The sequence below is a fragment of the Octodon degus genome, unplaced genomic scaffold, assembly GCF_000260255.1.
Source record: "Octodon degus isolate 3935 unplaced genomic scaffold, OctDeg1.0 scaffold00116, whole genome shotgun sequence".
Classification (NCBI taxonomy): Eukaryota; Metazoa; Chordata; class Mammalia; order Rodentia; family Octodontidae; genus Octodon; species Octodon degus.
The window spans coordinates 6,029,177-6,093,942 of record NW_004524692.1 but is presented as its reverse complement, the minus strand read 5'-3'; the positions used below and the strand labels follow the sequence as shown (position 1 = coordinate 6,093,942).

At 42.5% G+C, this 64,766-nt stretch overlaps 2 protein-coding genes across 5 annotated transcripts; both read right to left on the bottom strand.

The window, feature by feature from the left end:
* Positions 1 to 10,123: 10,123 nt before the first annotated feature.
* On the bottom strand, positions 10,124 to 40,371 carry Cd244 (CD244 molecule). Of its 2 annotated transcripts, XM_023699813.1 has the most exons (9): positions 40,201 to 40,371; positions 19,504 to 19,833; positions 19,151 to 19,414; positions 17,667 to 17,777; positions 17,150 to 17,211; positions 14,772 to 14,846; positions 13,141 to 13,197; positions 11,262 to 11,372; positions 10,124 to 10,622 (listed from the first exon to the last, which is right to left on the bottom strand). In XM_023699813.1, exons 1-8 carry the CDS (start codon positions 40,265 to 40,267, stop codon positions 11,292 to 11,294), a joined length of 1,047 nt encoding a protein of 348 aa, XP_023555581.1. In that variant the 5' UTR covers positions 40,268 to 40,371; the 3' UTR covers positions 10,124 to 10,622; positions 11,262 to 11,291. The 2 variants fall into 2 exon arrangements, with proteins under 2 accessions (XP_023555581.1, XP_023555580.1); XM_023699812.1 differs by having other exon boundaries at positions 10,124 to 11,372.
* Positions 40,372 to 51,220: 10,849 nt separating this feature from the next.
* On the bottom strand, positions 51,221 to 58,705 carry Itln1 (intelectin 1). Of its 3 annotated transcripts, none has more exons than XM_023699863.1 (8): positions 58,568 to 58,705; positions 58,336 to 58,399; positions 56,552 to 56,650; positions 55,433 to 55,680; positions 54,948 to 55,106; positions 54,325 to 54,445; positions 53,243 to 53,346; positions 51,221 to 51,503 (listed from the first exon to the last, which is right to left on the bottom strand). In XM_023699863.1, the coding sequence occupies exons 1-8, from the start codon at positions 58,682 to 58,684 to the stop codon at positions 51,351 to 51,353; spliced, it is 1,065 nt and encodes a 354-aa protein (XP_023555631.1). In that variant the 5' UTR covers positions 58,685 to 58,705; the 3' UTR covers positions 51,221 to 51,350. The 3 variants fall into 3 exon arrangements, with proteins under 3 accessions (XP_023555631.1, XP_004640038.1, XP_023555632.1); XM_004639981.2 differs by having other exon boundaries at positions 58,336 to 58,468; positions 58,568 to 58,660; XM_023699864.1 differs by lacking the exon at positions 54,948 to 55,106.
* Positions 58,706 to 64,766: the final 6,061 nt, after the last annotated feature.

The window sequence follows — 64,766 nt, the reverse complement described above, 5'->3', positions numbered from 1 at the left end:
TCAATAAAACTTTGAAAAAAAATAAATTTAATATTTTATTTTACCAATATTAGCATAAGTGGTTTAAAGCTGATTCCCCTTTTTCTTATTCTGCAAGGATTTTTGCTTTCTGTTTATTTGATTGTTTTGGTTTTGGTTGGGTTTTTTACCAATACTGGGGATAAAACCCAGGGCCTTCTCACTGAAATACATTCCCAGCTTGGTTTTGTCACTTTCTTTCTTATCATACAAGGTAGGTTAGGACTCTCAATTTAGTTAGAACCTTCATCCTCACTCCAAGGTTCACTTACTTTTAGCTCCAAGCCAGGGTCAAAAATCGCAGAATAGCTCCACCTGACTTTGACCATGCCAGAAACCACAGAAACTCTCCTTTTTTAACATCAAAAGTTCCCCACAGACCAGGTAAAGCTGTCCCTTGGCCGTTCCAGCGAACAAACACCCTCCCCTAAAAACCCTATAAAATCCCCTGTCCCCTTTTGTTTGGGGCTGTCTTGGTCCACTAGACATTCAGCCCACTTGCTCCTACCTCCAATAATCTTCTTCTTGAGTCAGAATCCTTGGTCTGGTCAATTGCATGGGTTCACACCTAACAACTCTTACTTCCAAAGGTTTTCCTTTTTCTCATTTTTGCTCACCGCCATGCAAAGCCCAACTCTAAAACCATTAGCGACTCTTCATGATCTTTGTTGTCCAAAAGGTGGCATAGTCTAGTCATCAGGAGTGTGTGCTCTGAGATGCTTTTACAGCAATGTAAAGTCTGGCATGTTTCTTTATCAGTGATGATTCAGTCTCTAAACTTCAGTTTCTTCATCTTGCAAAATGAGATGCCTAGGGCTGGAGGGATAGCTAAGCAGCATAAGTGCCTGCCTGACAAGTACAAGGTGCTGAGTTCTATCCCTAGTATAAAAAAAAAATGAGGTGCCTACATCTCAGAGTAGCTCTGAGGACCAAATGGAGCAATGTCTTCAGTTGTCATACTATAGAATAGAAACACTGAAAAAACACCTGGGATTTGGAATCAGGTATAGTCAGTGTGGCAAAGGCACTAACAAGGAACCAATTGTCTCTCAAAATTTCAGGCCTTGAGGTCCAGTGAAGGACGGTTTTGTAGAATTACGCAGGGGAGGTATAAAAGTAGAGCACTTGTCTGTCTTTGAATGGTTCCTACATGTGTCATAGTGAACAACTATGCATCACAGTGAGGAGCCATTTATAAGAAATAGATATAACCAGGACTACCACAGGAACTGTCACCAGGGCAGCTGGAGTATACAGGTTGGGGGAGGCATTTCCTGCTGCCATCACTCATAGGTGGCCTTTACTAATTATTCTTAAATATTAGGCCAAATCATCCCTTATCTTCAAATCCTGGCCCTATCACACATTTGACCTTTATCTTCTCCAGTTTCCTTACTTGCAAAAAAATCAGTTACTGTCTGTGCCTTATAGTGTTTTCTGCAAAATAAAATAAGCATCTTTATGAAAGATGTTAAGAATAGTTCCCGACACATAGTAGGTACTTAGTAAGCACAAGCCATATTTATTCTACATAAATAAATATGGACTACTTGGGGCACATCAAGTAGTCCAGGTCAAATGGAGCACTTGATGTGCCCCAAGCCAAATTGATATCCACCCAGTGTACCATGCCAGTGACTCACAGCAGATGCCCATTCTGACTGTCCTGGGTCCAGGCCAATATAGTTGTTAAACATTTTTAACTCTCTTTCTAAACTAGAGAGCACTCCAGGTTTCACCCCTGCCTTAGTCATTTTTATACCTCCACTAGAAACATCCTTTACTTCATCAAAGTACTGCCCTGATTTCAAGGCCCACCTTCAGGAGCAGAGGCCTCAGACTTCCACTTGTGTGAACCGTCCTTGCCCTTACCTGTGAATCTGAGCCTCCCCTCACCTAGCTAGATGTGCACTCCTCTGAAGCCAGGTCTAGGTTACCTTTGTGTCTCACCAAAAACCTGGCCCAGGGCTTGGCGTGGTCTATCCAACCAGAACATTTCTACTCGCTAAGAGTTGCTGAGTATATCACAGGTCCTAGTCCATGAACATTTATCAAATGAAAAAAGAAAATACATAACTGTGTGAAAGGAAGGAGGAAGGGAAAATACAATAGAATTCCCTGAAGGGAAGACAGACAATTTTCACCCACTTCTCTATGCCTCACCTGGAGTAGAAGTGAGAATAGTCTGAGAACTTGCAGCAAAGTGAGAGAGGGAGGAGCTAGCACTTTTGGGAAGCTTACACAATATGTTCTAGAATCCACAGTAGTCTAAAAATATACACCATGCTCTCTCAAGGAAATTAAAAGCTAAATACCCCCCTTTATGCTACCAGGCACCAGTCTACATCCACATAGGATGCAAGATCTCACAGCAGCATCACAAGTGAGGAAGACAAGGAGAGGGCCAAGATGCACCTTGCCATTAGTGGAAGAGACAAGGTCACTCAGGAGCATAGTGGTCATGACTTAGCCTCTGAAGGACAAGCTCATTATGAAGCTGTCACTCTGAATAGCACAGTGGTTAGGTCTGTGGCTAAACAGGATGCGAAGTATGTGCCAAGTATCCACTGACATGCAGGTGGGCTCTTCTGATCCATATACCTTCCTCTACCTACTCCCATTTCTAGGATAATCTGATAGCCTAGATTATAGGAACATAGGAATTCATTCCTTGCCTCCCATTCTTGGGCTGTTAATGCAAAGAGGAGGTTCAGAACCAGAAGTGCCATCCCCACTGGGCCAAAGCAGCAACCACCTTCTACAGGAGGCCAGAGCCCTGGTAGGGTGCTCCCTGTCTTTAAGAAGTGAGCGTAAAACTCTGGAAACTCTTTTGGTGACTAAAGCTGGTTAATATTTGTGTGTTATATGGAAAGAACCCAGTTCCTCTGAAGAACAAGCTCAGTTACAATCTACTGCTCCATTCAGAAACTTCAGAAGGTGAATAAATTTTATCTGTCTCCACAAAATGAAGAACTACTGTTCAGACTACTTCAACTGAAAGTCCTCAATTCCTGTGGCTGCAGAGCCAAAATTCCACCCACTATGCACCTGTCTGATACATTGCATGGACAACAGATATGCTCAAGCAGTCTTGATTTGCATCTGTATATACAAAGCTTGAATGTTGCTAACTGATTTAATAATTTTGCACTGATTATTCTTTTTTTTTTTTTTTGGCCAGCTCAGCCCACCCAGAGGGTGGAGCTGGCATCATGTGGTGTTGAGGGTGGAATCACAGTCCCCTGCATCTTATAATGGGTTGAAATCAATCTGACTCTTGTTTTTCTATTGGGCAAAGCTGGCAGGGACCTGTAGCTCTTTGAGCATCACTTCCTGGCTCAAGTGCAGATCCTTCAGCCTGCTAATGTTGTACACAGCTGATGGGTTTCCACCATAACCATATCTTATAAACAGGCCCCATCTGGGGCAATTTCTGCTTATTGCTAAAAACTGTGAAAACCTCCTAGTCATAAACAGCTTGCAGCTGCATCAACAAGGCTTGCTATAAACGACTGAGCTCAACTCTGCTGGGCGTGGCTGATTAGCACCTCCTTACATGGAGTGCAGCTGGCTGGCCACCTGACTGGCTAATAAAGGCTCACTAAATTCTAATCTGTTCTGGTCTCAGTCTTGATTCAGTTTGAACCTGGAACATTTGGGGGCTCGTCAGGGATCCCATTTACATTGAGACGAAAGAGCTGAGACTTTTTCTGAGCACCTGTACTCTTCAGGGGACTAACTGAGAGATGTGCTCTAGCCCCGAGGAGGTTTAATTGGCCTCAAAAATCCAAATTCCAATACTATTCAGAAAAGAGCCATCAGGATTTTTACTAGTAAGACTGTTCTGGTTCTGTTTGGGGTGCCCATTGGGAATCTTTGGAAGAGTTGGATGTGACATTATCCCCAAGACTTGACTCCAGACCATGATGATGGCTGATAGTCTCTGGTATCTGGTTCTGTTTAGGGTGCCCATTGGGAATCTTTGGAGAAGTTGGACACAACATTATCCCCAAGACTTGAGTCCAGACCATGATGGTGGCTGGTATTCTCTGTTATCTGATATTTATTTCATGTTTTGTGTTTGTCTTTGTCCTTGTCACTATGGGTCAGTCTGCTTCTGCTTCTGTGTCTTTATCACCCATATAATGTGTTCTAAATCATTTTCAGGATTTCAGACAATAAGCCTCAGGGTACAGGGACCTTGTGTCCCCCAGAAAGCTCTGAATCTTCTGTGAATTGGAATGGCTGTTCTTTTCCAAGCCCACTAGGCCTCCAGAAGACTCCTTTAACCTTACTCTTGCTTACTGGGTCTGGAGAGTCATCTTCAGAAATCCGAGACACCCTGACCAGAACCCTTACATCCAGGCTTAGATTGACCTTGTCCATGACCCTCCAAAATGGCTAAAACCTGCCATTCTGAATGCTGTTCACAGTCAACCAGCCAGTCCCACTTGGTTGTATTGGCTGCTCCAGCTGACAAAAGGGAACCTGTAACCTCAGGCCAAAGTCTCAGTACCCACCCATTCTGCCTGCCATCCAGTACACAGATAAGTTCATTTCTCAGTCAGCTCCAGATACTAGAAAAGAGCTAGCTTTTGCTCCAGACAACTCACTTGATAAAAACTGTTTCTTAGTGTCCCATAATTGCAACTGGGAGAAAACCAGGGAGAGAAAGCAAACAGAGAAAAAGGCTGCTTTTGTTCTGCCCTCAAAACAGATCCTAAGTCTGATTCTCTGAGCTCCAAGAAGAGCTCAACACATCTGCTTATGATGTTCATCTGCTACTGTGGTCAAAAGCCAGGCCATCACAAGAGGAACTGCCTCAAGAGGCCCACAAGCCATGCCCTGACTGCCAAGGCAGCCACTAGAAGTGAGACTGTACACTGAGGCAGCAGCCCCAGAACTCAAACTCAGCTTCCCAGATAGTCTAGTGGGACTGAAGGGCCCTGGGCCTGTCTCCTTCCTCTGGCCAGATATTATCTCTACCTGTCATCTCCACTGAGGAGACCTGAGTAATCATGACTAAAGGAAAAACTCAGCCTGTTGCTGGGTATTGGCACAGGTCTTTTTGTCCTTCTCCAACCCTGACCTTCCCTCTAGTATAAGTTAGCCTTGTTGATTTCTGATGTAACTCAAGTATTTCGTGTTGATAGCGCCTCCCTGCATGGAGTGTGGCTGGCCACCAGACTGGCTAATAAAGGCTTACTAAATTCTAATCTGTTCTGGTGTTAGTCTCTATTCAATTTGAACCTGGTACACACCTGCCTAAGCTTGCCTAAGTAGGTACTTTAGACTAATGAGCTATCTCGCTGGCCCCTGTGTTGATTATTCTTAACACTGACAAAAATGAAAGACCATAAACTCAAATACTGTGTATGTGCATATCTATGTCTTATATATGTATGCATGAAAATCTTTACCTTAATCCACAAAATGGTGTTTTTCCAAAATGCTTTGGAAATCAGACAACAATTTAATGTCAAGAAAATGCACTGTTGGGGCTGGGGAGATAGCTCAGTAGAATCAGCAAGTGCAGGGTCCTGAGTTCAGTCCCTGGTACCACAAAAAAAAAAAATGCACTGTTAAAATACATTGTAAAAAATACATGTTATTACATTATTTAAAAGATTCCTTAAAATGAAATTGATCATTAAAAGCAACAATAATGTGTCTGCTTAGGCAAGTGCAGGGGCTGGTGTTCTATCCCCAGCACCACATGCTGTGCCAGCCCCACCCCTGGGAGTGCTGAGCCTGTGACCAAGTCCGAGCCTGGTGGCACACACCTCTGATCTCAGTGCTGGGGAGGCTGAAAACAGGAGGATCACTACAAGTCCAAGCTGCATTAAAAAAATTAAAAAATAAAAGTAACAATAATGATAATAACTTTTATACAAATGGTTGCATTTATAAAACATTAGCATTCTCCTCTGATCCATGTAACATATCTAGAAATATGGCCTCCATATTTAAGAACTGAAGAAGGTAAGAGTCAGAAAAGTCAATTTTGCCTGTGGTCACAAAGATAGTAGTTAGTAGTTTCAAAAGAACTGCAAAAGTAAGGTCTGGTGCTCCTGCAGACAGAAGTGACTCAGCATTTCCTACAGTGGCTCAGACATGCCTAGATTTCACTCCTACCCACCTTCAGCCTCCTAACCCCATTAATATTTTGGGCACAGAAAAAAATAAATAATTAAACATAAAAAATAAAAAAAAATATTTTAGGCACAGGCTCCTTCTTGGAACTGTCTGGGCTTTCACTGTCCTTCTTCCTTCTGTTTCCTCTTCTCAACTCAGAATTCTGCCACTGTCAGTCAGAAAGGGATCTGAACATTCTTCACCCATCTTTTTTTTTTTTCAGAACCAGAGATTGAACTCAGGCCCTTGTGCTTGCCAGGCAAGTGCTTATTCTACTGAGCCATATCCCTGGCCCCCTCTTCACCCATCTTATGAAAAGTTATAAAAGTGAACCCAACAGATATTCTCACACATGGACACTAAGATCTACATAAAACAATGTTCACTATGATATAGTTTAAAAGCAAAAAGTGGGAAATAAGTGTCTCCTGGTGAGAGTCTAGTTATACATACAGAATAGCATACCCATTCAGGAGCAAGCCCTATCCCTTGTAAAGAAAGCAAAGGCTAATACATTAATAGAGAGTAAACTCTAAAATGCACTACTGAGTGCAAAGAACAAAGTCCAGAACAAAGTGCACTGCGTGCTACCAAATGGATTAGAAGAGAATCTGCCTGTATGTTTAGGAAGGGACAGGGAAATTCTGGAAGGAGGTAGAAAAACAAAGCTTAGCCAATGGCTACTTTCAGGGGAGGAACCAAGAATCTCAAGTTGAAATGGAGACTTATTTTTTTTTTACTGTACAAGTTTTTGTGCTGCTGCGTTGCTCTTTTGGTAGTTCTTAAAAGTACTTAAAATACCTCTTTCACACCACTCCTGATGACATATGGGAAGTCAGTGACAAGAGCAGTTAAAATGCTTCACTATAAACCAAGGAACATGGGAAAGACAACAATTTATGGGGAACCTGGCCAAGATTCCCAACTGCCTGCATGAGGGGCACAGTGGAATAAGAAATGAAGTTTCTTCTAAGTCTAAGGTTCCTGCCCACAGAAACAGAGGATTGAATTTAACAATCTCACTCACCATTTTAGTTAAGGGACCAGTGCTGACTTGAGCTCCCACTTGTTTAAGCAGCTCACATGAGTTGGACACAGTTCTGCTGCTCTATATGTTGCTTCTGCTACCTTTTTCCAGTTGCGGATATATTTCCCAGAACCAAGTGTCTCATCTTTCACTTCTGTTTAGACTTCCTCAAATTCGTCTCAGGGAGTCCTGTTGCACACAACCTCACACCTCTTCTTTCCACTCAGGTGGCTCTTCCCCTTCAGGCCTAGTCCAAAGGTCCTTGTTTGGGCCAAATACTAGGGACCTGGATAAGATCCCCAACTGCATGCATAAGAAGTAGGATGAAAGATGAAATAAAAAATGGATAGATTTGGGGCCAGTGACATAGCTCAGTGGACTAAGCTCCTGCTTTGGCAAGCATAGGGACCTGGGTTCTATCCCTGGTCCCCCATGCCATGCCAGTCCCACCTCTGGGGTGCACTGAGCAGGCCACCAAGTCCAGGTGTGGTAGCACATGCCTGTAATCCCAGAACTCAGGAAGCTGAAAACAGGAGGATCACTATGAGTCTGAGCTGTGTAGAGACTCTGTACTGAATACATAGAATGAAAAAAAAAAAAAAAAACAACAACAACAACAAAACCAGACAGTTTTAGCAATGTATGATGGAAGGTTGGGAAGTCAGTGCCTGCAGAATGTTATGGGTCTCTCAGAACAGGAACCAGATCATCACGATTGGAATTTGGAAGGCCGTTCATTACTGAGCTCAGGGCCCCTGATCAGCTCTCACGCGGGAGAGGACCGAAAGGTGGCTAGCCCAGGAAGCAGGGGGTGGTTTAAAACCTGGAACCACATTCCGTTTGGTAAACAAATTCATGTCTGATACAGAATAATGCTTTCAGGGTCATTGTGACCACTACCCAAACTAAATTTCCTGGGGCTTTGTTTTAGTTTCTGGTTATCTTGCCCCCGAGTACCTGCAGGCAGCCTTGCATAGCCCGGAGGTTTCAAGAAGTTAAAGTTTAGTTTAACTTATTTTAACATTTAGTTTTCTTTTGAAGTCATCTCTATACAGGAGTCGGTGAGGGTTACAGGAATTGGTGAGGATTACAGGAATTTTATCTTAGCAAACAGCAAGAAACAGCCACTAGTTACTAAACAGCTTAGAACAGGAATGAGTATACATTTTTACACAACAGAAAACACAAGATTTACATTTATAGTCTAAAATGTGAATTGACCCATTACACAGATGGGCCATCAGTCAGAAGTCTGTAGGGACTGGGGAATGGGTAGGACTTAGAGGCTGGGTGAGTGGTGAGCCCATGCTGATGAGGACAGCAAGGAGAGGTGGCAGAGCATGGATGTTGTCCTTTCCCAAGGTGAAGCCGTATTTTGCACTACTACTGGGTTCTTCAGGAACCAGGATGTGTTCAGCTGGTACGATCTTGCCTTGGGGCATCACAGCATCACAGGACCATTGAGGGCTCAACTGTGACCAGACACACTCAGAATTATGTTACTGAATGGCCCACAGGGCAAGGCACTAGGCCTTGACAAGCCCTAATCCCAATTTAATTGTGAAATGATTTTTCCCCAACAAGTATATAGAATGGTTCTCAACAAGAATTCATTTAAGATTACTGAGAACATTGTCAGGAGGGCCAATGGGTAAATTTCCAAGAAAAGAATCACGCAGTCAGGATAAGAGATTGGGGTTTTTATATAGGAATAAAAACACCAGGAAGGGTCTGAGTTGGCAAGCTACATACTTTAGAAATGCATTAGGGCATCCTGTTACTGCTAATCTTTCAGGAACACCAGTTTTTTAATTAAAATTATGCATCAAAGTTGCAAGCTATTGAAGAACCTCACTCAGGACACACACAAAAAAAATTCTGTAGAGTTAAGTAAGCATAACTATGTTGTAATCTTTTATGGCAGGATATAATAGAAGTGTGGGCAGGGCAAGCAATAAATTTACTTTTATCATATGCTAGTTTTCATGCTTATTAGTGCAGTGCCTCATGACTCTCCAGTATGGGCTGGACAGGAATGTGTTTCAAAGAAGTTTAGATGCTGAGAATTTGGCCTTTTGTCACCACATCACACATAAAACACCCACACTTACCCACAAAAACTTTTCCTCCTCATTGTCACTCTGGGCACAGAATAACCACAGTATCTCTCCCCCAACGGTGGCTGCAGCCCCACCCCTGCTGTGAGATGCACCGCACTGCCTTGTATTCGTGACACTCTGGAGCACCTCTGTGTTACACGTACCCTGCAGCCCGCTTCTGCCTTCCTGCACATGGCCCTGATGGCAGCGAGGCTTCCGCGTGCTGCAACAGACACTTCCAAGCCTTGGGCAGCGTGTCACTCCCAGCAGGATCTCAGCTGCTACTTGCTTGTTGCCTCATTGCATGGACAGTTATCTCCGTGAAGTGTTATTGTGCAAGCTCAGCAGTCGGACACATGGTGTAGTAATGTACATAGCACACTTCAGAATGCAGCATCCCCAAGCCCTTGAGCGCCCAGGGCTCCGTCTGCTCCTTTAAATACACCTGGCCAGGTCGAGACCCATACAACACATGACACCTGAAAGGCCCACAGCAGTCGGTGGTTGATGTCTACTGGGTCTAGGGCTCATCTGGACAGCTTCTACCCCATCGCTTCTGGGTGCCTCTGTTCACCAAAGCCCTTGACTCTGCAACTCAGTTCAGGACCCCGAATATTGATTTCACCCTTGGCACTTGATTTTAAGTGTGGTGTGCCCACACTTCTCTCTAGGGGGATGCCAGCCTGACCAGTATCTAAGAGAAGAATTAACAGGCATGACATGAGCAGGAGTGTGGCTCTGCAGCTCACCGTGAGGATGTATGACCCCTGGTATCTGTGAAAAACATTAGGGACCCCAGAAAGCCAGGCCCCTCTCTGGAAGAATTAAGCAGATGTGTTTATAAATGGCCCACAAGTACCCTCTGGGTGCTACAGAGAGTAAAAATGCTGAGTATAGAGAAGACAAATTTAATTCAAAGGATTTAGAGAGCCTTTGTATAATACCAAAGTTTTTTTTTTCTTTTTATTAAATGCAGATGTTCAGTGCAGGGTGGGATCAACTGAAGAAGTGAGCTCTTAACAGTATCACCAGCTGGGGTCTCTGGTAGACCCTTCCCAACACCCCATCACCCCTTTTTTCCTTTCAGGGCTCAGTCACCTCAGCCATGCTCCCCAGGGCCTTGCTAGGGCGGCTGGGCTGAAGAGCAGCAGACGCAGCACAGAATCGGTCTCCAATTGCCTCTTCCTTGGCACGAAATGGTCTGAGTCCTCTGTCCAGGTGGCAGAACTAAAACAGGATGTAGTCTCTAAAAGAACCTCTTCTTTGGTAAAAAAAAAAAAAAAAAAAAAGGTACTTACTTCAGAATGTGGCCTGTCCTCACTTCTCCCTAGGAGGAAGCCAACCTGGCCAGTCGCCAGGAGAGGAAGGCTCAGTAGTGAGACTTTGTAAGTCCAACACGCTACCACAGACACAGCTAGTTTCACCTCCCAATTACAGGACTCTGTGGGCTCGGGCTCGGGATGATTTTCCCATTCAAAGAAGATATTGGCTTGTACCACCACCTCCCCTCACTCCTCCCACCTACTCTTGTGAGCAACTGGCCAGATCAATCTATGAGATCAGGGTGGGGCGTTTTCTCCTTGCATTCGAGTAACGCTGTGCTGTGAGAACCCACCAGCCAGCCCATAGCTCCACTTTTCTCGGCTCTTGCTTTGGCAAGAGCAGCACCTAGAAATGCACTCAGCCCAGCAAGGAGGGAACACAAGAAAAAGATTTCAAAACGAAGGCGTGGGCATCTGCAGTTACAGAACATGTTAGAGGTTCCAAGCACTCGGAATACAGCCCACCCACCATGCTGTTCTTGTTTGGTCTGCAAGTTGAGAGATATTATTTAACAACCTTGCTCTTGCAGTGGCTGTTCAAAATCATTTTCAGAACAAAGTAGAAGCTGTGAATAAACATCAAGGTCCCCTGTAGACCAAGAGCAGGGCCACCCTCAGGCAGTGCCATCCATCATGCTGATCCCCAGAGCAGATGCTCACACGGAAGAGGGGTGAGGATGGCAGCAGCAGCTAGTAGTGAACTTCAAAGTTCTCCAGCTCTCTGCGGCTCAGCCGGGCAGGGTTACAGGCTTTATGTGGTCTGCTCCCAACCTGCAGAAGAAAAGGGGTATTTTTCCCTAGATCCTTTTTTTTTTTTTTTTTTTAATTTTAGAGAAGGGTCTACAGGGAGTTCAGGGTCTCATACTAGATCAGATTCATAGTGATCCACCAGTTTACAGCCTCCCAAGAGTTGGGATTACAGGAGTGCGCCACCATACCCAATCTCAATTGCTGTCTCAGCGTGCCCCAGGGGAAGGGCCAGCAAGGCAGGCCCAGGGATCAAACCCCTGGCCCCTGCAGGTTCCCTAGATCTTTACAAATGTGTATTTCTGCTGGCCTATGGAAAGGAGAAGTTAATGCTTAATTTTTTTCATTTTTTCCTCTTTCTTCTTAATTTCTTATGACTTTCCTTTTCTTCTCTCTTTTTCCAATTTTGCATGCAAATACTTGGTAATCTGAACAACTTAGTTGAAGACAGCACTATGCAATACAACAAACACTGCCAAACTCATATTATTTTGTTTAGTGAAATTCTGTACCATTTCTATTTTTTTATTACTATTTTGTATCTCTCTAAAAACCTGAAAAATGGAGTCTGGGCATGGAGGTGCATGCCTGTAATCCCAGCACTAGGGAAGCAAAAAACAGGAGGATTACTACCAAGTCCAAGCTGTGTAGTCAGACATTGCACAAAATAACAATAATAATAATGATAATAATCCTATTAGGTATGGATTTTTTAGGGATGGATTATCTCCATCTCACATATTTAAAAAATCAAGTTCAGAGCATAAAACAAATTACTCAAGGTTAACAACTAGTATGAATTAAAGGAGGAACTTAGATCCAGTTCTTCTTGCTCAATTCCAGTGCTGTTTCAATTGCATTATGCTTCGTCACAGACCCTCACATAGATGCGGCCCACACAGGGTCCTCAACAACTCTGCACTGTCCAGTTAGCTTTAATATTGGGTTATAGCTAAAGGACCAGCATCCCATGAGGCACCAGGATTCCCAGGGAGCACCCACCCATTGTCATACTTGAGACAAAGACACCATCTGTATGGCTAATGGGTCCAGGTGCACTCCATGCCTTAACTACCCAGATATAAATGGAAAGCATAGGAGCAGAAGGTGTAGCTCCATGGTAGAATGCTTGCCTAGTACGCACAAGGTCCTGAGTTCACTTCCCAGTGAGAGGTAGAGAGAATAAATTTTACCTGCCTTAGAACATTTTGTCAACATCAAATAAGATAATTCATGTGACAATAGTGTCAAGATGCCTTATACCTCCAATAACACACTTCCAATAGTACACCTCCAATAGATTTTGAGCCCCCCTTGTTCCCTCCTTAAATGAGTTGATGGGAATCAATGCAGCTGCCAGGTTCAATGGTCACCTCCCAACAATGGTTACCTCAGCAGAAGCTTACACCTAAAACTGGCTCCTAAAGACTTTGTAATTTTCAAAAATTGCTTAGAATTACTTATTTTCCCCTCTCTGACCCTGTACTATCCCACATACACCTTTTAAAAGATAGAGTTTGTAGCCTGAGTCATAGCCTGAAAACTAGCTTGGGAACATCCTTAATTTGGAACCAAATCTGCCCAATAAAAGTTAAACTTGAATACATAATATGATCTTGGGTTAGACCTTCAATTTGGGGGGCCTCAGTGTCTAAACTCTAAAGTGAATATTCAGATAGAGAATGCCTAAACTCTTTACAACTCTGAGACAATATGATGGCTTTCTCATGAGGATATCCTTCAAGGCTGTGCTGCAGAAACTAACCCACTCAGAAGAGTTCCAGAACCTTACCTGATCGTAGATGGTGCAAATGGGGGAAGGATCTTGGTTCCTCTTCTTGCATTTAGTCTAGAGAGCAAAGAATGATTAATTTCAAGAAAGAGATATCCTACTCCTAGCTGATAAGCAAGGTCACGAAAGAGACTTTGGCCCCAGAAAGCCCCCTGAGGTTGCCCTGTCCAGAAAGTAAAAAGAATCTACCCAGGAGCGACCCACAGTGTTTATAATCTCCAGGAAGAACAACATGCACTGACGCTGTCATAGCAATGTACATACGACATGACATCTCTGGATGAATGGCAGAGATTAGTATCCCATGGGCACACACCCTAAAGCCCACACAAATATACATTCCTAGTACACAAGCATACTTACACATACATGCACATATACACTTACACACACAGCCCTCAGACAACCCTAACGCAAATACTGCCCTAAAACATGTACCTCTTCAGCACACACTCACCTAATACACACAATTCTGGTGCCCTACATAGTGCCAACCCTAGCACATTCCTGAACAAAGTGGCTGCGTGAATTACTTGAACTAAGAAGACTCTCAATGATACATAGAATTTTCATAATGCAATACTAAAGCATGAAAAGATAAAAATCTCTCATGGTGTTTTTTTGTTTGTTTGTTTTGTTTTGTTTTGTTTTGTTTGTGGTATCTGGGATTGAACTCAGGACCCTATGCTTGCCAGGCAAGCACTTATTCTACTGAGCTATCTCCCTGGCCCTCACAGTGGTTTCTGATAGACAGGAAAGCTATGAGCCCAACTTGGAGTAGGATTTAAGTGGATCATGGTATCTGCCTCAGTCCAGAGGCCTAGAAGATGAGAATAGCGAGAATCTTGAAACCTGAAAACACTGTGTTTTTCTAGTTCAATCTATTCCTTCATGTCCAAAAAATAAACCTCTGCCTTGGAAATCCCTCAAGGACCCTCAAGTGGTCAGTTACGGATCTCAGGGTCACACACACACACACACACACACTACACCCCCCACCTCCTTTCTGTCCTTGTCCTTTGCTTCCCCTTTGTTCTTTTTTAGAAAGTCCTAGGAATGCTTAATACACTGTTTTCTGAGTCTCAAAACTGTCTTTGTCTCTAGCTAGAACTAGAAGATCACTTCTACAATTTCAGACAGTACCATTTAAATATCATCCTGAAGAAAGAGGTGTACTAACAGTGTTTGGGCAGAATATCCTGTCTGCCTCTTGTACTATGGATAACCACTAAGAAGATAACAATGTACAGTGTATTGATTATCAAAACTGTCCTATTAATCAGCTGTGAAACTGTCTCTTTCATGTTTATTTCTCAATAAAAAATAAATATATATAAAAAAAACTTAAAGTTATGAAGAAAAGTCAAAACTTAAGACACTGGAAATCTAAAATATGGGAATACATAGCTAATTCAATCTTCATATTATCTTTATTGTTAAACTAATTAAAGCAAGTTTTCTTATACAAAAAATAAATAAATAAATGTCATCCTTCCACAGCAGCTAGTGAGGTACAAATCAGGGCGGACAAAGTATGCTTACACTCTGAACACACACACTGCACCCACGCCTGCCTATGCACATGCCAGGCACACAGCTGCACCCATGGTGCCCCCCAAAAGGAGACTCACCTTCTGGGAACCTCGTATTACTGAATATAAAGTAAGATCAGTTTCTTGTGAGGGTTGTGATGTAAAAGCAGAATACTAATGAGGAGGGGAAAAAAAAAAAAAAGCTTTTCAGAAGCATTGATCCAGGATAGCCTTAGAGTCCAGTTCTTCTGTCCCTCACCTCAGCCCTGCCTGGGCAGAAGCTTGAGGTCTTAATTAAAAGAATCCTGGATGTGCTCAGCAGCCCACCAACATGAATGCTAGTCCTGCTCTGTTATTACTGGTCATTGCCATTTGTCAAGCATTTGTTTTCTATGTATGGTCTCCCCTTACCCATAAATGACTCCTATAAGATAGGGGTGACTATAATTTGTCCCCCGCCACAGATAAGGCTACAAAAGAGTGAAAAGCTCAAGTCAGTGGGTACACCCTTCCAAGCCCAAGAGTCTTCAGGGCTTTAGCTTCAACACCTCAGTGCCTCCCTTTGGCAACGTATTTTCCTTCTCTGGACCTGAGTGAGGTATCCTCCAGGCCAGGTAATCCTCCTCCTTTTCTTTAATTTTTATTTTTGTTGGTATATGTTTGCCATGGATAATAATTATATTCATCAATGGGAGTTGGTCCATATATACAACATATCATAATTCTTATTACACTCCCTTCCCTCCCTTCCTTCCCATCTCCCGCCATCTCTTGATCCTCTTCCCATTTTCAAAAGACCAACTTTCCTGTTTCTTATTATCTATCTTTTTTTAATGTATGTGGTACAGAGTCTCACTATGCAGCTCAGACTCATAGTGATCCTCCTGTTTTCAGCCTCCTCAGTGCTGGGATTACAGGCATGCTCCACCGCACCGAGTTCTCGGTGACCAGCTTAGTGCACCCCGGGGTAGGGCCTGCATGGCCTGTGGTACTGGAGATCAAGCCCCGGCCCCTGCGCTTGCCTAAGCAGGCACTTAGTCCACTGAGCTTTCTCACTGATCTCTATCATCTACCTTTTACTTGCTTTTTAATTCATTTATACTTTGGGTTTCTCATATAAGAGAAATGATACAATATTTAAACTAGTGTATCTGATATATTTCACTTAACATTGTGATCACAAGCTATCTATTTTCTATGCAAATCACAGTGTCACTGAGATTCCATCCGACTCTAGAACGAATGACTATCGAGAAACCCTCCTTCCAAGATGCTCCAGGGGAGGAGCTCCATTCCCATCAGCACTACCGTCAGACAGACGCTGCCCCTTGGGTTTATTCAAATTCCTTCCCTTTCAATTTCCTTTAACCTTTCTCAAACCAAAGACCTGGATGATGTCAATCACTGTTATAATGGATTTTCTTTGCCCCACAGCTTAGCCACCAAGCAAACGTGGCTGCTTGAACCTTAATTTTTTATTTTTCTGTATTTAGGACAGAGTTTACAGGTATCATACAGCTCATATTATTCCATTGCTAGGATGAGCAAAAAGACAAAGGAAAACTTTCTTCATTCCCAAAGGAAGCTGTCTGTCTATTCTATGAGGCCCAGAAGCCTCACTCATGTGACCAGAGCAGAGGAAACCCCATACGTGCATCGTCCAGCCAAGCACCACTCATGGTGGTGAAAAGACACTTCCTTCCTGTGGCACAACTCCTCACACCCGCAGTTCTGTATTGCTTGACCCACCAGGGATTTTCCCAGGTCTATTATCACATCCTGCCCTGGTCAGGGGCATAGAACTGGGGGCATCCAAGCCCCTCTGCAGCTTCCTCCTCTTTTTGCAGAGAGCTGATGAGAAGGGTTCCCCGATGTCACCACTCTGGCTCCTGGCTTCCTTTCAAACTACTTCTCTTTCTAGCGCCTCAGCTAGACTTGAGCTGTAAGCACAGGCAGGGAACCAGCTACAAGCACAGGCCAGGGAGCTAGCTACACATCACCATGCTTTGGCTGGCTACTCTCCTCAGTAATGATTATGGGACCCATGAAAGTCAGGTTTTATCTGCTAAGAAAATGAGAATTTGGGCTCAAGCACAAAAAATATGAGAAGGTTACACTTCTCCTGGCACTCGGCCTAGCTGACAAGATGAAGCAAAACCGAGGAAGCCATGGTGCAATCTGGGGGGCAGCAACAGCGTTCCTCCCTCTGCTGAGCACCACCATTCATTGTCCCTTCTTGGTAGGCTCAGTTCTGAACCCTTTTGCCTCCCTTTTATTTTCTCCACCTCCTTTCCTTTTCCCTTTTCCTATGTGGCCAGAGCTAAGAAAAAGATGGGGAAAAAAGAGATAAGCAAGCACTGAGGATCACTTTGAAAGGGTATCTGTTCAGTTCTCTTTGCCCCCCTACTCTTAATGACCATCCTCCAAACAGCATTTTCCAAGCCAGCAGAGAGAACCCAACCCCTAGCGTGCCCTACTTGATTCCTCCTGACTTCCTTGATGTCTTCGTACACTGTCAGATGTTCTGAAGGGCTGGGCTCTGTAGGGGGAAGAAAGCAAAAATCAGTTGTAGAAGCCTCCAAAGGGCCTGCTGTGCGGGTTTCCACTTCCGATGGGTACCCCCAGCACCCCAGCTGGCCAAGACCTTCAGAGCGGCTCTAGAAAACAGTCGTGTCAGTTCTGTTCCCTTCCCAAAGGGCAGAGTGGAACAACCACCCCTGGCATACTTTATTAAGTGGGCGGTCCCCAACCAGACCAGCCATCTGCAGCTAGCTCTGCACACTGGAGATCAGACTGTATCTAGCAGTTGCCAAAGAAAGCAAGAAGGGGGAGAAAGGGCCTTAGAGCCACAGACTGTCATTCCTCAGCTGTGCACATCCATATCCCAACAGTCGCCCAAAAAGGAGGTTCTGTACACCCAGGAACATCCCACTGCCTACAGGTGTCAGCCACTGGACCTGATCCACAAAACGCCCTCAAGGAGATCCCACTTACGTGACTGCTTTCTCTTCCTCTTCCTCTTCCACACACAGAAGCAAGTGAGAGCGCTGAGAATCAGCATGACTACAATCGCAATGACCACCCACAAGGGCCAAAACCTGGATTCTGAGGGCACAGAGGGTACAAGGGCTGAGTTGTCACTCTTTGTCATCTTGCTTCCCACCTGTCAGTGGCAGGGGCTGGCTCTAAACCCACTCTGCTCTCTGGCACAGTTGGTCTCCTCATCCCCTAGCATTCATCCCAAGGTCATCACTCTATTCAGTTGGTTGACTCCATAAGAGTGATGCCAAAAATATGAACATTAATATCTGACAGACCTGGCCCAGATTATAATCTGTCTAAATGGGCAGATTACATGAGCCACTGAAGTTCCTGGTACAGCAAGTGTTCTCTCTACCCATGGTATTTAACTCAATAAATATTCAGTGCACACCCTTCATGTGCCAATCAAGTCTTCTATTTCACCACCGTGGTACCCCACCTTCACTGCTCTTCCTGATTTGAATTTCTACATGTAGTCTCTGTGTCACAGATGGAGCCTGCTGTAGCATCCGACCAACAAGAGGAAAAGGAAAAGAACCCAGCAGTACACGTACTTGCTGAGCAGCTTTTCACAAACCTTGTCTCAGTTCATCTTAGCAGCTAGCCTGCGAGGTACTTCTTGTTATCATGCCCATTTTATACAAGAGAAAAAGATGAAGCCCACGATGGAATCTGCCTGAGATCACAATGATGAACCCATCTTTGTCATGGTCAAAAAGCCAATGCCCTTGTCACTACACACTGCCTTATTTTATGTAGTCCTTTTTTGGACCAGAACTTTGTTTTGCTACCCCAGTGTTACTTCAAGTTTCTTCAGGTCAGTAATTGCATAACGTTTTAGGTCTTTTCTTCCAATAAAGTCCACACTGGTGGCACATTAAGTCTTTAACTAGCTATCTTTTAAAAAAAATACAAATTTATCTCAGATATGTCTCTTGATAAAGCAATCAACCCATCATGGTACAAAAACAAAAGAAAGAAAAAAAAAGACAAGCAATGAACACAGAACTCATCTAGTGAGTCTGTGATTCTCTTGAGGCTCCCGATGAGTCACGTACTGTTGTGTGGAGTCACCAGCTCCTGACAACTGCATGGCTCCTGGTAAGTTACGGGTCAGGAGGAGGAAGCAGGTCAGGTCAGGTCTCTAAAGAAAAACCTAATGGTCAGAAGCCTTTGCAAGACTCACCAAAAAACAGTGCTTTCCAGATGTGGAGGGCAATGCGTGCCCCTAGAAGGAGATAGAGATGCAATATAGTCCTTTACACATTTGTCTTTGTAAAAACTATGTGCCCAGAGCCAGGCCATTGCTGAGGAAGGGCTAGAAGGCACCAAGAAAGGAGGCCAAGGGATCTCATAGCAAGGTCTGTCCTGCACAGGAGCCTGTGGGTAGGGTCCACGGCCCTCAGCTCTCAGTAGAGCCAAAGCGCACCACTCACCCAGACAGCCCTGCGTGAGCCTGAGACTTTCAGTTGCCCAGCTGGCAGCATTGCTGACATTGCAGGTATACGTGTTCTGCTCATTAGCATCAATCTGCACCACCAGCTGGGAAAGGTTCCCCGATGTCAGGATCAAATTGCTGTCTCTGTACCAAGCATAGCTCACATGGTCATTCCTGGAGGCCAAGCAGGACAGAAAAGCTTGACATTTTCCTTCATCTATGACCTTTCTCTCTACATGCAGGTGGGGCTTCTCTACATGATCTGGAAGCAGAGACTCTGATCAGCAAACTTGTGGATATATAAGTCCTACACAATCAGAATGGCAGCATGAACAGTCCTGGGAGACTTACCAACTATGAGGACCTCGAACTGGATACAAAAAACTGTCCCATTCTCATCGGTTATCTCCACTTTGTAGAGACCACTGTACTCTGGCTTTGCTGCCATGATGAGAAGACTCCAGTTCTCCCTCTTAAACTCAAGTGTACTGTTCAAATAGGGTAAGGAAGGTGGAGAGACCACACTGGGAGCACGCTTCAAACGCAGTATCAGCTTAGTGTCATTGTGTAAGGGCAGCTTCGTCTTCCATTCAACTGTCTGTGGGTTCGTCTGAGTGTTGGGGAGCCGTAGCAAGACAGGCTGTCCAGAGAGGCTGACCACACGATCACCAGAAGAGCATCCTAGGAAAGAGAACCCAGGCTGAAGGTGGCAGCAAAAGTATGAAATCCGAACAAGGCAAGCAGGTGGATGTGAACTCCCTTGTCCTGAGAGGATGGAGACAAGAGAGAGGAGCTCAGAGCCTAAGTGAACCCTGAAGTGTACATCCCTCACCCGCCTTGCCTGCTCTCCAAGCTCTACCCTCTAATCTGAATAAACCAACAGACCAGTGGTAATAATTAGAATCACTTGAGTACTTCCCAAGTGACAAGCAGGTTTCAAAAACTTTTAATGTTTAATTACTTACTTCTGTGAAGGCATAATCCTCATTTTATTGGAGAAGAAGCTGAGTTAGAAAGGACTTAAGTAACTGGCCCATGATGAGCTTGAAATCTAGGCGATTTGGCTTTCCAGGGTATAATTGTAAGTGCAGTGTTATAAACTCCATGTCAGATGTGACTTCCTCCTAGCAGCATTGAGGCAACTACAGGTGGACAGTGGCCAGACCCAGAAGACTAGCTCCACACACACGAGCTTGTGGCCACTCTTCAGAGTAAGATTCACAGTCTTCTCATGTAGCACCTGACACGTGAGACTGTAGGTGTTACTCCTTAGTGCTGGCCAATTTATCAGTGACCTGGAAGCCTGGGCAAAGGTTATTCCCTAAAGTTAGAGTAATTAGAAAAAGAAAACTACACTTCCCACACATACGCCAGCATTTTCTTCTCTAGGGATCAAGATAAGAGTGAAAGAATATTGGGAGATATGGCACACCAGAGTGGCTACGCGTAGTCAGTACAGAAAAATACAAATTCCTCTTGCCCTTTTTTGGCGGAGACACTGTGTCACAGCCCAGTGGATCCAGGAAATGAAAAAGTCAGTGTGCACAGGTTAGGGAGAGTCAGGGAGTTTGGAGGAGAATAATGATCCCAATGGCTCCATTAAAATGGCAAGCATTAGAGGGACAGCGAGGGAGACAGAGCAAGATGCGATCCTCTCCCCACAAGCAGTCCAGTGTGAGCAGCCATTTATGGGCCACACTGCTCTCACAAGAACTGAGAAAATCAGCTGAGAGGCTTTAGTGCCTGGTTATGGAAAAATAAAAAGATGTACTGAAGAAGGCAGAGAAGGAGTTGTCTGTGTCTTTGCTCCCCAGGTTCCAGCAGCCCAGTGTGGAGAAAGGCATCTCCTGCTTGGGAAGCTGAGCAAATTAAATCCAGGCCTTAGACATGAAACTCGGCACTATGGCTGCCAGAGTGAAGCCTGCATCCTGGCACAGAGTGCATGCAGAGCCCTCTCAGCATCCAAGCCACGCTGCCCCAGATTCACCCCAGCAGCCAAGCATTCAGGCTTAATTGAAATGTTGGCACTTCACGGTAAGTCAGCACGTCTTTAGTTGCAGTCTGGGCACTCAGTGTCTAAAAAGTTCATCATCAGACCAACCTTAGCAGTAGGAGGAGACTGTGCACCAGTGGGACAAACTCATGTTTCAGCACCACTTGTAACTTAGTCCTCTGTGCATCCCTGAGGCTGAGAAACTCAAGCAGGACCTGTGTTAGCATTAGCCCTGGTGGCCACGAATCTGTCGGCACACACTACCCCAACCTTAGGCAGCACAGTGTGGAGTAAGACTCCATTCACTAGGAGTACGACAGGGTAGAAAGCATGGGGCTTCACCTGGAACTTACTGCTAGTCTGGTGAAACCTAACACTGGGAAGATCTGCACAGCCCCCATCCTCCCATGGATGCCTCGGATGGAGCTTCTGGAACTCCAGTGCCAGAGAAGATACATGACCCCAGGCTACTGTCATTCTATTCCAGCTGGCATCACCTGTGGCTGCTCAGTCCTGGCCAATGAGTCCATCTCAGCAATAGGTTCTATTCCTATCCCAGTGCTCCACTGGTCTTGGCAGGCTGTGATCTCAGGATGTGCTTGGGGCATTGGTGTCCATGGGAATGACGGAAGCCTGAGTTGGTGCATCCATGATAACTCTCTACCCAGAGCCAGGCATAATCCTATGGTGCCTGATCACAGGGCAGCAAATGTGGGTGAGGCATCTGGGCCTACCTGACCTTGGGGAGAGGTTTGCAAGAATGACCATTCTGTCTAAATACTTCCTTGAAAAACACACCAACTTAATTTGGACAAACCTAGGATTGGATCACCAATTATCGCTGAAACACTGGCAACACATCACTAGCAGATTCCTGGTGATCTTGGACAAGCCTGCCATCCAGTGCTGAAATAAGTGATTGTAGAATCAGAGAAAATAGCAGCCTGATTAGAATTTCTGAATTGGAAACTGGAAGAAATACCTACTTCTCTAATGCCCAGCAATATCACATGCCAACAAGCAACAGGAACTTTCAGGAAACCACAACTTCATCTCATACTCAAAATAGGGTGTCAGAAACTGACCAGGAAGAAGTCAGTATGAAATAATTCCCAGACCATTTAAAACAACTATTTTAAAGGAACTCAAAGATCTTGAAGACAAAAATAGAAATATTTCAATACTCTGAATATTGAAAGACATGTTTAAGAGATAGAAGCCATTATTAAAAAACCAAACAGAAATCCTTAAACTGATAAATTCAAAGAGCAAAATTAAGACTGTGATAGAAGGTACAAACAGCAGGAGAAGTAAAACAAAAGAAAGAATTGGGAATTCAAAAATACCCTACTTGAAAATACACAAAAGCAAAAGTTAGCACATGGGATTAAATGAAACTGAAAAGCTTTGGCAGAGCAAAGGAATTAGTCAACAGAAGGAAAAACAACCTACAGAATGTGAGAAAATATTTGCAAAGTATTCATCTAATAAGAGATTAATACCCAGAATGTTATTATCCATGAACTCAATAGCAAATAATAATAATTTGAATTAAAAAATCAGAAAATGACCTGAATACACAATTCCCAAAAGAAGATATGCAAATGACCAATATATATATGAAAAAATGATAAACATCACTAATCCTCAGAGAAATTCAAATCGAAACTTCATTGAGATGTAATCTCATCCCAGTAATGAATGTAATGAATATAATCTCATCCCAGAATGACTAAAATAAAGATGACAATAAAATAAAAATGCTAGTGAAGTTGCAGAGAAAGGAGAATTCTCATACATTGTTGGTAGGAATATAAAACATTGCAGCCATTATACAAAACAGTATAGAGTTTTCAAAAAAAACCTAGAGGATGTGGGCAAGATAGTGGCCTAGGGAAGGAAAATTGGTGCCTAGAAGCAGATTTGAAAGGCTGTTTCTCCCACATCTTTTTTCATATCACCTGACAAGCTTCTTCATGTACTATGACAGCAACAGCAGCAGTAAAATGGGCTATACCAAAGGAAGCTCTCTTGAAGCATTTATTTCCAATCCAGAATGGAGCATTATCTCGTGTTTGCTATAAATCCACATATTCTTCTCTTCCAGATGACTATAACTGCAAAGTAGAGCTTGCTTTGACATCTGATGGCAGGACAATAGTATGCTACCACCCCTCTGTGGACATTCCACATGAACACACAAGGGTTATTTCGTAGCCTATGCCTCAACCAAATCCTGTCCATAATATTGAAGAAACATATGATCAAGTGCTGAAAACCAGATTAGAAGAAAATGAAAGTGAAATCCTTGAGCAGGGACCCATGGTAGAACAATTTAGCAAAATGTTCTTTGTGACGAAGCACTGTTGGGTTTGACGAAGTATCCTCGCGGGAAGTATCACAGACGTCATATGAAACTGAATCCACCAAAAGACAGATGGTATTGAGATTCATGAGAGAATCAAAGAGAAATGTTATCAGTGCTTAGTTCGCCACTGGAAGAAATACACTAATACTATATGGTAATAGTCAAATAATAAAAAGTCTTTTCACATACTAAAAAAGTAAAATAAAATAAAAATTTTAGAAACCTAGAAATAAAATTACCATGCTATCCTGTGATTCCCACTACCGGATATCCTAATATGTTAAGGAAATGAAGTCACCATGTCAGAGCCACCTGCCCTTGGATATCTATAGCAAGACTGTTCACAGGAGTCAAGGTATGGAATCAACCTACTTGGCCATCAACTGATGAGTGAATAAAGGCACTATAATACATGGATACAGTGGAAGACTGTGCCACCATAAAAAGAATGAAATTCTTTCATTTACAGCCATATGGATGGAACAGAAGGAAATGAGGCTAAGTGAAAATGGTCAGATACCATAAAACAAGGACCACATACTCTTGTTATATATAGAAGCTAAAAATCTGATCTCATAGAAGTAATGAATAAAATAGTTGCTATCAAAGTATGGGAGGGGCTGGGCATAGGGGAGTGGAAATAGGAGTTCCAATTGAATAGAGAGAATAACTTCTAAAATTCTAACTCACAATCGGCTAACTATAAAAATGAGATTTTTCATGTTATCAACAGAAAGAACAAATGAGGTAACAGCTATATCATTTTCTGACATAGCCTTACCCAAGACATGAATTCATGTATTGAAGTGTCACACTAGACCCATTAATATATGCAATTGTTATGTGTTCACTTTAATAAAAATATTCTAAAGGCCCAGTTAAATAAAAATGCAGCCACTTCAGTCTCCACATGTATAATTATAAACTCAAAATATATGAAACAAAACTTAAAAGAACAAAAAACTTAAAAGAACAAAAAAAAAGTGCACAATCATAGTTGGAAATTTTTGTCTCACACCTCTCTGTGTAACAGATATAAAAAGCAAACAAAAACTCAATAAATATATAACAATTTCGACAACATGATTAGCCAGCTTCGCACAATTAGCACATATAAAACAATACTACCAGCAACTACAGACTACATACTTTTTTTTTTTTTTTTTTTTGGTGGAACCAGGAACAAACTCAGGCCCTTGCCAGGGAAGCGCTTATTCCACTGAGCCATCTCCCCGGCCCTACATACTCTTTTTAAAAGAAAATTCATAATATTTACCAAAATAACTCATATCTGTGCATTAAAACATGCTTCCACAAATTTCAAAATGTTGAAATCCTAGAGATTATGTTCTTTAAGCAGCAATGGATTTCAACAGGAAATCAATGACAGAAATATTGGGCCAGGGGAGATGGCTCAGTGGAATAAGTGCTTCTCTGGCAAGCACAAGGGCCTGAGTTCAATACTCGGTTCCACAAAAAAAAAATAAAATAAATAAATAATAGAAATATCCCATTGTTTGGGACATAAGTAATATATCTCTAGATATGCAGTAGTCAGAGTATGGACTCAAAAGATGACTCATAATCACATTTGTAAAATATTTAGAACTAAGTGGTACAGAATAGAGCTAATATAGTGGTTAGAAGGAAATTTGTAGCTTTACATTTATATGTTGATTCCAGCCAGTGTACAGGCCTGGCATGTAAGTGGGGCAGCCAGGCCCACCAGATCCTCACTCCCGCCAGCACCCAGGCCAGGCGTATATGTGGAAAGTCCTCCACCAGACAGGCCCCGTGTAGAACCCTGTGGCAGAACTCCCTGCAGAGAGGTTAGAAGCAAGACACACCCAGCTAATCCAGAAGCAAAACATCTTGCCAGAGTGGCATAGAGGGTTCACCTCTAAGGGCTACAGTAGGAAGAAGTGGAGCACAGCAGCTAGACCCTAGCTACACCCACCTGGATGAGTTTGAGCTTGGTAGATCTGGACCTGGTGGTAAGGTAATAACTGTTCCAAAGCTCTACACCACAGGTCAGAAGACAGTGCTATACACAATGACAAAGAGAAGGAGCAAAATGCATTCTCAGGCCCCGAGCCCACCCAGAACAAATGCAGGAGACACTAGCATAGAAGAAATTGGAAAGCACACACCTGAAATCTCTGAAATAATAGCATCTGAAGTAAAGAAACAACTGCAGAAAGGTATAGAGAAAATCAGATCAGAAATAATTTCTGAAGTAAAAAAAGAAAGGATAACAATAATGAAAGAAGTACTAAGTGCTTCTAAAGAAGACACTGATAGAAAAAAATAGAGGAGAATATAAAAATGATGGAATCCTTAAATGAGCAATACAGGAAAGAAACAGATCACATGAAGCAGAGTCAAAAAGATACACAGAAAATTAAAAACTCAATCACAAGCTGGCAAAACCATTTGAATAAAACTGAGAATAGACTTTCAGACCTTGAAGACACCATTGCAGTTAGTGAAAAGGTAAGAAAAGATCTCTTAAAAACAACTAGGATGCAGGGAAAAATAATTCAAAATCTGCAAGATGATGCAAAGATGACCAATGTAAGACTAATAGGCATCAATGAGAAAGAAGGAGTCAATACAAATGATATAAAATGAATATGGATGGAGGTAATAGCAGAAAACTTCTCAAATATGGTGAAGCAATCTGACATTCAGTAACCAAAGCATAAAGAACTCCAAATAACATTAATCCAGTGAAAAACACACCCAGGGGCCGGGGAGATGGCTCAGTGGAATAAGTGCTTCGCTGGCAAGTGCAAGGGCCTCAATCCTCCGTTCTGCCAGAAAAAAAAATAATAACAACAACAATAATAATAATAATAATAAAACACCCAGACATACAGTAATCAAGATCCCAGAAATTTATCACAGGAACAGTATACTAAAAGCCCCTAGAAAAAAAAGAAACATCATATCTAAAGGAAAACCTATCAGAATAAATGGCAAATTTCTCTTCACAAACCACCAAGTCAAGAAGAGCATGGAGCAAAATACTACAAGTCTTTCAAGAAAATAAATTCCAACCCAGACTGATATACCCTGCAAAACTCTCAAGTTTGATGGAGAAGTGAAATACTTCCATGACAAAGAACAACTAAAGAATTTCCTCATGACAAAGCCAACCTACACAGACTAGTAAAAGATATTCTAGAGAGGGATCAAAATGACCCCAACTCCATGAATGAGAATGGAAAGAACCCACCAAACAAGGCAAATGATTAAACACAGTAGAAGAAGAGGTACACAACAGCAGGTAAATAGCATATCAAACATAAGTCAGTACATCTCAATTATAACCATCATTATAAATAGACTCAGTTTACCAATTTAAGGAAATAGACTGGCAGAGTGGATTAGGAAGCAAAATCCAACAGCATGATATACAAAATTTCACCTATCAATTGATTGGTTTATCTTCACAGTTTTGGTTGTTTTGTTTTGTTTTGTTTTGTTTTGTTTTGTTTTGTTTGGCAGAAATGGGGATTGAACTCAGGCCCTTGCACTTGCCAGGGAAGCACTTATTCCACTGAGCCATCTCCCCAGCTCCTATCTTCATAGTTTTGTCCAGCTGGTAATTTCAGTAGTTCTATGATTTGTGCCTCTGGAACACAATTGTTTTCATGAATCATAAATACTGCTTTGTACTGGCTTTATGAGTTATTGACTTAGAAATAAATTTTCAACAAGATTAGAACTCAGTGTAAAGGGCCAGCCAAATAGCTCAGTGGATTAAAACACATGCAAGCAAGCACAGGGGCCAAGGGTTTGATACCTGGGCCTGCAGTGCCAGCCCCACCCCTGGGGCATGCTGAGACAGCAATTAAGACTGGGCATGGTGGCATGTGCCTGTAATCCCAGCTCTTGGGAGGTTGTAAACAGAAGAATCACTATGAGTCTGATCTAGTAGTAAGACCCTGAAAACCCTCCAGACTTTTCCCTAAAATATAGAAAAAAATAAATTAAAAAACAAGAATTCTGTGTAGATGCTGCCAAAGTCCTTATCAATTTGAATGTGGAGAAATTAGAAAAATCATGTACTAAAAAAAGAAAAGTTATTCTATACTGTACATCTTAGTTTTGGAATATGTCTTTAAAATAAACATGTGTGTACATTGTTCTCAAAAAAAATTTAAAGTAGACTGTAAGTTCTCTATTTGAACACAAACTGTTTTGTCCAAAGCCTTGTAAATTTTGTATACTTAATACGCATATGTAAAAAAAATGATTAGTAAAACAACAGGGAAATTATAAGAAACAGGCTCAGTCAAGACAAGTCTAAGGAGATGTGCAGACTAAATGAAACATAGGGTTCTGGCCCAGAAAAGTACCCCAGGTAAGAGCAAGACAATGCGCACAGGCTGAGCGCTTGAGTTAACCCAAGTGTACTAATACCAGTTCTGGAACAGTAACAGATGTATCACACAGTGTTAAACACAGGGCAAACTGTGGGTGATGAAGGCTCTATGGGAGTTGTATTTCCTGCTCAATTTTTCTGTAAATCTCTTTACATTTTGGGGGGTTTTGGGTGGAACCAGAGATTGAGCTCAGGCCCTTGCACTTGCCAGACAAGCACTTATTCTACTGAGCTCTCTCCCCGGCCCTATTTACATTTTTTAAAAAAAGATGTCTAGTAGACCTCATAATATGTAGATTACATCTTGTGTAAGTAAAAAATATTCTTTAAAAATAAAATAATAATAAAAAATAAAATAAACAGAAAAAAATAAATAAATTCAAATGTTAGCAAAGTCTATAAGTCATCAACCTAAGTGTCAATCTCAAGGAACAAAAAACCAAGTAATTAGAATAATGATAACCCAAAGAAAGAAGGGCATAATAAAGGCAAAAGCAGACATCAGTGAATTACAAAGCAGATATACAATGGAGGTACTCAGCAGAGTAAAAGTAGTTCTTCAAATAAAAATATTCAAATGCATATATTTTTAGAAAGCATCAATAATAAAAGGAGGAAAATAGGGCTGGAGAGATAGCTCAGTGGATTAAGTGCTAGTGCCTGCCTGGCAAGTGCAGTGTCCTGAGTTCAATCCCAGTACCACAAAAAAAAGGAGGAAAATATTGAAAATGTCTGAAATGATAAAAGACCATCACTAGAGACTACACAAATACTTCAAAGGACAATAAAATATGAATGTGGGCATGAGGGCGCTCACCTGTGATCCCAGCACTTGGGAGGCTGAGGCAGGTACATTTTGTTGGAAGTGTGAGACCAGCCTGGGCTACAAAGAGAGCTCAGGGCCAGCCTTAGCTACATAATGAGATCCTTCTCAAAAAAGACAAAAGAAAAGAAAATATCATGAGAACTTTGTCAACAAATTCAAAAATTCAGATTCAGTGGATGAAATCTCTTGCAAGGAGGTTGGGGAGATAGCTCAGTGGAATAAACGCTTCCCTGGCAAGCGCAGGGGCCTGAGTTCAATCCCCAGTTCCGCAAAAAAAAAAAAAAAAAAAAAAATCTCTTGCAAGATGTAAACATATCAATGCTGACACAACAGGAAATAGAAATTCGGAAGAGTCTCCTACATTGAAGAAATTCGATCTGTACTTTTAAACCTTTCTGGAAGACCCCAGGCCCAGATATGTCTATTAGTGAGTTTAGTAAAACATATAAATTAGTATCGAGACCCAGTCTTAGCCCAGGCCCAGTGAGTGTGTGGGAGAGCTTCCAGCTACCCTGTGCCGGCGGGACTTACTGGTCCCAGCCCAGGCACAGCATGGGTGACACCCTCTTCCACCCCCTTGGGATGCCTCCCACCACTCCGCAGCACCTCCCCTACCCCGCCTGCCCAGAAGGAATTTCTGCCGTGTTCCAGGAACCCCCAGATCCAGTCCTAGTCCAGGCCCGGTGAGTGTGTGGGAGAACTGCCTCTCTCCCCTACTCCACCTTGTCCCCTCCAGACTCAGCTCAGGCCTGGCATACAGGCCTGGGGTGAAACCCTGCAGCTGCAATCCCTGCAGAGAGTGTAGGGGAAGAACCACCCAGCTAGTCCAGGAGCAGAACATCTTGCCAGAGGGGCACAACAGCTTCACCCCCAAGGGCAGCAGCAGGAAGGAGCTGAGCACAGCAGCCAGACCCAAGCCAGGCACAGCTGGATAAATCCAAACTTTGTAGATCTGCACCTGAACTTCAGTAGGTGCTAAGGTTGTAACTGCAACAAAGGTCTACAACAAAGGTCAGAAGACAGAGTTACACAAAATGACGAGTAGGAGCAAAATGCAATCTCAGAACCCAAGCCCACCCGTAACAAGTGCAGAGGACACTAACACAGAACAAATTGGGAATCACACAGCTGAAAGCAATAAATCAACGGCTTCTGAAATAAAGAAACAGCTGCAGAAAGGTATAGAGGAACTCAGATTGGAAATGAAAAAAGAAATCCCTGAATTAGTAACATCTGCAGTAAAGAATCAAATGCAGAAACATATGGAGGAAACCCAATGCCCTCCCAGAACAAGTGCAGAGGACACTAGCTCAGTTCAAATGTATGAATTAATAGTGTAGATAGTAAATAAGCAACATAAATTGGTATCAATCTCTTTCATAGACAAAGTTGTATATTTTTTAGTAATAAATCCTTACTTTATTTTCTACTTTTTTTGCTGGATATTAAACACAGCCCCTTTTTATTTTTTGTTTCATGACAGAGTCTCACTAATTTTCCCAGGCAAGACTAGAACTTGTAATCATTCCATCTCAGTCTCCCAAAGTGCTAGAATGCAGGTATATATTACTGAGCCCAGCTGCTTTATTTTCTACCTTTTATGCATGGATATAATGACTTATATAATGAAAGAGGAAATCCATCTTCTTTACTAATTATAAGATAATTGCTGGTCAGAGTTAAGGCAAAGTTCTTGGAGAAATATAATTTGTTCTTACTTGAGTAATGGCATTTGGTATTTAGACTAGTTATTTCTGTGATGTTTCTTTCAAAAGAACTAATTACTTAATTTAGACACTTATTTTTAAATTCATATTTGAAGACATTAAAATGCAGAAAAGTTTGACAGAAATTTAATAAGAAACTAACAGGCCAGTATCACTCAGGAACATAAATGCAAATTGAATATTATCAAACTGAGCTCAGCTTTAAATAGACATAATACATGCTGGATAAATTAGATTCATCTTAAGTGTGCAAAATTCATTAACTTTTTTTTCTTATTTATTTATTTATTTATTTATTTATTGTATTTTAGGGAAGGGTCTACGGGGTGTTCAGGGTCTCACTACCAGATTGGACCCGTAGTGATCTGCCTGTTTACAGCCTCCCAAGAGCTGGGATTACAGGCACGCACCACCATGCCCTATCTCAATTGCTGTCTCAGTGCAGGGCCAGCACTGCAGACCCGAGAATCAAACCCCCAGTCCCTGTGCCTGCTTGCAGGTGCTTTAATCCGCTGAGCTATTTGGCAGGCCCTAACATTTTTAATCTGTGAATAAAACTCACTATTTAACAAAATAGAAGAAAAAAATTATTATCTCTAACTGAAGCTCCAGTGGTGCAATCAGTTAGCATGTGGCACTTTTATATGCATAGAAGTTATTATTAAAATCTACCAGAGTCATATGTTTAAGATTTAAATTAATTTTAATTTTAATGCACAAAATTTATACAGTGCCGTGTGTGTGTGTGTGTGTGTGTGTATTTAAATCCTGTTAAGTGTCTGTTTCTTCAAGCATTTATCATTTCCTTTGTTGTTGCTTTTTTCTATAGTACAGATTGAATCAGTTCCTCATGCAGCACTTTATTACTGAGCTATACCATCAAGCTAATTTATCATTTCTTTATGGCAAAAAAAAATGCACATTCATCTGATTTTTATAAACACACGTAAAAAAGGTCCAAACTAACTTGGAAGAAACTTTTCATCTGATAAATAGTAGCTATCAAAACCCTACAGATGCTGGGGAGATAGCTCAGTGGAATAAGAGCTTCCCTGGTAAGCACAAGGCCTGACTTCAATCCCCAGTTCCAAAAAAAAAAAAAAAATCAGTTATTTTCCCTAGCAAGTGCAAGGACCTGAGTTCAATTCCTGGAAGAAAAAAAAAAAAAAAAAAAAAACCTACAGCTAGCATTATGCTTAGTGACAAAACGTAGAAGGCCTTCCTCTGAGTGCAGGACCAGGACAAGAATGCCATAATCACCTCTTTCATCAAGTCATGCCTGGTTCAGCAAAGGAAGAAAAAATAAATGGAAAAAATTGAAAATGGATACGTAAAGCTGTTGTTATTAACACATGATATAATTATGTAAACAGACAGAGAACTATGGGAAAAACTAGTTGAAAAACTAGTTGACAAGGTTGCTAGAATAAGGTCAACACAAAAAATCATCTATATTTCAATATTTTTATATATAGAAAATCAAATTTTGAAAATAATACCATTTAAAACAGAATGAAAACAATGTTAAATAGCTAGAAATACAGTCAACAAGAAATATTTAAGGATTGGGGAGATAGCTCAGTAGAATAAGTGCTTTCCTAGAAAGTGCAAGGGCCTGAGTTCAATCCCCAGTTCCGAAATAAATAAATAAATAAATAAGATTTCTACAGCTAATGCAAAAAACATTTCCTAGAAAAAAAATAATGAACTAAATAAATGGAGGGAAATATCATGATTTTATTGGAATGCTTTATATTTGTAATATGTCAATTCTTCCAGATTCAATAGAATTTTAATGAAAAACCTAGCAACTTACTTTTTTTTAGAAATTAATAAATTGCTTGTAAAATTTATGGAAGGATAAAGAACCTAGAATAGCGAAGGCCATTTTGAAGAAAGAAGTTAAAGAAGAAAACTTTCCACTACCCGATATCAAGATGCATTGTAGGCCGTGACCCATCCACACGGCTGACACTGACAAAGGATCTGCAAACAGCGGTACAGGGTTTCAGGGTCACTCCTGAGGGGATCTGACTGACCTTGGCAGATGCAAAAGTTACATTTCTTGTTCTATAGGTCTTGCTTTATCTTGGTCTTAACCATCCAGTAGAGAAGTATAAAAACAAGGTATAAAAAGTAAAGCCATATTAATAGGCTGAGATGAAAAAGGCTCAAGTCAACAACTTCTGACATTGCCAGCCCTGCTGATAACCCTCTACTGTTATGGACTACTGGACTGTATTGGATTACTTTGCTGAATTCATGCATCTATAATATATGAATGGCAGTGAAATACCCATCTCTGACAAAAGTTTAAAAAAAGGGGGATATAAATGAAGGACCATTATATATAGTGAAATATATATATGTATATGTATATATATATATGTATATATTCAAAACAGCATAGATATACAGCTACTTTCTCTTAGTTCAATGAGAAGGAAGTTTTAAACTAATAGTGTTTAGACAAAATATCATGTCTGCCTCTTGTACTATGAATAACTACTACAAAGACAACAGTATACAATGTATTAATTATTATAACTGCCTACCAACCAGTTTTAGCTTTTTCTTTTTTTATTTTTTTCTCTTTTTGCAACTGTCTCATTGCTACTTCTTTCTCAATAAAATTAATGTAAAAAATAAATAAAAATAAAGCCATGTGCCTGATGTATCCACCAAAAAAAAAAAAAATTCCCTGGCAAGTGCAAGGATTTGAGTTCAATCCCCAGTTCCCTGTAAAAAAAAAAAAAAAACTTTTAAACAAAAAGTTACGCTGAAAAAAAGAACCAGTAAGACAAAAACACACTAACCATAAAAGATTAAATTTGTACACACTCAAGAAATAGAATGTTTTTATTTTCTAAAAATATGTGCAAGAACATTTATAAAGACTTTGTTCAAAATAAAGTCCAAACTCATGTATCAATCAATTATTACTAAGAAGTTGTGCTACATTCTTATAGGGGAGTATTGCAGGGCAATCAGAAATAACCTTGTGAATAGCAACATTGTGAATAGATCTCACTTGCAAGATTTAAGGAACCCAAACGTAAGAGTCCAGAATGAATCATTTTGTGTACATGAAGTTTAAAAATCTATAAAGCAAAAAATTAGAGTTTTGGTCACTTTGAGGATATTATGAACTCTGAGGAAGCACAAAAATCCTTGTAGGAAGGATGCTAGAAATATTTTACAACTTGGTGAGATATAGAGACACATAGATAGTCACCAACCTGCTTGTTTAAATTGTGTGCACATTCCCATAAGTTATATCTTTATTAAAAAGTACAAAAATTTAAAAAACAAGTGATGGCTACTTCTCATGGAGTTCTTCTAAGTAAAATGTAGTTCTAACTCAAATGTAGTTTGATGAGCACAATGTGGGGTGTTTTCATTGTGGAAATGTCACTCCAGCTAAATCAAAGACAGAGGAAAGTTCCTCATTTCATCTCTTAACTAAGCCCATCTCTTAAATAAATATCAGAAAAGTCTTCCTGCAGCTGAACTACCCAACTGACAGCCAGAAAGAAGAGGATCAAAACAGCTTCTGTGGAATAGGCTAGATTAGGCACATTTACAGGCTGATACGGAAAAAGTCCTAAACTTATGTTCCTGTGCATCTCTAAGAATAACTAAGACCCTCTGAAGAAATGAGATGTTGACCCATTGCCTGTATTCAGCAAGTATTTATTGAACACTCTCTGGGTGTAAGGTATAGCTCTAGGGTAGGATTTTTTTAACTTTGACACACAATATTTAGGGCTTGATCATTCTTTGGGGTATGTGTGTGAGTAGGTGTCTGGGTGTGGGTGCGTGTGAGTGTTGGAGAAGTGAAAGGTCGTACTGTGTACTCTTACAGGCGTTTAGCAGCACCCCTTGTCTCTAGCCACTAGAGGCCAATAGCACCCCTAGCCCCAGTCATGACAAACAAAATGTCCCCTGGGAAGGGGAAATTGTCCCAGATGAGAATTCTGCCCAGTTGTTCTGGGTATTAGGGTACAGGGAAGAGCAAAAGAAAAAAGATCCCTGTTCTCATGAAATTTACAGTCCACTGAGGTACACATTATAAATAAGTGAAAACTCAAGCAAAATTCTTCTGGGGAGACATAAGTGCCATGAAAGAAGTTTTAAGTTGTGATATAGGAGTGACTGGTGGTATGTGGGGACTTCTTTAGCCTCATGGCCAGGAAACATCTTCCTTAGGAGCTGAGAAGTGAAAGACATGAAGATCAACGAGAGACAAGAAGATCAAAAAAGCTAGAGGAAAACCATTCAAGTACGTGGATCAACAAGCTAAAAGGTCCTCTGGGGACAGGGCACAGAGCAAGGTGCAAACCTTCTGTAGAATATTAGAGGTAGAAGAACTAAAACTGTTAAAACACCCAGTCTTCTGATAAGCAGCATTTGCAGAGAAATAGACATGTGCTGTAAAACTTTAGTTCCTAAAAATAAGACATCACCTCTACAGGCTACAGGAGGGGAAAAGATAAAGTAATTACTATGAATTGCTTGTAAGAGACTAAGCCAAGCAAGTTCAGTGAGGGAGAGCTTTTAATAGACTGGTGCACAGGAACATGTATGTGCTCTCCCCAGATAACAAGTAACTGGTGACAGTAAGGAGATGGAAGGCCCAAGGCTGGTTAATCAGCATTAGCAGCATCAGATGTGAATGTCTGAGAGTAAGGCCCAGATGCTCATGCCTACAACATCAACACTCAACAAGAGGCTGTGACAGGAGGGCGCAGAGTTTGAGGCAAGCCTGGACTACGTAGCAAGCCTCTGCCTTCAGAGAGCAAAATAAAACAGAGCAAACAAACAAACAAACAAGGAAAGCCTGATAGAAAAGGAGCCAGTCCATGGATTTATACTTCATGAGCCAGGCACTTGACTCAAGGATTAGGTACCTAAGTCTCCACACCACGTAAGGCTCCGATGGGGTGATGGTACCGATGGATCTTGAGTATTTTACAAGAAGAAAAACCAAGAGCAACAAGCCATGCCAAGTTAAAGATTCCAGAATAAGATTCAGAAGTGCTTGCCACTGAGCCAAAATCCATGGGCAATGTAGGACTTTAAGTAAGAAATAGAAGCCAAATTCTGAAGAAGCAGAGCCAGAGCAAGGCATGTGAGGATAACAGCCACGAGCTATGAACCACCGGCACCGCTGGCACACACAGAGGCTAGCTCAAAGGCAGGGCCAAGGCTCAGCCAGGGTAGTCCAAGGAGTCTGATTAGGTTGTTCACAGCTGGCATCTGGCATGACTGGTTATTGCTCGTGCCACCCCTGTAGGTAGCTATTTTTAACATCACTCCTTTAAAGAAGATGGTGATTAAGATCACTGAGTCAAGACAGAGGAAAAGTTTTAATTCCTGTCTTCACGTACTTGTTGTAATCTATAAGAAAAATAGACAGACCTAAATCAGCCAGCTAAGATGTGGCCTGAGATACCCTGTGAAGCTGTGTGGGCCCAAGATGTGACTCTGGCAGAAGGATAGCATGCCTTCCTCTGCCTGGCGGCATTAGGGGCGGCTGTTCAGAGGAGATGGCACTGGAAAGAAAAACTCAAGGTCTGCTTCTTCAGTGGAGGAAGGAGCAAGGAAGAGAGTAGGACTACAGCAGCATTTGTAAGGGTGCCCCCATCCTGTCTTACAGGTCTAATACAGATGGAAGCAAAGCTCCCCACCCCCACTGTTAGAAATGGGAGGAGCAGAATATGAGCTTAATACCAAAGCGTTTTGTGGTGGTTTTATTTTGTTTTTTCCTTTATAAAATTGTGAGAGAAAGCACAAGTGTTAAAATACGCTTAGTAATTAGGTATACAGTCTAACAAATAAACTCCTGTATATTCGACTCCAAAAGCAAGTCAAACTACAGAAGCCTGTGTAGAAGAACACATTTCTCCACTATGACTAAGTTGAATATGAATTATACATAAAAAGTTTTTACATAGACTGTTAAATATTTAAAGAATGAGGTGCGTGATCTGCCTGATGTTACACTGCCTCTGGAGCCTGCGATAGTCTCTGAAGAGACGATAATGGTATGGAATCTCTTTTTGGGGGATGGAAGAAACCATGGACCAGAAACAAGAATCCCCAGGAACCTAAGAGGCCCCCTCAGGCTGGAGGCTGTGAATCTATATCTGCTCTTTGTTGAAGTTTCTCCTACGGCCCTCAACAATACCTCATGGGAATAACACTGGTCTAGAAAGAGATGGGGACAGAGTCATGGGGTTCCTCTGTAGAAAACCAAGTAGTACAACTGGTTTAGAAAGATCCCAGTCTCTGTTTCAGGGGGTATATACACAAGAGAGGTGACACAAGATGCCAATATGAAAGAAAATTTCCACACACATTCTCATGTGCTTAAAGTAAGAGATAAAACAGACCCATGTGAGTGGCAGTTTTTAGAAGGCAGAAGCCACAAAGCCCACAGGGTCACAGCAACTGTTGCTGCTACTGCCTGCAGCCTTGGGGGCTTTTCTTCTGGTGGTTAAGAAAAGCTAATATAAAATAGTAACTCTGCAAAAGAAGAGCAGAGGTCAGGCGGTGAATTCCACTGCAGCCTCAGGAAGAAGTGGGCAGCAAGCATGAACGGCCCAGGAGTTCCTGTGACCTAGCCAGCACCGAGTCCACCAACCAGAGCTGTGAGCTCCGTTGCAGACAGGAACCCAAGTCAGCTCAGCTTCCGCCAAGCTAGACCTGCCCATGCAAGGAAGAAACGAGGCCAGAGCCCTGGGGAGAGGGGGCCAGGGACAGCCACAGAGGGAGCTGAATTTTCACAGGCCGACAAAGGATGTTGGGATTTTCTCAGTTTGAACCTGAGCACAAAACTGGCAGCAGGGCTCAGCAACAGAGGGACTGAGGGACTGGAGCCCAGGGAGGTCTGAAGGGGCTGGGGCCAGGGCCAGTTTCAGACAAAGCAAACTCATAGAATCATAAAGTGTCCTGTCCAGCCAGTGGCCACTTGTCCTCTCTTCCTCTAAACTTTGTACTGATCAGATTAACTCCTTTCCTCAAGCAAAGCAACCCTTTCCTTCTACCACAATTGACCCAGCACAAGTCCCTAGTGTTGTAGTCTCTCCTCCATAATACAGGACTATAGTTCTTCAACAAAACTATTGTTTGCTGTTGATGCTTCCTATTCAAACCCTGTGTCTTCCCTGCTTCTGTTCAGGCTGTTCCCTTTGATTAGATTGTTCTTCCCTATCTTTGCCTCCTGAAAGATGTACTTCATGGCCAGGTCTACAGTTTCCCTACTTAGAAGAAATCTCCACTTCTCAGTTCCTTTTCCACTCTTAAATTATCTTGCCTGTCAATGACACAGATTTCTTTCTTCTTTTACTATTGTTAGTGTACACACTGATTTTCCTCCATCTGAAAGATTGCTTTTAGTGGGAGAGGAGAAGATGGGAATTGAATTATCCATCACCAGCCCTTTTTTCTTTCAAGATAAGGTTCCCCTACATTGCTAAATTGCCCAGGTTGGGATCAAACTTGCAATCGTCCTGCCTCGGCTTCAGAGTGCTGGGACGACAGGTGTGTACCTCCACCCCCAGCTGCAGGACGCTTACAGATCCAATCACCACCTGCTTCATCTCAGTTTCTCTATAAGAGCTTGCTTAGTTCTTGGAACATACTAAATGCTTAATGGATTTATTAAGTAATTTACTCAGGCATTCCTCTCATTTAACTCCCAAAAGTGATTGTAATGTAGAAATTCATGCAGAGCAGTGAAGAGGCCATAGAGGTGTGTTCTCTCGTTAGCTCCCTTCCTGTAGGCTCTACATTCCTGCAATTCCATTTTCCATTTGTAGATCCTCAGAATGGAAACCCAGTGGCCTTAAAGTAACGTGGAACTCCTATGTGGTGCCTGATTCAACAACTCTGGGAAATGTGTATATGTGCTCTCCACGAGTCTACCCTGGAAAATATCCAACAGACACACCTGCATAAAAGCCCCCTAGCAGCATTATTATAATAACGAACAATTTTTAAACAACTCAAATGTTCATCAATGCTAGAAGGAATAAAGTATGATGTAGTTGTGCAATAAAATGCCACACAGCCCTGACCAGTGACAAGCAGTAACATACATAAAACTCATAAGATATTGATCAAAAGAAATCAGACCTGCATATCACACGATTCCATTTAGGTCCACAGAAAACTAACTTATGATGCTAGTAGTCAAAGAAAGAGGGCTATAAAAGATGAAATGAAATTTTAAGAATTTATTTTGGGAAACAATTAGAAATAGGAATATTCATCACATTATTTGCAATAAAGACTTTCATCAGTATACACGTGAAACAACAGAAAAACAAATGAGACTATTTTGAGAAAAAGAATGGTTATCTTTGAGGTAAAGGAAAGAGGCAAGAAATAGGAAGGAAGATATGCTGTTTTCAATAGCTCACTGAGATGCACATTTGTAATCGTGTGCACTTTTCTGTACTTGTGTCACACTTTAATAAAAAGGGTTCATTTAAAAAGGCAACAGTCGGACTCTCTAGAGTGATTTCTATGCCGCCAAAATGCCCTACAGAATGGGGCTGCCCCCTCTCTCCCCCTTGCCCAGCAATTTCACCATGCACCCCGAGAAGAGTCATGCTGAGAAAGAAATGAGTAAAAATGACTTTGGCTTCCTAGAACCAACTGGGACCCCAGCCAGAGCCATCGCAATAGGAAGCCACTCCCAGAGAAGTGAAAGCTCTTACAACCTAGGCGCACAGCTGGCAACCCTGACTGCTAACTGCCCTGCCTGGCTCTTGTCCAACATATCTCACCGCAGGCCCAAAGCACCTGTCCTTTGGGGCTTCCTCAGGAAGGAGAAGTAAATCCTAAAGTTAGGACCCAAAGTTAGACCTTAGGGCCTAAGCCTCAGCCTGTGGCCTGTGACTTGGAGGTCATCCCAGTCTACCTCTAAGACGCCTGAAAATAATTCATGTATTCACTTAGCATGTTTTGGTCACCACCCACCTTAGGCATAGCGCCGCACACTAGACATATAATTTCATTTTCACTCGATTGATGTGCTGTGGGCTTCATGAACACAGGGACCATGTACTTGTCCACCACAGAATCCTCACCACCTAGCACAGTACCTGGCGCAGAGCCACTCAAGACATACTTAGGAAGGGAATAGGGATAGAAAGGGGGATGTTACAGAGGAAGTAAATATTCACTGAATGTCTGCTTGTGCCAGAACTGGTTCCAGATGCTGAGGATACAATGATGTACAAAACAGACAAAAGCTTTTATCTCAAGGATTTTATGTTCCTTGAGACTAAAGAAGAGATTGAAAGAGACAGAAAATAAATAAGTAAAATGGTAATGAGTACTGTGGAGAAAAAATTAAGCAGTGCAAGAAGTGTTTCTGGGTGGCAACCCAGCATTTTCAGTAGGGGGAGGGCACCACGGAGAAGGCGGTAGTTGGGCAAAAAGAGATGGTGACAGAGCAGGGACGCAAAAGACAGTGAGAGAACACTGCAAATACAAAGCCCCAAGGCACACATCACTCATAGGTTCAAAGAGCTTCTCGTTTCACTCAGAAGAAGAACCGTCCAATTGTACGATCGTCTACAGGACCCAAGCTGCTTCCCCCTCTCCCCTCTGGCTCACTATGTTCCCAGGGACCATGTAACCAGCACCGATGCTGTGGATTCCTGGATCCCTCACAAGGGCACATGCCTAAGTCCATGCCAGCTCCCACCCCAGCCAGGCTGGGCTCCTTACCTCGGCCTTGATGTCCCTTGAAGAGCAGAAGGAGTGTGAGGGTGACAGTTTGCCACGACATTGCCATACGACAGAGGGCTCAGATACACCTCTCTCCATTAGACTCTCAGCTGTGCTTGGGCTCGGCAGTTACAAATCTGGCAGGACAGAGTCAGGGAGCAGAATTGCCTCACTGCCTGTCCGGCCACAGTTTCCTCAATTCATGGCTGTTCACTTCTGCTGTGAGCTGACAAGGCCACTGTGAAAACCACAGTCCCTGAACTTGGACAGATAGCTCCCACACACTAAGCTAGTGAAGTGAAGTCTGCTTAGTCTCGAGTGCTTAGAGCTCACAGCAACTCACAAAGCCCACTTTAAAATTCTTTCCCTTGCTCAACCCCAGCCCAGCTGCTACAATCAAAGGGCAGGAGGAGCACAGTACAAGTTCCAGTGCTCTCTATCCTGCTGGCACTGTGAAAAGACCTGCCTGGATAGCCCACTGACATTAGCCCAGACTGTCCCCATCCCACACACCTTGTGAAGTGGAGGGAAGAGGGCTTGGGGCACCTGTGAGCCGAGAAGCAGAATTCTGGATAAATAGCTGCTGATGTTCAAGGAGAAAGAGAGTCAGTGGGAAGACATTGAACAAAATCTATGGTTCAGGGGCTCTGGAAAAAAAATCTATAAGGCCAAGGAGTATGCAAGTTCATACCAAAGTTCAAGTACTTGCAAATTCCATTCTTTTTTTCTATCAGTCTGCTTTAGCTCCATGTTCCCATCAGTACCTTTATACTCCCTCCATGTGACTGTACTTGCCAGTAACAGTTCTTTCTTCCTGCTCTTGTCTTCTCCCAGAAAGAAAGTGAGCTCACTTTTTCTGCCAGCCCCCATTCCCACGTGGATCCCACCAGATTCTCAGGTAGCCTAGGACCTCCTCGGGCTTCTGTGGACATGCAGTCAGTCCACTGTGCCTCTCCCAGAACCCGGTGCATCAAGGCCATCCCCTAGCATCTGTACTTCTTTTTTGTGTTTTCTCTTGGGCAGTGCTTTACATGCCTTCTAAATCCACCCTTACCTTTTCACACCCTTTGATCCAGTGCCAGCTGCACAGTCTGAAGCCGGGCATGAGTGAGACAGACAGAGGAAACTTGGCTGCCAACGCCAGCTCCAGGGGTGTTCCGAACAGGTCATTAAATTTCAAGTTAAAGAATTGGATTTGAGCTTTACTTCAGCAACTTATGACCTGTGCAAGGCTGGGCAGGTTACTTTATGGATCTCCAGAACCAACAATATTGGTTGCCCTTATTCATGAGATAAGTTTTCAGTATCAAAATAGTGACTATCTCTGAGACTATACATATAAAATTATCACAATGATCTGAAAGTCTGTATACCCCTAACATTTTACCTTGAAATCTAAGCACCAATGTGATAGCATTAGAGTATTAGGAAGTTGGGCCTTTAAGAGGGTAATTAGGTCATGAGAATAGCACTTTATCTAAAAAAGGGGGGAGGGAGACTCAGGGAACTTGCTTACTCATTCCTTCTGTCACAGGAAGGTAGAACAGAAAGTCAGCATTCTGTGTCTAAGAGAGACTGCAGCAGGACTCAACCATGCTGCCATCTTGATTATGGACTTCCTGGACTTCAGATCTATGAGAAATAAATTCCTATGATTACCTGTGTTATTTTGGTTTAGCAGCCCAAAACAGACCAAGGTGAAATGGTTTTGTTTGTTTCACACAGACCTGTATACCTTCTCTTTTCTAGTTTATCTCTTCCTATGGGGCAGCTTCTAGCCTTTGGGATTTTCCCACAGTTGACTGAATAATTCCCTTGACTTTGAGAAGTGGTTCTCAAGAGGCACTACAACACAGGCAAACTTCCCTATACGACACAAGGAAGACTTCCAAAGGTCCAAGCCTTGAAAAGTAAGTAATGAACAACGTGAATTAGGGATCTTTTTCACCAGTCCTGACTCCACCACCAACTCCTGCCTCTCCCCAAGCATGTAGATGAGATACCTGTCCCTGGGAACTGAACTCAACTACACCACTTCCTATCTATCTGTCCGACCTGTGGTTCTCAACATGCTTTACCACATAACTGCTATCTTTTTCCAAACCCTGCCTCATCCAACCTTCATATCTTCAATATAAAAAATGTATGCTTCCCTTAGCTTAGTGTTTCTAGTGTCTGGCCTGGTGCCTTACTCTTCATAGCTGCCTATACATTGTTTTTACTAATACACATTAATTATACATAATAATATGCTTGAGGCATTTTGACACACACATGTAGCACATGACCACACTTTTCTCCATTACTCTTCCTTACCACACCTTCTCCCTTCTTGTTCCTCTCAACTACTTGCTCTTTTCTAATAGTCTTCTTTCTACTTTTATTTTTTATTTAAACCACCTCATTTACTTATTTATTTGTAGTACATATTTGCAGTATATGATTACATTTATTGTGAAGAATTTATACATTTTCATATCTAGTTCTGTTTTTGTCCCCATCCCCCCCCAACTCTTCTTCCCCTCTCCATTCGCAAAAGTTCTATTTCTTTTTTTTCTTCAACTGTTTTGTTAATCCCTTCCTTTTCCCTCCCTTCCCCCTCTACCATCTCTTCTTCATCTTCCTATTTGAAAATAGCTTGTTACTACCTAATATCTAGCTTTTATTTTACTTATTTATACTTTCAGATTCTCATATAAGAACAAAGTGACATTTAAACTTGTGTGTCTGATTTATTTCACTTAATGTTATGACCTTAATATGCACATATTTACCTAAAAGTAATTCATATGTATCCTTCCTTATGTCAGAGTAGTACACCATTGTATAAAAATACCACATTTTCTTTGCTCATCTGATCATGGATATATAGGCTGTTTCTAAGATTTAACTGCTATAAATTACCCTGCTATAAATAGACATGCACATATCACTATTGTATGATGACTTTAAATCTTGTAGGACAATACCTAGAAAAGAAATGGCTCGGTCTAGTGGAATTTCTACTTTTAGTTTTTTGAAGAATCTCCATGCTGATTTCCATAGTGGTTGTATCAGTTTATAGTACCACTAACAATGGAGAAGAGTTTCTTTCTCTCCACAGCCTCGCTAGCACTTGGTATTGGTTAATTTCTTGATGATACCCATCAAAGTATCATCTTTCATACCCACCTTTCATATCCGTCTTTCTGGAAAGAGATGAAATCTCAGTGTTATTTCAATTTGGACTTTTCAAATGGCCAGCAATGTTAAACATTTTCTCATGCATTTATTAGCCATATGTACTTTTTCATCTGAGAAGTATCTATTCATTTAAGATACTGATCTGGTGATTGGGTTTTTAAATAAGGAGAGGTCTAATTTTTTTAGTTCATTATATATTCTAGATACTAGTCCTCTGTCTGAGGAGTAGCAGGCACAAATTTTTCCCATTCCATAGATTGTCTCTTTACACTATTGGTAGTTTCCTTTGCTGTACAGAAGCTTTTTAATTTGTTGTGATCCCTTTTCTTGATTTTTGATATTATTTCTCATGGGGCTAGGGTTTTGCTCACAAGGCTTTGCCTACACCTATATCTTCAAGAGTTTTGCATACTTTATCTTCCAGCAGATTAAATATTTTTGTTTAACATTCAGGTCTTCTAGCTACCTTGATTTCAGTTTAGTGTCTGATGAGAGATACAGGTATAAGTTTAATCTATGGCACATGGATAGCAGTTTTTCCTTTGTCATTTGTTAAAGAGGCTATCTCTCCCCCAGTGAAACTATTTGGCCCTTTTTCAAAGATAGGTACCTTAGTGTCCCTGGAGTTGTTTCTATATCCTCTCTTTGTTCCACTGATCCACAAATCTATGTGAAGTTTATCTGGTGTTTTGCTTTATTTTGCCAATACTTCACTGTTTTTATCACCAAAGCTTTATAGTATATCTCAAGGTCTGGAATTATGATGCCCTCTGACTTGCCCTTGTTGTCCAGAATTGCTTTTGTTCTTCTTGGTCTCTTCTGGTCCCATATGAATTTTAGGATCGTTTTATTTAGTTTTGTGAAGAATGCTAACAGTATTCGGATTAGAACTGCATTAAATCTGTGTAACCATTTTGGAAGCATGGCCACATTTACTATTTTGGGTCTTTCTATTAATAACAGGGGACACTTTTCCATGTTTTGACACTCTCTTCAATCTCATTTTTCAGAGCACTAGAGTTTTTATTGTAGAGGTCTTTTACTTCCTTGAATAGGTTAATTCCTCAGGATCTCTGTTTTCTTGGTTGTTTCCTAATTTCTCTTGGTGGCTTTACTATCAAAATCAATACTGTCGATTTTTTTTTTTGAGTGTTGACTTTGTATCCTGTTAACTACTTTGTATCCTGTTAAGTTCTTGGTGTCTTAAATGTAAAGGACAGGGCCAAGGAGATAGCTTATAGAATAAGCACATGCCTAGAAAGCGGACGGTCCTGAGTACAACCTCTGGTACCTTAAAAAAAAAAAAAAAAAAAAAAAGTAAAGGATCATATTATCAAATGATGATAATTTAAATTCTTTTTTATCTACATCTCAACTATTTCTTTCTCTTGTCTAATTGCTCTGGCTAATGCTTCCAGAATTATATTGAACAGGAGTGTTCAGGGTCTCACTACTAGATCAGACTTGTAGTGATCCACCTGTTTATAGCCTCCCAAGAGCTGGGAATACAGATGCACGTCACCATGCCCAGTTTCAATTGTCTCTCAGCTAGCCCCGGGTGTGGGGCTGGCACAGCAGGCCCTGGGATTGAACCCTCAGCCCCTGCACTTGCTTGCAGGTGCTTTAATCTGCTGAGCTATTTGGCCGGCCCTTTTATCATTAATTGATCATAAATTTGTTAAATGTGTTTTCTGCTTCTGTTAAAATGATCACTTTTTTTGTTCTTGCATCAGCTTAAGTGGTATATTGTATTGTATTTATTGATATGAATATGTTGATCCATTCCTGCATCCTTGGAATGAATTCTACTTGGTCATGGTGTATAACAAGTTTGATAAATTGTTTCATGCAGAAATATAGATATGAGACAAAAGCCTGATGTCCCAAGAGAGCAGGGAGCAATGCACAGAGCCCAGGGAGAGCTGCTGTCTCTCACTTGTAAATCCTGGAAAGCTGGGATTCAAGGCTACAGCTAACAGGTTCTCCTGCAGGCACTCTGTTCTTTGATCCCTTGCTTGGGATGTTATCAGCTAGCAGTTGTGTAAACCTAGTGTTAGGCAAATGGGGGAAGTTGATAGAGATAGTAGTTCATGTTCACTAAAGTAATTATGCACATTCCTTAGCCTACCTTTAGCCCTCAACAAATGTGAGAGATGCTTCTAAACTCTGGGCTCCCTTGGAGAGACTAATCTCAGTGAGACCTCTGAGGCTATATTCATCGGCTCTTCTCATCGTTTCTTTTGGCACCGACCCATAACATACAACAGTTTTGTTCTGTTTACCAGTATTTTATTGAGGATTCTTGCACCTATGTTCACTAAAGAAATTGACCTGTAGTTCTCTTATTTTAATTGGATTCTTCTCTGTATCAGTTTAATGCTTTCTTCCCAGAATGACTGAAAGCACTGCTTTCCTTTCAATCTCAAAAAGTTTAAGGAATATTGCTGTAAGATCGTCTCTAAACCCATTAAGACCTGGACTTTTCTTGGTTGGTATGGGTGTTTTCATTATTTCCTCAATTTCACTGACTGACTTTGGATTAGTCACGATTTTTATATCTTCTTGATTAAGTTTTGGTAGCTCCTCTGTATACTAGGAACCTCTCCCTCTCTTCTGAATTTTCCATTGTATTAGAGTACAGGTTCTCAAAGTAGTTAGCAACAATATGCTGAATTTGGGCAGCCTCTGTTGTGGTTTCACCTATTTCAGTTCTAATCACATGGATTTGGGTCTTTTCTTTATTTTGGGAAAATTGGCTAAAATCTTTTCTGTTTATTCTTTTGAAGAATCAGCTCCTCAATTAATTGATTCTTTGTATTGTTTTTTAGTGTCAATTTCATTAGTTTCTACTCCATTGGTTTATAATTTCCTTCCTTGGATTCGGATGGTTCTTGTTTTTCTAGGACCTTGAGATATGCCGTTAAGTTATTTACTTGGGCTGCTGTATGTTTCTGATGTGTTAAGTTACGACAATAAGCTCCCATCTAAGGGCTGTTTTCACCTGTCCCATAGGTTCTAGTATGCCATACTGGCATTATCATTTGATTCTAAGAATGCTTTATTTGATTTCTTCTATGACCTACTCATTAATTGAAAGTGTTTTTTGTTTTTAATTTTATGTATTTGGTACAGGGTCTCACTACACAGCTTGGACTCATAGTGATCCTCCTGTTTCAACCTCCCCAGTGCTGGGATTATACGCTGTGCCACCACACCCAGTCTTGATGGCTGGCTTTGTACACCCAGGGCAGGGCCCACACAGCATGAAATACTGGGGATCAAACCCGGGTCCTTGTGCTTGCCTAGGCAAACGCTTAGACTGGTGAGATATCTCCACAGTCCAAAAGTATTTATATTAATGTCCAGGTATTTGTGAACTTTCTGTGGTTTCTGTTGACTTTGATTTCTAGTTTCAGTTCACTATAATCAGATAATACACGTGGGATAATTTTAATTTTTGTTTATAAAGTTAAACATGCTTTATGAACTACAGAGTGGTCTCTTCTGCAGAAACTTCCATGTCTTACTGAAAAGAATGTCTATTCTACTGTTGTAGGGTAGAATAGTATGTCAATATCTAATACATCCATTTGTTTGAAAATGTAGTTTGATTCTGGTATTTCTCTGCTGATTTTTGTCTAATAGATCTATTTGTGAAAGTGGGGTATTGAGGTTCATTACTATTACGTTGGGGGTATTTTCTGATCTTTTATGTTCAGTAGTGTTTATTTTAGGAAGCTGAGTGTAGTGCAATTTGATGCATAATATTTATAATTTTTATTTCTTCTTAAATTTTTCCATAATCAATATATAGTGACATTCTTTAACTTTTCTCATCCAATCTGGCTTGAATTCCATTTTGTCTAAAAATGTAATAGCTATTAATGTTTGTTTTCAGGCTTGCACTACATAGCATACTTTTCCATCGTTTGATTTTTAAGTCTATGAATTTCTCAATTAAATGAGTGTCTTATATGCAGCCTAACATTGGATTTGGATTTTTTTTATCCAATCTACCAATATGTGTCTTTCAATTGGGAAGGTCAGATCACTGACACTGATAGACATCAGCTTACTCCTGTCCTTGCCTTATTGTGCACTTGTTCTTTTATATTTCCTTCCATTTAACTGCCTATACTTTCAATAGAATTCTCCTTTAGATTTTTATTTTGCAATTTTTCATGGACTCTAATTCTTTGATAAATTGGTCATCTATGCTTTGAATTTTGGTTATCTGTTTTATTTGAATATTTTCAAGCTTACTAATCTATTTGTTTTTTAACTCTATTATCTGTTTAGTTATATCACCTTTTAGTTTACTAAGCTTTATTTCTTTTTTATTATAATTTTGCTAAGTTCAGCTATTTGGTGTTTAATTTTCTCCCCACCAGTGCCCCTTTGATCTGCCTGGAAGAATTTGGAGGCATTTTGCAGCCTTGTCTTCTCATGCTTCTGTGTGTATGTGTGTCTGTGTGTATGCTGAGGATTGAGAATCAACCAGAGTGGGAAGACCCTGTTACTAGTATGAAGAGCTCTTTAGTTAGTAATCTGCTTTCTTACCATGTGATTTGGGTTTTCTCTCTCTTAGCCTCATCTACCACCTCGACTCACTCAGTTTAATGGCACTGTGTTGCAAGGAAAAAAATCCCTACCCATTATAACAGCATCAACAATGCCAACCAAACATCAACCATATACATTAAGACTTGCTTTAACAGCTTTACCCTTTTATCAATACCTCCTACAGCCTGGGCCATACTGGCAGACTAGGATGTAAAGGGAGGGTTAAGCAAAAAGGAAGAAGGGAGTGAGTCAGTAGGAAGAAAAGAAGAGAAAATGGAGAACTATGCATAGGTGAAAAATATGCCTGGGTCTAATCTGTTGGAATTATTTTTACATCTGGAGTAAAAAGCTAGTGTGAACGGGTTTTAGAGAATATTTGAGGGAATGGGAGGAGGGATGCAGAAGAAAGGAAGTGAAATTAGAGAGTGAAGGAAGCTTTGAGATTTTCAGAAGCTGTTACTATGGTGGGGAGCTGGTGGGGCCTGATTGCCTGCCTATGAGCAGGTTGCACTGCCAATCAGTTGTCTCTCTGAGCCATCATCCATGGCAGGCAGTTCTAGGGGTGCGGCTAACTGCAAGTCTTTCTCTCTGTCTCTAGATACAACATAGTAGTCAACTTGGGGGTGGGAGGGTGCAGTGTAAGTGGTCCACCCTGCAGCTCTCTGCTGACCTCCAACCAGGGCCTTCTCACCCCCACTCCTTTCCCTGCAGGGCAAAGTTCACAGTCTCCTCTACAGCTCCTTCCACCAGCCTGCGGCCTAGTGCATCGCTGGATGCCCTCTGACCTGGGCTCCACTCTCTGACTCTCTGTTGTTCTTTTTCATAAACTTAGTGAAGCTCAGGCCTCCCTCCCCTTAGCAGCCCCTAGCGGTGGTGTTGGGGGCTCCCTTGTGGGCACCTGTGGACCAGCAAGGATAGCATGAACATATCCCGTAAGCACAACATCCCTGTTGTACATGGAAAGAATGGGAGAGGAATTACCTCTGGACCGATGTGGCTTCTCCCCTCCCCGGAGTCATGCTGTTCCCCACCACTGCTTGCTCACCCATCTCCTGGCCCAGCTTTTGTTTTGTTCTTTCCATGCTCACATTTAGTTTCTTAATTGGTCCTGCAACCCCCAGACACTGCTCTCTCAGGCAGTCCTAACAGCATTCAGATTCAGGCCCCTGCTCTCAAAGAGGAAAATAGAGAGTTAACTTTTTAGAGTTAAATTTCTGTGCAGCTAGCAGATTTGTCTTCCTGTTGCCCACCAATGCCAGGTCTATATTTCCCTTATCTAAGCAACCATACCCTGAACTCGTATGTTATCTCAGTCATTTGCTTCCTGCAGCTCCGAGCTTGTCCCCACCCTGAAGCTGTAGCTTCCCGTGAGTTTGCCCAGCGTTTGAACTTAGCTTAGTATGCAGCATATACGATGTAGTTTTCTTTTAGAACATTCAGCAATAATAAGCGAAGGTGTCACAAATCAATGACTACCAAATACTCTGCTTCTGTACTTGTAAACCCCACATAAGCCCAAGATACCAGAGATTGGGACCTGATACCTCGGGAATGAATCCCTGTCACAGCCTGTTGATTTAAATAAATCTGCCTCCAAATCCTGGGTGATTTCTGTTTGCAGTGACAAACAGAGTGGCGCACTTGTTTTCCAGTTCTAAAGTGCCCTCTAGCTTCCCTTGGGAACAGCCTGCGGGCACCCCCACCTGCAGCTCTGAAATTGGTTCAGTTCATCCATGTTCTCCATCACTTAGCCCAGGAACCAGAGCATGTTCAATAGGTATTTTTGGAATGACACATAAAGGCACATGTAAAAAATAAAAGTATCTTTCCCTTCACCAGGCTAGCAGTGCCTGGCTCATGGAAAGTGAGTACATACAGGAAACACCTACCAGAGTTCAAAACTCACTAGGATTGCTGTTAGTTTCTCCAGTTGGAAGAAGGACAGCTGAGCGGAGTAAGGGACAGAGAGACCTGTGTGCTAGTGTAGAAAATGGGGATGGGATAGAGGAAATTGAGGAACAACAGGTAACAAAGAACATGTTACTAAGGAGTAAGAAAGAACACTATAGAAATAATACTAAAAATTTCTAAGCCAGGACCAACTAAATCTAGTTGAAATGAGAAAATCTTCCCAGAAACTTTTCGAGGAAGCTTCTTTCCCTTCCTCTTTGTTTTGATTTACATCTACGTTGTCCCCCTCAAAAGCTGTCTGCATGCAGACTTGGAGGTGACTGGCTCATGGGAACAACTGTAGCTGACCTGGTGCTGGGCGGCAGGGTCTGGCCGGAAGAAGCAGCTCACTGGAGTGTGAACTGGAAGGGCCTCTGCCCCCCACCCCACCATCCCCCTTCCCCTCTGAGCAGCGTTCCTCCACCTGAGCCTTCCACCATGTCATCTCTGCCTTGCAGCCGGCAGACAGTGGACTACACTGTGAGCCAAAATAAGTGGTACATGGTCCCAGCATGGAGAAAGCGACCAAGACAATATTGGTCCCCTTCTTACCCTGCTCCTGCAACTTCTTGTTCCACTTTGTAAGAGACATAAGAAATTTTCTAGCTCTCAAAGAGGAAAATAGAGAGTTAACTTTTTAGAGTTAAATTCCTGTGTAGCTAGCAGATTTGTCTTCTTGTTGCCCACCTCTAGCCAGTGAGAAGTAATGGACACTCAGGAAAGCGGAGAATTGGAAGGGCTTATCGTGGTCATATCTGCACTCCAAAGGAAAATAATACACTGCCTAATGTTTAGTCATAGGTTGAGACTGACGTCACCCCCATGTATAGACAGCACCATGAGGATGAGTTGGCCCCTTAGCTTCTGTTGATCAAGCCCCTGCAAATGCAAGCCCAGGAAGGTTAGCCACCCAAGAAGAGGCGTCATCACCACGGGCCTGCTGGGCGCATCCTTCCCTGAATAGAATGTGGCCAGCTAGAATGTACCACATATGGACATTGGGGAGCATTTTTCTTCCTTGATGCACCACAAAGAAATGCACTCTTTTCTCCTTTAGGAATTCAGGTTGAGGATGCAACTTGATCAGTCCATATAAACAAGTTAGGAAGGGATAGGGTACCATGCCTCCTCCCTACTCTTATCCTTCTGGCTACATTGAGGGGCTACCTGAAAGGGGCTGTAGGATGGCGTTTTCCTCTATCAGGATTTCTAAGCCCTAATATTTCAAGCACTAAAGTGGCTAAATCAGCATCAGTCACATCAGTAAATATTCTCTTGAAATTTCCTGTGTTTTATTCCCTGCATGAAAGAATTTATGAAGACATTAAGCCTTGATGAATACGATTTATTCTTCTTTCCTGTCCCATTAGCAATGTAGTTACTAGGTCAGGTGTTCCACATCCCTGGGATCCCAGAGTTGGGAGAAGGGGTCTAAGTCCCATAGCACAAAGGCCTCAGCGATAGAACAGAAACACGGCCGCCTCCGTGATCTCCCGACTGCAGCTCCAGCCACTGTGAGCAGCGTATCCATTCCAGTCAAAGGCAGAAAAGTCTCCACACTGCACAGGATGGCCTTCTGGGAAGTATCCTCCTCCACCAATGCAGTGCTAGGAAACAAGGAGGGCAGAACACAGCGATGAGAGGTCTGCTGCCGAGCAGGAAGACGCGTTAGTGGCCAAAGCCAGCTCAGTCTTATTTCTCTTGAAAATTTCCATTGGTGATATTCATCGATTACACTCAGGAAAACTCCTCTCCCTGTAGCCGTTTTGACATCACTGCCTTCACCTGACTTTCCTCCAGCATTTCTGATCATTGCTTCTCAGCGTCCCTGGCTGGACCCTTCATGAATTCCTTAAGAGCTGCTCCCGGGAAGGGGACACTTCTTATACCACATACATGAAACCTGAAAAGCAGTTTGCTGCTCCATCAACACAACAAACCCTCTGAAGCAATAATGACTTTGAACACACTGTTCACTATTCACGATTTACTGATGACCCCAGAGCTCCAGCTGCAGTCTAGATAGGTCTTGGGATAAAGACTTCACACAACAAGTGCCACCTGGATCTCTACACAGGCGCTTCGAGCTCCACATGACAAAATAACTATAGCTGTGCATCACGCAAAGGCAGAGATGCAAGCCCAGAAACGCACAGACAGACATTTTTATCATTATAACAACATCATACAGCATACTAATTGCACTGATCAGTGCAATTAGTATGCTATATGATGTTGTACAACATCATACAGCATACTGACATAAACTTCAATGACGATAGCAGTGCAAGGTGATATAGTATTTTACATTCCTTAGCACAAGTGGAATTCTTCTGTGACCAAAATATTATTTAGCAGCACCTGACTGTATATCCCTCACTAAACCTAAGCCTGTTTATGATGTCCTGACTTAATAAATACTCACACAAATGAAAACCATATTATTCTAGACTTCTCCTCCATCCTCTGCATTTAACTGGTCATAGGGTAAAAGTCTTTGCCTTTTATCAGTGTCCTCCATTCAGTCCCTCGGGTGCTTCTCATAGACTTCAGGTCTTCATTTGGACTACTGAAACCATCTCGGCACTGGTCCCATGGTGAAGTTAAGACCTCACCAATAAAATCTGCCATTCCTGTGCAACCAGCATAATCTTTATAAAATGCAGGAAGATCGTTGAGTCAGTCTACCCTATAAAATGCTTTAATGGCTTCCATCAACTATAGCATAAAGTCGAAATCACTAGGGTGATGTAAAAATCTCTTCCTGAGGCAGCTATCACTACTTCCTCATCAGTTGCTGCCTATAACTCACACATTTACGCTGCACCCAACTGCAAAACAGCTTGCTGCCCCTCTCTGAAACACTTACTGTGAGCAGATAATTTCTTTGGCCAGAAGATGGCCTGAATGAGGTCCATAAGATGATGTCCATGACCTTGAGCAGCTCCTTGACAAGGTTCACATCTGTGCAACCCATCACATGGAGGACCAAGTTTTACTACTACAGATAAACCTCAGGTAGAAAATGACAAGGCCTAGGCTCTCAGCTGCTCTAACTCCAGGCAGCTGAGTGCTTTATCCCAAAGGCTGAACATAGAGCAATATGTGTTCAAAGGCTCAATAGTGATTTTGGTCCCCAATATTACCATCACCCTGTACCTTAACACACAGTCCCAGCACTCAGGTCCAAGAAGATTTAAGAAAAGACAAAAGAATGTCACAGTCCCACACACAGATAGACATGCCATACCCAACACACACACACACACACACACACACACACACACACAGGGAGAGAGACAAAATCAGCCTTCCTCACAGGTTCCTTTAATACACAAAGACTCACATGCTCATTGTTGCATCCCGTGACCTTTACTCCAGCACACATGGCATGGGCTGCCCTCTCATTATTAAATACTCTGAACTGGACAAATCCTGCAGTGAATTCATCTGAAAACAAGGGACAGAAAACACCTTTCAAGGAAGATGCTGGAGCTAGCATCCTTTCGGTCAGCGCAAATGCGGTCTAGCTGGGGCTGAGGCTCCAGCCCAACTCTTTAGCTGCGCAAGTAGAACTGGGCACCACTGCGGCCCATGGGACCGACCCTAGGCAAGGGGGACCTTTCTGTACACAGAGACCAAGAGCTGTGAAGGAGGGCTCTGAAGGAGGGCTCCTGGTCCTCCAGAGACTTGTATGGAGAAGTTCAACACTGCAGAGAGATCACCAGTGCACGTCATCAGGGCTTACTGAAGCAACTGGTGGCTGCACTCACTCTGACTCTCTTCACACTTTCCTTTTCTACTTTTTCTCTTATTTTTTAATTATTCTTTTTTCTTTATGGGAGGAGCAGTGCTGGGGATGAAACTCAGGGCCTCATACATACTAAGCAAGTTCTTTACCCCTGAGGCACATCCACAACCCCCTTTACACTTTCCTAGTTCTCTTTTATTTTAGTCTTAAATCTCGAATATACATAAAAATGACTTCATAGCAGAGGCTCAGCCTCTATGAAGGACACACTGTCAAATTTAAATTCACATTGAACAAATGAATATTAAACTTCACAATAAAAATGCAATTATCCTGTATGCACATGAACCTGGCCTGCTTCTAACAACTTACTGACAGTGTGGTAATGGGTTTGCTAGGAGTAGAGTAAAGAGTCCAATTTTCCAGTCCCGATCCCAGCTCTACTGCCTGGGCCTAAGCTGGGTCATCAACCCCTTGGAGGCTGTTTCCTAAGCTCCACCAAGGAGTTATTAGTTAATATTAGCTCAGGCCCCAAAGAAGTTGTGCAGATTAACTACGGCAATACACTTAACATTCACAGAAGAAAACCAGGCTGCAGTAACAACATAACTGCTACCTGTGCTAACTAAATGTATCATCTTTCCTACAAAGATTTCAGGGGAGTGCTGAATACTCACTTCGGCCATAAGGGGAGTAATAAGACGCAGTCTTCTGGGCATCACCAAAATCATAGACCACAGGTATCGCAGGCCCGTTGTCAGTCTGACACTTTCCTGCTCCGTATTTCACTGGGTATTTCTATATGAAACAAAGAAGTCAGTGAAAGGGGGCAATAGGCTTGGTTCTCACAGGGATCTTGCCACTCAAACAGGAGAAAACAGTGCTTTCTCAAGAACAGAGACTACTTGAAAACCAGTCAACATAAGAATCTTTGCCTTTGGCTCTGCTTCTCAAAATCCTGGGAAACTTTGTAAATCTCTCTCTCTCTCTCTCTCTCTCTCTCTCTCTCTCTCTCTCTTTCTCTCTCTACCCCTCTCCCTTTCTCCCTCCCTCCTCTGCTCCCTCTCTCTCTCCACCTGTCCACCTGTCCCTCCCTCTCTCAATTTCTGTCTTCCTGCCCCCAACCCTATTTTTCTAAAGTCTCTTCCCTTCCTGGCTCAAAATTCCTGAGAGAAGCAGGACAGAAACCATCTACAAATTAAGGTGCGGGGAACATGGAAGAGAGATTCTTTGGCACAATTTCAAGCACCTGCTGCTGTCTAGACCCATGAAAATCAGCACAACCAGCAGCCCTGTGTACCTGGTAGAGTCCAAATAGATTATGTCCCAGATTCAAGAGGAAGCCAGTATCAGTGCGGTACCTCAGCAGGGAACTATTCCTCCAGTTCTCCATGGGGGTATTGTTGGGCACATGCCAGATGCCCAGGTCCTGGGCCTGGATGTCACAGTAGCCAGGATTCTAGAAAGCAACGCACACTGAGCCTGACCAGGTCAGGAGATTCCACAAAGCAAAGGATACACACAATGTTCTCCCTCCCTCGGCTAAGCTGACAGCTCTGACTGGGTTCAAATGAGAGATGGCCAGCTCACCCAGACTCTGCTTTTAACACTACCTCCTTGACTGCTCAAGACTTTGATGAGAGGAAGGTGGGTTTTGAGGCATGTGTTTTGCCCAACTACTCTACCCTAGCTAGTGTTGCAGTCACCTTTCAACACTCCCCTGACTGCTGGGCCCAGCCACACCCAGCCCTTGCACTTCTCACATGGATGGTGAGTGGCACCAACCTTGTAGTCATCGCTGGTGGCAGCCTCTGCAGTCCCAAATGTGTTGTAGCTGGCCCAGTTGCCGTCACCCGCAGGGGAGTCGGCTCGGTTGCCTTGCTGACTGGACCAGCGATCACCCACTGTGCACTTCCCGTACATGTTGTTCTCATGCACACTGGCCACCAGGGTCCAGCCACCGCCATCTGTGGTCATGTCACAGAAGGTCTGGTAGATGCCATCATTCTTGGTGCGGAGGAAATACAGGCCATCTGTGGAGAACAGCAGCCTGTCGGAGGGCTCATTACACATCTCAGCCCAGTACCCAAAACAGCCTCAGGAACTAGAAACACCAGAAAGGCTCCTCTTCTGAGTCCTGTTACGGTGTGTCCTACGTCTACCAGACTCCCCTTGAGTTCAAAAGACCCTGCCCCTCTGAAGGACCTACAACAGAACTATCAACACTGCCAGCAACATTCCCCACAAAGCTAAACAAAATTTTATCAGTCACTCAGAAATTCCTTTGCTAGTATATATCTGAAAGAACTCAAAGCCTGAACTCCACCTGATATTTGTCCACTAAAGTTCGTCCAAGTGTTGGTCACAAGACCAAAGAGTAGAGCTACCCTCGTGCATTCCTAAGCATATGAATGGCTAAAACAGCATGATGTGTATATGTTATATATAATACATATATATTGATACATATATATACATATGAGGAAAAGGAATGAGTCATCCATCTTTAAACAGTGATAATCCTTGAAAATATTAGCTAAGTGAACTTATGAAAACACGAAGAGGCAAAGACTTCATGATTCTACTTATATGAGGTAACTGGAATCAGCAAACTTTTGGAAACACAAAGTAGAATAGCAGTTACCCCGAGACGGGCAAAGGGAGGCTATGGTTCCCTTGCCTAATGGCCACACAGCTTGCCGCTGAGGTAATAAAAACTTACTACAGATTCCTAGTGGTGGTGTTTTCATGACATGGTGAATGTAATTTATGCCGCTGAAACCTGGTCAAAGCAAAACTTTATTCAAAAAGATCATATTTTACAATATTTAAAAACAAACAAACCTCTCAGAGGACAAAGTCTGGGTACCTGGCTGGGCTCTAGTTCTAAGCCTCAACACTCACCTTGGGCACCATGACATCTCTCCTTGATTTCCACGCAGCTTCGGGGAAGAGATGGAGACAAAAAACAGGTCTGTTTCTCAGGATCAAGATAGGTCACAGCTAAAGAAAATGTGGAGTTTTATTCTCATTGCTGGTTTGACACAAAACCCAGCCTCCCTTTATCATTAATCTCCAACTCATTTCTCCACTGAACCAGAGCCTCACTGCCTGGGTTCAAAGGCCTTGAGACAGAGGTGTCCTTTCCACTCCACACATCTGGCCTGCACCCAGAGCAGACTTCACACATGCCTCCCTACGTGACCTGATGCTGGCTGTCACGGTTTGTGTCTAGTTGTCCCCTCAAAGCCTCATGCAGTCATGGCGCAGCTTCTAGAGCTTAGTTAATTCTTGATCCAATGCTCAGATCATGGGTGTGAGTGCTATTCCGGCCCTGAGGTGGGTAATCTACATTACAATGTAAGGAGGGAAGACAAGCTTGCCTCTGCCACTGCTGCCGCTGCTCCTCCCTTTTGCATTTGCTCTTTGCTGCTTTCCTTTGCCATGAATAGTTGCCCGCTACCATGTGCTACTCTGCCTTAGAGCCAGCCAAGTATGGACTGACAAACTGTGAGATAAATAAATCTTTCCTTCCTTCATTTTAGGTGTCGGGTATTTTGTCCCAACAATGAGAGGAAAGTAACTGAGACACTGGTGCTAGGCCCTGCCCTGCACACTAAGTAGTTTAAGGAATTCAACATTCTCCCCGCAAACAACGTGAAAGCTTACCAATAGAGGGAGCTGCCAACAAGCTGACAAGAAAGTGTATGGACAGAAATGAGTGACAACCTCAGGAGAGCGAAAGGCAAGCTCTGGCCTGAGAAAGAAGAATGGAGAGCCCTGACAGGCAGCATGGGGATTCTCTAGGACAGGATGTTGTAGTCGCAGAAGTCTGGTGTCGAGGACCCTGAGCTTATTCTGAGAGGATAAATATGATTTATCAGTAGGAACAAGGAGAAGTCAAAGAAGGAGATGTCCACAGGCCTGGTAAAAAGAAAGCAAAGTCCAGTCCGTTGAAGAAAGGATACATAGCTTAATGTGACTGAAACAAGCTTCAAGGCAGACAGTACAGCCCATGGCCAAGAGACTGACGGAAGTGTAAACACAGAACCTGCACGCACTTCTCAACTCTGCAAAGTAATGAGAATCACAGGATGGAAGCAGCCGCAAGCTGCGAAGTCTGCGGTGTTCAACTACAAGTAGCTCAACACTTGCAAGTCAAGTACCCCAGCTTATCCTATCTGCCCCTCAGTTTGCTGATGCCTAAAATGGAGCTAATAAATATGATTTTTGTGGAGGTCAAGTGAAGTTATATTTAGAAAAAATATATTTTTAAAAAATTCAATGAAGAGAAATACAGATTGTGAAATGCCATTGTTGCTGCTGTTACAGAGCCGTGAAAAGAACGTCCCGGGGCATAAAGCAGAGCCGTGAAGTGTGACGCAAGCCACGGCCACAGGAGCCGCGAATGGCCAGGAGGATGCACAGCTATCGCCAGAGTCCCCTGGGGCCAGTCAAGTCACACAGCTCGGAACCAGGACAGGCCTTAGCAGAACACTCCCTGCGACAGGTCAGAGCCCTCCCGAGACCAGAAACCTGCAGTCAGCCTGCATCCAGTCTGCTTCTGTGCGTCTCAAAGACTCCATCCTCGAAGCGACCAAGATCCTGGTATAATGCAACCTGCTTATTTTCTTCCTGTACTACATACAGGTAAGCTGGGAGGACAGAGCTCCCCGGAAGACACTCACCTGCGCTGCACCCCCTGGTGGCCACGATGAGGAACAACAGGATACTGATGCTGACCATTGTCACCTGAAGAAAAGCAAGATGAAGCTCACTGTCCTGACCATCTTCCCCTGTTTCCATGGCCCCGCTCTAGTCCTACGAAGACACAAAAGTCCTCTGCCTTTTTTCAAACTCCATACATCTCCGGCACCTAAAACAGATCTCAATTAACGCTCCCCAGTGTCTAGCCCTCACCGAGCGTGGAGCTGGCAATTTCCAGCAGAATGGAGTCTGCGCCCTTCCTCTAGAGCCTCCTGACGGGGGGCCGAGGCTTTCTGGAGAAATCCCGAGAGGCGCTGCCGGGCCTCTCATCTCACCCTCCCGTGGCACAATACCCAGTGGCAGTGAGGCTGCTGATATTCTCAGGGAAAGTTTTTAAATTTATTAATGATTAACAGTATTAGCGGACTGTGAAGGACAGAGTTCAAAGCTCTTTGACTAGCCCTGCTTCCTAATTTGTGGATTTCATGGACCTATTTTCCAAAAAATAAACACACAAAAAAGATGAGCAGGCTAATAAAAGTTCACATTGGTTGTTGGATATTTTTTGGTGCTTTTTGCCTGTCTTTCCTGTAAAGTAAAAAATTTTGGAAAATGTACATGCATACTATCCTCATCATTCTGTAACAAAAAGAAATTTTAATAATAAAACAGATCTTGATTTGTTAACTACAGGTGCCCTGTTATATAAGGACTGTCACACTGATACACTCCCGACCCTTGAGGGGATGGGATGTGGGAACCACTCAGACTGCTCTACAGCTCCGGGGCATCTAAGGACACTTGAGGATGTGATCCGCAGGCAAGACATGGGATGCAGTCACTGTGTAGCTGTGACTTAGCACAGGTAAGCACACATGTGCTGCCTACGGCACTACACAAGAAGACAAGTATGAGACAACAACCTGTATAAGAACATTGTTGAATTCTTTGTTAAAAAATAATTTTGAGAAACAAATAGCAATGAAACAGTTTCAAAACCAATTAGTAGGACAGTTTCAATAATTAATACATTGCATATTGTTGCCTCCTTGGTGGTTATTCATAGTACAAGATGCAGACATGATATCCTGTCCAAAAACACTACTAGAACAAATCTTTCTATTCATTTAATTAAGAGAAAGTAGCTGCATATCTATCCTAACTATTTTGAATATACAGATACAAAATGCTCGTTCATTTGTATCCCCTTTTTTGTTTAGTTTTGTCAGAGATGGATATTCCATTGCCATTTAAATATTATAGGTGCATGAATTCAACAAAATATTCCAATATAGTCCAGTAGTCCATAATAGTGGTGGGTTTTCTGTAGGACTGGCAATGTCAGAAGTTGTTGACTTGAGCCTTTTACAGCTCAGCCTGTTAATTTGGCTTTACTTTTGATATTTCATTTTTATACTTCTCTGCTGGATGGTGAAGACCAAGATAAAGCAAGACCTATATAACAAGAAATGTAATTTTTCTACTCTTACAACTTAAATCAATTTGTTTGGTAATGTGGTTTAAATCTATATATCTGGGGACTGGGGAGATAGCTCAGTAGAATAAGCACTTGCCTGGCAAGCGCAAGGGTCTGAGTTCAATCCCTAGTTCTGCAAAAAAAAAAAAAAAAAAAAAAAAAAAAAAATCTATATATCTGCCTATATATTCTTTTTTTTTAAATTTTATTTGCATTTATTTTATGCTTAATTTATTCCCATGCCATAAGTTTTTGTTTCTTCAGTTTCTTCTGGGATATCTTTTTCTTCTGTGCCACTTCCTCTTCTGGTTTGGTAACAATTCGTTCCTTTTCAGTAAGGATCATCTCAATATGGCAGGGGGAGCTCATGGATGGATTAATCCGCCACGAGCTCTATAAGTACGGCGGCGCATCTTGGGTGCTTTGTTCACCTGGATATGTTCAATAACCAGAGAATCTACATCTAAACCCTTAAGCTCAGCATTACTCTCTGCATTTTTAAGCATGTGCAGCAAAAATTCAGCACTCTTTTTGGGCCACCGACCCTGTGTCCAGCCCCACTGTTTGGCCTGGGCACACCTACCAACTCCACCATTGTAACGCCAGAATGGTACACATTGCTTCTTTAATGTGACATCCTTGAGATACTTGGTGGCCTTTCGGATATGCATACCCTTGATGGCCTGGGCAGTTTCACGCGTGTTCTTAAAGTGAACGCGAAGATTTGAGCCTCTTGATTTGCATGATTTTGTGGGGTTTTCTGGGTCAAGAGAGTAGCGAACCATTTTCACAGGTCACCTAAGGCCACTTACAGGAAGAGATGCCTATATATTCTTATAATTATGTCAACTTTTCCTTGATATATATTAAATATAATATATATATACATTGTATTTTAGTACAAGGTTGATGAATTCTTATTACTTTGCTTAATGAAATTGTGTATCATTTCTAAAGCTTTTTAAATTAATTTTGAATTTTTCTGTATTCTTTTAAGAAATTGTTAAGGGGAACTAAGCAAAAAAGAATTCTACAATAGAGACAGGCAGCTCCCTCACATTGTTGCACTCTGGCACTCTGCTCTGCTAAAAAACAAAATAGAATTCAGATTCAGAATACATCTAAGTCTTTATCTTGGATAAATTTAGTTTCATACAGTGACTCACTACTTTGTTATTAGCTTTCCCATTCTGACACAAACTAGATATTGCATTTGGGAATAAACCAGTTCAAACACCCTCTGATGCTTCAAACGCTGATACCATTCCTGCTCCTATGTCATTCTGCAGTTCTCAAATTCCTCCCCCGACTTTCAGCTGTAATAAAATTGATCAGCCTCCCCTCAGCGATACCACATGCCCTGCACATCACTGTGGTGTCCTGGGGAGGCAGGTTAGGACAGGGTCTCACTGTGTAGTTCAGGCTAGACTTGAACTCATGACACAGCGCATACCAGCTTCAAACTCACACTAATCCTCCTGCCTCAACCTCTTGAGTGCTGGGATTATGGAAATGTACCACCACACCCAGCTATCACTGTGTATTAGTACTGATCTCACAATCCTTTTTTTGTTTTTTAGTGTGTGTGTGTATGTGTGTGTGTGTGTGTGTGTGTGTGTGGCCAGCTCAGCCCACCAGGGGGCGGGGCTGGCTGGCATGTGGTGCTGGGGGATTGAACCACGGTCCCTGTGCTTTGCCAAGCTTGCTCCAAGTAGGTGCTTTAGACCACTGAGCCATCTCTCCAACCCAATCTCACAATCCTTAGAAGAAGACCCTGAGTGTCTTCATGGTTATCATCTATCTTCACGGATTCAATGTACTGATTTACACAAAATGCTCAGATACATGAATAAAATAGCAGCCATGAAGAAAAGCTCTAAGGAAATCTATACATTGGCCTCTTTCTTCTGCTAACTGTTCTCTATGATGGTGGCAGCTATCTCATACCCAGCTGCATGGCTGCCCTCAGACTTCTCATGAAGCTCAGGGACAGCCAGAAGAGGGCCAAGAAGTTTAACCAGCACTGGTCAGCTGAGAAGCATCACACCCGAATTCCAGAAACATGGACCACTAGGTGGCGAAGACTCAAGGGCCAATTCCGGACGTCCAACATTAGTTACAGGATCTACATGAGAACAAAGCCCCCCAGGGGCTTCCAGATGTTCGTGGTTCACAATATCAAGGGACTGGAAAGGCTACTGGCGTGCAGCACAGCTTACCTTGTAAACATTGCTCACAGTTTTCCACTAAGAATGTAATTGTAGAAAGAGCTGCACAACTGGCCACTCGAGTCACCAGTTCCAAGGCCTGCTGCTTTGAAAAAAAAAAAAAAATAGGCAACTCGAATGCACATTCTAGCTCTGTTTAAACATACCCATGAGCCCTACACACATAAAAGAGAAAAATAGCTGGGTGTGCTGCCGCACACCGATAATCCCAGCACTTGGTAAGCTGAGACAGGAGGATCATTGTGAGTTTGAGACCAGCATGGGCTACAAAGTGAGCACAAGACCATCCTGAACTGCATAGCGACACCCTATCTCAAAAATACAAGATTTAAAAAATCCTATATGCTTAGTACTTTCACTGATTTCGAGATATATTTTTCCTATTTTGACATCTTCTGTCATTATGCATCACACCCTTAGTGGCCCATAAGTCACAGAACAACAGTCTACAGTGAACTGCACCTAAGAAGCTAGGCAGGGTAGATTTATTTGAGGGACATTATTCCTTCTAATCACAAGCCTCCAGTCAGTGACTACATCCACTTGATTCTACCTGCTGTTTCCTCTTGAGTCTGCTCTTCATGCTACCCTCTCCAAATCTCATGGATCTTCACACTTACTTAGTGAACACATAGATCAGTTGGCATGCCTTCAGCTATGAATAATAGAAAACCCACCTCAAAATGGCTTAAACAGAAAGTAACCATCAGGTCCTGAAATAAGAAATCCTGAAGAGGGCAGGCTCCAGGCTTGGTTCACCCAGCCATTTCACATGTCTCCAAGACCTTAGGCTCTTTCAGTCTCTCCACTCTGGCTGCATCCTATCACTGAGTTCCAGGCAGCTACTGGTGTTTCTGGGCATTTCCTGCAAATAGAGAAGAGAAGAATAATATTTTCCTATGCTTTCCTTTCAGGAAAAAGCAAATTTTCACTACTTCCTCTTGTATGTTTCTCATTGGGCAGAGATAAGTCAATTGGATTAATAGAGCTTCCATAAAAAATACCACAGACAAGGTGATCTAAACAATGAAAATTTATTGTCTCACACTTTAAGGGGCTGAAATCCAAGAAAAACATGGCCAGTTCTGGTTCCTGCTGAGGTCTGGTGCTTTCAAAGTTCTTTCTTTATGGATTGCATGATGTTTTTGTCTGTGTGTGTATTCCTAGTGTGTCTCTCTCAGTCTGAATCTCCTGTTCTTATAAATGTCCCAACCATGTTAAATTAAGACCCAGCCTAATTACCTTACTTTAAATTAGTCATGCCTTGAAGGACTATCTCCATAACAATCACATTTGGTGGTACTAGATTAGCAATCAAACTTAGGACATTGAGAGAAACATAATTAGCCCAAATAGATGCCCATTTGTGAAGCACTTTCAAGCCAGGGTAATGCAAGAGTCAAGAGTCCCCCGAGCTAATCCTCCAGGTTCAGGATTAGTCTTGAAGAGCTACTAAAAGTCCTTCCTCTTGCATGTAAACAATTCCCAACCCTCTTAGTCTAGAGCACTGGCCCACTGCAAGGCCCACTCCACAACGCTACCAACAAGGAGCCTCATGAGAACAAACCATGCTACAGGCCCATTAAACATGTCCTTCTCATCCTGCATCAGCTGGAGAATCATGTTCAAACTCTAGGCTATTGGGCTTGTGTCAGTCACCTGCTGCTGCATAATGAATCACTCCATAGTTTAGTGGCTGAAAACAAAAATAAGCACTTCTTCTTGCTTCTGAAACTGCAGTTTAAGCATCGTTGGCGTGCAGTACAGAACCACCACTGGGATGGCTTAATCCCCTCTCATCTTCACGCCTTTATAAAGAGAATGTTGGGATGGGATTTTAGATCAGATGCTGTCTCAGTTACTCTTCTCTCCTTGCTGGGACAAAATACAGAACACCCAAAATTAAAGAAGGAAAGGTCTATTTAGCTCACAGTTAATGGAAGTTTCAGTCCACACTCAGCTGACTCCAAGGCAAAGTAGCACATGGAAGAGAACAGCAGCTCATGGTGGCAGAAAACAGTAAAGAGAAAAGGGAGAGGCAGCAGCTCTGGCTGCTAACAAGCCACTTTCTCCTCCTTACATTTGTACACAGATTATGTGTCCCAGGGGGGTGTAGAACTCACACCCATAATCCCAGCATTGAATCAAGAATTAATCACAGACCGAGGGGTACCAGATCCTGAACAGACCCAGAGCTCAGGCCCGGCGAGTGAGTGAGAACACCGGGGCTGCGGGATCCTGAATAGACCAGGAGCGCAGGCCCTACGATGAGTGAGACGATCCGGGGCCCGGCGGGATCCTGAACAGACCCAGAACCCTGGCCCAGCGAATGAGATGATCAAAGGCCCACAGATCCTCTTTCGACCCAGAGTGCAGGCCCAGCACAGAACCCTTCAGCAGAACTCCCTGCAAAGAGGCTAGAGGCAAGAACCACCCAGCTGATTCAGGAGCAGAACATGTTCCCAGAGAGACACAAAGGGTTCAACTCTAACGCCTGCAGCAGAAAGAAGTGGAGCACAGCAGCCAGATCCAAATAACACCCACCTGGAGGAATCTGAACTTCATAGATTCAGACCTGGTGCTAAGGTAATAACTCTAAGCTCTACACCAAAGGTCAGAAGACAGTGGTATACAAAATGACAAAGAGAAGGAACAAAATGCACTCTCAGGCCCCAAGTCCACCCAGTACAAATGCAGAAGACACTAG

Bases quoted from the DNA above. Each gene is read 5' to 3' on its own strand.
- Cd244 (XM_023699812.1), bottom strand. From the start codon at position 40,267: ATGGCAATGTCGTGGCAAACTGTCACCCTCACACTCCTTCTGCTCTTC. The intron at 17,212-17,666 runs GTAAGTGGGATC...TTCCCCCTACAG, and splicing joins GAGGAAGAGAAAGCAGTCAC to AGCCCAGCCCTTCAGAACAT. The intron at 11,373-13,140 runs GTAAGGTTCTGG...TTTCTTCTGCAG, and splicing joins TTTGCACCATCTACGATCAG to GTTGGGAGCAGACCACATAA.
- Itln1 (XM_023699863.1), bottom strand. From the start codon at position 58,684: ATGAGAGGCCCGGCAGCGCCTCTCGGGATTTCTCCAGAAAGCCTCGGC. The intron at 55,681-56,551 runs GTGAGTGTTGAG...TGTTCTCCACAG, and splicing joins GAGATGTCATGGTGCCCAAG to ATGGCCTGTATTTCCTCCGC. The intron at 53,347-54,324 runs GTGAGTATTCAG...CCTTGTTTTCAG, and splicing joins TTACTCCCCTTATGGCCGAA to ATGAATTCACTGCAGGATTT.